The following is a 72,089-nucleotide window of genomic DNA, read 5'->3' as shown; positions in this document are numbered from 1 at the left end:
TTTTGCATAAATGGAGGTCGGGAAATTGTTGTGGATGGAGTATGGTTTTCATTGATCGCATTTTAATTTGTTGAATCATCAAATAAAACAGCATATAGACTGAGATAAAATTCAATTTAATCATGCTATAAAGCCAAAATCTCTCTATATATTCACAACCACCACCACCACCACCACCACCTTTGCTTGTTTTTCTTGTCACTTATGCTAAAGAAATGCAGTTTGGCTTTCTTATATGAAGTTAGTAAACCAAAATATCATGTTTATCACTTTTGGAAATTCCAGGCTTGCCACCGAGTCGAGAGATAGACTTCGTCATTGATTTAGCTCCAGGCACTACGCCTATTGCTAAGGCGCCGTACCGGATGGCACCAGTGGAGATGCGAGAGTTGAAAGATCAAATTCAGCAGTTGCTCAGCCAGGGATTTATTCGCAAGAGTACTTTACCATGGGGAGCACCAGTACTGTTTGTAAAGAAGAATGATGGATCTCTTCGTCTTTGTATTGATTACAGAGAACTGAACAAGGTCACTGTTCGCAACAAGTACCCGTTGCCCAGAATTGATGACCTGTTTGATCAGTTGAAGGGAGCTACTTACTTCTCAAAGATCGATTTGAGGTCTGGTTATCATCAGCTACGAGTCAGAGAACAAGATGTTCCAAAACAGCATTTCTCACAAGGTACGGATCTTATGAGTTTCGTGTTATGCCCTTCGGTTTAACGAACGCTCCAGCTGTCTTTATGGACTTGATGAATAGAGTATTCAGAGAATACTTAGATCAGTTTGTCATTGTTTTCATTGATGATATTCTGGTTTACTCTAAGTCGGAGAAGGACCATGCCAGACATTTACGCACAGTATTGCAGACACTTCGAGAACATCAGTTGTTTGCGAAGTTTGAGAAGTGTGAATTTTGGCAGAAAGAGGTCAAATTTCTGGGATATGTAGTGTCAGAAGAAGGGTTAGCAGTAGATCCAGCCAAGGTTGCGACCGTTATGGAGTGGGGACAGCCTACCTCACCGACAGAGATTCGCAGTTTTCTGGGATTGGCGGGGTATTATCGCAGGTTCATCCAGGGATTTTCCAAAATTGCGGGTCCACTTACTCAGCTGACTAAGAAGAATGTACCATTTGTATGGGATAATTCTTGTCAGACTGCTTTTGCTGAATTGAAGAGTAAGTTAACTTCTGCACCTGTCTTAGCCACACCTCAGAGTGGAATCGAGTATTTAGTATTTACCGACGCTTCTCTGAAGGGTTTGGGTTGTGTGTTGATGCAAGAAGAGCGACCAGTTTCCTATGGGTCAAGGAAGCTTAAGCCTCATGAGCTTAATTACCCGACTCACGATCTAGAGCTCGCAGCAGTGGTTTTTGCCTTGCGTATTTGGAGACATTATCTTTTGGGGGAGACTTTTTGTGATACCCCCGAATTTCCGGATGCGGGTTGGCCAGGCCCACGCCCGATTACCCGAGGATATCAAAACAATTAGCAATTTAATGAACACAGAATACAATATAGAAAACAAGAATAAATAAAATTTTGCTGGAAAGAACCTAGAATGATAATCCAATAATTGAAAACCTCAGAATAAATAATTTCATTGATAATTAAAACTATTTTGATACAACTGATCCACCACGAATGGAAATCGTTCTCCAAATTATACAACTCGGGAATCCATCTAGTGGACCCCTAAAATATCCAATGGTACTCAAAAGACTGGAACAAAACCCAAGTCTTAACATGAAATAAAATCCTACGCCATCAGTAGAGTGAATAACTGTATCTGCTCAGCACGATCAAGCTCTACAGCCCAGAACTGACGAACACCTGAAAAAAACATAATAAAAGGGTGGGTCAGGCCCACAAGCAAGTTCTAATCTAACTGCAATCCATACAGTGACCCGATACGCAGATACACCATAGATACCTCACAATATCTATCTAGTCCATACATATATATATCCACACTATGGGACATTCACTGAACTACAGTAGGGATCTCAACCTGAATAGAAGGCAACATGCGAATACGCACCCAAAGGTGGGCATGAGTACCTAGACCTAACAGGGTACACCCAACCTACTATAACCAGTTACACATCCACTGCATATACGCACCCTAACCAACAAGTTTGAGACTCAAGCTCAACTCGTGGTACCATAAACATATATATCTAAACTCCATTCCTAACCATTCACAAGAAATCCAATAAGTCATTCGGCGTATTCAACCGTACCGACTTATATATATACAAGGAGGATTTATTTAACAACCCGTTCCCTTATTCCAAAATAGGTAGGACTGAGTATTTTAAATCAGTCTGTCCCTAGTATGCCACCGTCCCATACCGGTGCATACAATCCACAAAGTCCATATAATTGATAGAACCAGTCATACTGTTCACCAATTAAAAATCCATAAGGTAGGAATTAGCATTTTGAGCTAAACCATACCTAGTATGCCACCGTCCCATACCGGTGCATACCATCCTCCATATCCATGTAAATTACAACATTCAAATGATAAGCAAGTAATTTACAATGCAAAACCAAACCCAGATAATTGACAGAATTTTAATGTGAGAATTCAGCAATTAAAATCCAATACATAATTCCAAATAATTGGTCAAATTTAATATAAGAATTCAGCAATTATAATCCAATATATGATTCCAAATAATTGACCAAATTAAGTATAAGAATTCAGCAATTATGTTCCAATACATAATTCCAGGTAAATTACAAGGCATAAATAATAAGCATGTAATTTATAGTCCAAAACCAACCATCCACATCGTTGTAGAATGGTATTTAGTATTTCAACAACTTAAAACCAAAACCATGTAAATTACAGACTACAAATGATAGTACAGCAATTTAAAATCCAAAACCAATATCCAATTAATTACAGAAGATTTTTAAATGTTTCAGCAATTTAAATCCAACCAAATTAACCATATATTTGCAGGGGATGAATTAATAAATCAACAACTAACTTCCAGAGCCTGCATAGATTACATCTAACACATCAATGACCCCATAATATATTTAAGACCATTTTATAAATATATTACATCCCACTGGAATGCCTAAAAATAAGCTTAAGCATTTAAAACTTCATTCATCCACCAACCGTATACAATTGTACATAAGTGTTATACAGTTTGATCCGTTAATTTAGAATTAACCTTAAATTAATTTAGGGTCTTAATAACACCCAAAAATTAACTATTTAATCCCCCGTGAAGTCTTATTAAATTTCTAAAATTTAATCAAGCCATTTAGTTCCTTTCTCTGTTAGTTGCATACACCGTGGTATATTTTTACACTGCTTCATCCTTTGTCTTAAAGACTTAAACCATGCAACATTAAGTTTAACAATACTTAAAATTAACTACTTAGATCCTCTGTTAAGTCCCTACAGTTCATTAGAATCACTCAGAAGCCCAAACAGTGCTCAAAACACCAAACAGAGCCCTAAAACCACTTTCTGGACGTAAAAACAAATTGGAGCCGGCTCTTGGAATGGAGGAGCCGGCTCTTCCCCTATTGGAGCCGGCTCCAATCCCCTAGGAGCCGGCTCTTGCTGAAGGGGAGCCGGCTCTTGACTTCCTAGAGCCGGCTCTCTCCCTCTTGAGAGCCTCCAGTTCAGTCTCTGCTCCGTTTTTACCTATCTGCTCGTTCTCTGGTCAGTCCCTACCCTTCCGTTTATTTCTTAAACTGATCTTAAGGGTTTATTATCACTCTATTAACATCTCCAAGGTTTGATTACAGTAATTTAAAACAATTACAAAGCTTAAGGTTGCTATTGAACTTACCAAGCTTTTAGTATCAAAACTGAAACTATATGCAGAAACAGAAACGGCACAGATTGCACACGTATTTAAAACAGAATAATAACATCCCTATGAGTTCTGTATAACCCCAGTAGAGTTCCTATATTGTGTCTACAAGAGTTGCAGTCAAATACAGAAACTAAGGCTACGATGGAAACCATATGCTTGCAGTACAGAAAACTGAAACACCACTTGCATACACTGTAACAGATATTGATTGCAACACATACAGACCAACAATATAACACGTAATAAACATATTAATTCCAGTTTCTGCTTGATTAAACCCTAGAGATTATCTAGGTGCACAGAACACGGCCCAAAGGGAAAGAGGAAGATAGAACTTGCCTTTGTAATTGTTGGTCTGCTTTCCTCTGTTCTGGCCACACTGAAATACTGCTTAGCCTCCTATTACTTCTGTGTTTCCCTTCTCCTAGGTTTGGCTTTGAAACCTCAGTCGAGAACTCACAATTTGCTCTGTTATCTCAACCCTTACTCTGCATCTCTCTGTGTTTTGCAGAACCCTCTACGTGTATATGCTATGTGATATATCGTAAAACCCTAGCTTAACGCATAACGGTGTATTTATAAACTAAATACTAAAACCCTAATCCTTGTCACATTGAGATAGAGCCCTAAACTTAATCCGAGTTGGCCCATAACAGAAACCTACAATTAAATTCCATTTAATAAAACAATAATAAATCAATTAAATCAAATTATCCAATTAAGTCAATTAATGCAAATAATGTTAAATAATTCAACTAAGACAATTAAACCAAAATAATAAACGCAAATAAATAATTAACCAATAAATCAATTAATACACACAAATAAACATTTATTCATAAAATTAACAAATAAATAAAAATGCACATAAAATAACATTTAAATTCCAATTTTATCCCTATTTAAAGTAGGGGTATTACACTTTTCGATTGTTTAGCGATCATAAAAGTCTACAGTATTTGTTCACACAGAGGGAACTGAATATGAGACAGCGCAGATGGTTGGAGTTCGTGAAAGACTATCACTTCTCTATACAGTATCATCCAGGGAAGGCGAATGTTGTAGCAGACGCACTCAGCCGCCGACCCTATATCAGCCTTTCAGCTTTGTTTGCAACAGAGTGGGATGCTTTGAAGACGGTTGATGAGTTAGCAGACGCTTTTATGGCATGTGTGGTAGTAACTCCTTCTATCATTCATCAGGTCATTCAAGCGCAACTCTCAGATCAATAGTGTATTGATCGGGTTTCGGAGTTAGCCTCCGGAGATGTTCCTTTTTATTCTATAGGGACTGATGGAGGATTGAGGTACAAGGGACGTTTAATTGTGCCTTCAGCTGACAATTTGAGAAATGTTGTGATGAGAGAGACACACACTTCTCAGTTCTCTGTACATCCAAGGGGAGACAAGATGTATCAGGACATGAAACGCCAGTTTTGGTGGGCCGGCATGAAAAGAGATATAGCTATCTTTGTCTCTAAATGTAGCACCTGTCAGATGATTAAGATTGATCATCAGAGACCGCCAGGATCGTTACAGCCACTTCCCATACCAGAGTGGAAATGGGAGAGTATTTCCATGGACTTCATAGAGGGATTACCTACTTCACAGCATAATCACAACTCTATTTGGGTCATTGTTGATAGACTGACCAAGTCCGCTCATTTTCTGCCTGTTCGGTCAAACTTTACGTCAGAACAGTATACTAAGCTGTATATTGCAGAAATGGTGAAACTTCATGGCGTACCATTGTCCATCGTATCAGATAGAGATCCGAAGTTTGTATCAGGATTTTGGAGGAGCTTTCAGCAGGCTTTGGGTACAGAACTTTATCTTAGCACTGCTTATCATCCTCAAACAGATGGACAGACGGAGCGAGTTAATCAGATTTTAGAAGACATGTTGCGGGCATGTGTTCTTGATTTTAAGGGCAATTGGGAGGAATATTTGCCGCTTTCAGAGTTTGCTTATAACAATAGTTATCAGAAAACTATTGGTATGGCACCATTTGAGGCTTTGTACGGTAGACCGTGTAGGTCTCCTGTCTGTTGGCTTGGAGTTGGTGAGAACAGCTTTTTGGGTCCTGAATTTATTAAGGACACGTCAGAAAAGATCGCTATCATTAGGGATCGGATGCGTACAGCTCAAAGCAGACAGAAAAGTTATGCTGACCGTCGAACTCGTGCTTTGGAGTTTAAGGTTGGTGATCAGGTTTTGCTTAAGGTTTCTCCTATGAAGGGAGTAATGCGGTTTGGGTCAAAGGGTAAGTTATCGCTTCGTTTTGTGGGTCCTTTTATGATTACAGATCGGATTGGGGCAGTAGCTTATCGTCTGGCTCTACCAGATAATCTTCATAGGGTACATAATATTTTTCATGTATCTATGCTGCGAAAATTTCTACGGGACGAAGATCGATATCAACACATTGATGTGGGTGAGATTGAGTTGCAACCCGATGCAACCTATTTGGAACAACCTTACTGTATTCTCGATCGTAGGAATCAGATACTGCGCACGAAGACTATTCCATTAGTACGTGTACAGTGGAGTCATCATAGTGCTACAGAGTCTACTTGGGAACGGGAAGATATTATCCGGGCTAAGTATCCAGAGCTTTTTAATACAGGTATGTAGTGAATTTCGGGGACGAAATTCCTTTATTAGGGGGGGAGAATGTAATACCCCGTAATTTTAAAGAGTGTATTTAAATTAATTTTGTGTTAGGTTAATTTTTTTAATGTGTAGATTTAATCACCTTGTAATGATATATGTTAGATTAGTTAACTAATTTTATTTATTTGTGCATGTAATATTGATTTATGTTCTATATAGTATAATGATTAGTTTTGAAATTTTTATTGGTTATGTTTTAGATTAATTATTATTATTTAATTAAAGTATTTAATTTGTATATAATATAATAATAATAATAATAATAATATAATAATAATTATAAAAGTTTATTAATAATAATAATATAATAATAATAATTATAAAAGTTTATTAATAATAATAATAATAATATAATAATATAATAATGATAATAGTGATAAATTAAATCATAATAGTAATAATAAGAATAGTATTATTAAAACAAGTTATGATGCCAACTTAGTCTTAAGATAGAATTTCCACTATCTTGGTTGAATGAGATGATTTCAAAGAGGACTTAGGGGCATGGCATTAAAGGAATGGGGTTAGGGAAGTTTAGGATTATTAATAAAAATAATACTAATAATGATAGTAATAATCATAATAATAATCAAATGATCAAATGTCATGATGGGAACTTGACAAAATGGTAGCATTTTGGTTAAGTCAATGTACTTGACTTGGATTGCATGCTTTAAGTAAATATAGGTGGGAAGTTAGATGGTTAGTAAAAAGATATTTGCAATATTTAAATTATATAAGTTATTTATATATAGAAGTTAGCTCTTTGGGTTGAGGATTCACGGAGGAAGAAGAGAAATAAGTAAATGTGAGTTACTTGATAAGAGTGAAAGGAAGAGAGAGAAAGAAGGGAGCTTGGACCGGCGTAGGCAATTTACCCGATTACGCGCAACCGGCGGATTTATTTTAAATCCAAAAAGGCAAGTTATTATCTATTTTTTCCCTTTGAATTAATAAATTAATTGTTTAGTTTATTTATATTATTTTAGAGCATAGAGACCATGTAAGGAGTTTAATAAATTAGGAATTTTAGTTTATTAAATTTGTGAAATTTTAATTATATAGGATGGTATATATTTATTTAATGACCTATGAAATTAATAATGGCTAAAAATAATTAAATAAGGCTTTAGGGATTTTTCTAGAATTTTCTAGAATTTTTTGGGATTTTTCTGTAATTTCCGGCGAGACTCCGGCGAGATTTCCGGCCACCGGCAACGAGGAAGGTGACCGGAGTGATCCCATGTGGTGCGGCGCACAAGGCTTACTATGCGCGCGCATCAGTAGCGGTTAGATTGGATTTTAAATCACAGATCGATTCAGTGTAGCGTAGCACACAATAGCATGGTGCACGCAAGTCAGGAGCCGTTGGATTAAAGGAGGAGCCTTGGATCAATTCCATACAGCGCACCCACAACAAAGTCCATGCAACCACCGAATCAGGAGCCGCCGCGTCAGCAAGGTACCATTAGTGCGTGCGTGGCAGCGCATGCGCGCGCGTGGAACGCTCCAGACGCGCGTGGGAGCGCGTGCGCGCGCGTGGCTGATGCTAGACGCGCGTAGAGGCGCGTGGGAGAGTGGGAAAGCTTGGCGGCGCGTGTGGGGAGCTCTGGGAGGCGCGTGGGGGCGCGTGAAGGGCCTCTGCAGCTGCTGAAAAAGTCCAGAATACCCCTAGGGACTGTTTTGTCATTACCAGGACCTTCACTATACATTTTGGGGCCTCGGGTTGGCATTTTTAGAATTAACGGGACATTATATTATTATTTTATTTCTCGTTAACTATTATAATTGTCCGATTAATATTTCTAAATATTAATTGTATCAGTTAAAGTGCGAATCGCTAGTAAACATATGTAATTAATTTAACGACTATTAATGGTATTATTTTATTATACTGTAATAACCATTAATGTTAAATTAATTAGTGCTTGGTTTTATTCATATAAATAACCCATTATATATTATGGAATATTTATACTGTTAATCGTATATAAACCATGATTATTATGCTGTGTGCATTTCAGGGAATAAATGGACTATTTATTATGTCGCATTTATATTATATGGATGTGTTGCCATATAGAACCATGTGAGCTGACTAATAAGTTTAGACTCATTTATACCTTATGCATTCGTTGCTATAGACAGATGTGTGGCTGTCGGGGTATGTGGTTTAATATTATTGGCATGTGTTGCCTAATGGACATGCTCAGTCTATTTAGTAATATTATTGGCATGTGTTGCCTAATTTGTATGCTCAGTATATTCATCAGTATTTTGAGAGGTGTTATCACTGTGTAGTTCGTTATAGTCTGTGTTGTCAGTGTCGTGCACCATGTATAATAGCTGATTTCCCGGGTAGGGAAAGGCGACACTTAACCACCTAGTATGAGTCTAAGTGATCACCGTCTATTCTGGTTGAGGTCATGTTATACATTGGATGGTTCTCTTAGGATGTATACAGATATAGTACTCATCCGGATATAAATGATTAATTTATTTGATTCTCTGATTTGGGTCATAGTAGAGAGGACTTGCTCGTGGGGTTGACCCACCATTGTTGTTATTTCAGGATACGGTCAGTACCCGTTCCAAGGTTGAGGTTAGCAGTTAGGGACCACCATCCGAACTCATCTACTCTTACGATCCAGTTCAGGGTAGAAGTTTTATGTATTACTTCAGTTTCAGTTTTTATTTACTTTTGACGTTGAACTCTTAGGTTTATATTTAGGGATCCTTGATATAGGATTTCCAAGTTGTAATGGAGTACTGTATTTAAATAAAGGATGGATGGATGTTGTATTATTTAATGTTTCTTTCCTGTCTAAATTCTTTTATTTCCATCACTTTGTATTCCATGCTTGTATATTGCCAATTGTTTTTGATATCCCTCGTTTTTCGTGTATAAGCCTGATCAACTTATGCGTGAAAAATGTGGGGGTGTTACACCTACTAGTTCATTATTCTTACTCAGACCTATAAAGAGACTACAGAGAAGGGGGTCCATTTAAGGGAATTCTCAAAGACCTACTCGTTCATTATTTAGTGTGTCCAGTTCTCTTTGTGACCCCAACAAGGTTTATGACTTCGTCTTGGAACTAAAAAAGAGGTTTGGGGTGAATTAGGAGGATTACTTCACCTCAAGATGCAAATTAGATACTGTTGTATGTGTTCTTGTTTATGTAATCTTTTGTGTTCTTAGGATGGTGCACTATTTGGTTAAAATAAAAGGTATAATTAAGTTGTGTCCTTGAGATAATTCCTGTTAAAGAATTTGGAAAAGTCACAGATCTTTATGCAGCTCTTGTAATTTTCATTTTTATTCAGAAAAAAGTGCTAGCTGTTGTAGAAAAAAGGGAAATAAATAAACTTTGGCGTGTTTGCTTGGTTTCAGATGAAGTTTACATTATAACGAGTTAAAAAATGGTCTAATAACTACAATGATTCCTCTTAATAAAAATCAGTTTTAAAAGACAGATTAGGGAAGTGAGATATATATATAACAAAATAAAAAGAGGGCTATAAATTCATTTTATTAAGAGGCGAGTACCCTAGTGGATAAATAAAAATGATTTTGAAGTGAGAGCGTGTGCATATATCAACGTATATATATGTACACACACAATATATAGTAATAAGTTTTGGGTTTGATATGATTAATTAAAATGGTTAATTGGCAGGGGAAGGAGGCACTGGTGGATCACTTTGAGAAGTCAACGTTTCGGTGTTATACGAATGAGTTCCTACTTGTGTGTTTCAGCCCAGCAAGAAATGGTTCTGGTAAGTGGGTGAAACAAAATTTGGTTGGGAAGCAAATATATATATATATATATATATATATATATATATATATATATATATATATTAATTAATTAAGGGTTTAGTTTAGGGTACCATATCATTGGAGTATTTGGAGCAAGCGCCGCAAATAAACACTATAATAGTTCCTATGTGGTTTGTTTAATGACTTCTAAGTATTAATTCATCTTTTCTATTCCTACATCATCTTTATTACTAATTTGATGAGCTTTTCATTTTTTTTTGGTAAAAAAAATTTAGGTGGAGGTTTGATATCTGGGGTTACATTGGCTGCCAAGTTTATCAACCCTGCTATTCGAGTTTTGGTTGCTGAATCAATGGGAGCACCTACTTGCTTGGATTTTGTACTGTGGAAAATGAGGTGGTGTTTTTGAAAAGTGTAGATTGAAACTTAATTGTTAGGAAATTGATTATTTATTTATTTCTTTTTGCAAATGAATTTACTTCATATTTTGGCATATTGATCAATCATGAATTCTTGAATTGTAAAAATATTTTAAGTCTTTTGATATATTTAATGTGGTATTTCAAGATATTTTTTTGGTTATGGTTATTGACATTAACATATAGAATTGAAACTATGAATGTGTTGATATATTTTTGAATTAAATGATAGTTGAAAATTGATGCCAATTGTAGGTTGTGTGAATGATTAGGTAGCATTTAAGGGTAATGTTATATATATATATATATATATATATATATATATATATATTTAATTGATACCCATTGCAAGTTGTGTGAATGATTAGGTAGCATTTAAGGGTAATATTTTATAATTTTTTTTAAAAAAAAAATTATGTTATCTACGGGGAGCTTGAAACCCCCGTAAATATTATTTACGGGTAGTTACAATTTGCCGTAGAAAACATTTCTATGGCAGTTATATTTTGCCGTGGAAAAGTTTTCTACGGCAGTTACAATTCGTAGTGGAAAACGTTTCTACGGCAGTTACAATTCGCCGTAGAAAACGTTTCTACGACAGTTATATTTCCCCGTAAAAAAGTTTTTACGGCAGTTATATTTTGCCGTAAAAAAGTTTTCTACGGTAGTTACAATTCGCCGTAGAAACGTTTGAGTATTTACGGAACCCTCGTACACGAGGGCCTAGAATGCGCCGTGAATACGTTTCTACGGCGTTTTTGGCCCCTCGTAGAAGCCCTTTTTTCTTGTAGTGAACAAAGATGGGTGGGTGGGTGGTGGTGGTTCGCCAGCAACACAAAGACAAATGATGTATAATCAAAGCCTCCAATATACCCATATCTTCCTCTCTTTTCTTTCACTCTGAATATTTTAGATTCTATTTACAGATCTAAAGCAAAAATTCCAAGATTGATCAATCAAACCTCAAATGTATCCATATTGATTGATATGTACAAAATAAAAAATTATTGTCAAAATTAATCAGAATCAAACCATAAAATTAATGCAATATATCATTACATTGATACAATATTGAATATAAATGTATATAGACTAACGAGAAAAAGTTATAGAGGAAGGAAGACTAATTTGTTTTTTATAGGCTTGTTGGCAGTTTGTGGGCAGTTCCATGGGCATACTTATCATTACACAAACATAAGCTATTTTGTTAATTTCCAAAAAAAACATAAGCTACTTTGTTTATCTGGGGTTTGTATTGACATTTTGTAGATTGTACCATGAAGGAATGGTTACGGGAGATATGAGGTATCTGATTGTGGGTTTGGTTTTTACGTGGGTTTGTTTGGCAGTAAATGGTGGTTGTCGGTGGAGTGGTGGTGGCCCTTGTTTTAAAGGTATTAATTTACTATTGTGAAACAAACCTAATTAAGGGATAGTTTGGTCCACTCGTGCATTTTTTTTTTTTTTTTGTTATTCCATAGTTCATAAGGGTAATAAGGTCTTTTAAACTTAGTTTGTGGGCATTTTAGTAACTTCAAATAAATTTTCTGGCAAAAATGATTGAATTTTGTACAAAGGGGAGGTCTTTGCAAAAATTATAAACCTTAAGGGGACACATTGCAAGAAAAAGGCAAATCTCAGGTTTAATTGTAATTAGGCCAAACTTCAAGGGAGGTCATTGTAATTTGTCCAAAAAAATAGCATTTTGAATGAAATGTACCATTGAAGCAGAATTGCTAAAATATGACATTTTGACACTATAACTCTTCTCAAAATATAAATTTGACATACAAAAATGACATTTTACATTAAATATCGTCGTAGTTGCCTTCCTCATGTGAGCGAGCCCCTTCACCATAGTTATTGGGCTCGCTGCAGCGATTGCCTCCTCGCAAGGCCCATACCTTTTGGGGTATCTAACAAGATCCAAAGTTGGGACACTGTCCATTCCAAATCATACTATGTTGGGTCGGTCACCATTGGTGACAGAAGTGCATGTCTTTTATATATTTCCCAAGTTATAAGATGATCCAAATCGATCATTATTGGACACGCAACATTGGATCAGAAATGTGTAAACTTTATTGAACTTTTTTACTGACATGTCCAATAATAATTGGCCAAAACAAATGATCATGAGACCATCTAAAAATTTATCCCTTAGATGATTATTAAGAGTTAGGACTAAGATGTGTTATTTACTGCCCAACACTCAATAATAAGACCAGCCCATTTCAACCCTAGTGGTCTTATAGATAGCTTTACGAAATTGTCAGTTTCCCGTCATTTTGAGTTCGAGTCACTAAGTTTTGTATGACATTGACTAGTCCACTACTCTCTGGATCGCTTTAAAATAGGTACAAAGAGTATTAAAATAGTTTGATCACATAGAATTAATACAGTAATTGAATTTAGACAAAAACTTATATTAGCTATTTGGGTTGAAATTCCGGACAATATATGCATATATATACTCAATATGTGCAATGTTCAAGCAAATTTATAACAATGTTTATTAACAAGGAGTGACCTGGCCAGTTGTTCTCCATCTGACCAATCAAGCTGTTTGGTGCCCAAAATTGGAGTTTCCCTCTTGGGTGAGGACTATATAACCCTGAAGTGCCGAGTTAATGCTAAACTTACTTTTCAAAAAAAAAAAAGTTAATGCTAAACACACTTGGATAGTTGTGGGTACAATTTCAAATATAAATCAACAATTATTTTAAGCATGAATAATGTTGATAAAAGGTTGCTAATGAACAGAATCTAACAATAGGAATGCCAGAAAGTCAATATGAGAATGAGAAAAATCACATTGAAAAATCAAGACTAGTTTATAATGGACAAAGGCATTGAAACAGAACGATTCCATATGGGTAATCCTTGTTTCATCATCCTTTCTTCACACACACACACACACACACACACACACAGAGGTTGCTTATTGCCCATAATTAGCTTGTTCCGTGATGTCTTGAATTAGCAGTGACATATTGAGGTTTGAAGAACCCCCTTCTTCTATTGCCTTGTTTGCCTTCTCTCCAAGATCTCTGGCTCTTTTCCTTCTCTCTTCTCCTTCCTCTCCTCCATCCATCAACATGTCTATAGACTTCTTAACATCATCCTTCTTCACCAACACCCCAACACTTTCCTCCTCACCCCATTTTACGATAACCTCCACACCAACCCTCACTCCAATCTTGAGCACTTGCACAACTAACTTCTCATTACAAAATTGCTCCGCGAACAAAGGCCATGTTACCATTGGCACACCAGCAGACACCCCTTCTAGCGTTGAGTTCCAGCCACAATGTGTTAAGAACCCCCCAATTGCAGGGTGAGATAGTATCAGTACTTGTGGCGCCCAGCCGCGGATCAGAAGGCCTCTTCCCTTGGTTCTTTCCTCGAATTCTTCTTCGCGAATCCATTTCTCCAATGCATCCGATTTATTTCTTATCACCCAAATGAAGGGTTGGTTTGATGCCTCTAAACCCAAACCAACCTCTATCATTTGTGAGGGTAATAGCTGAGATATGCTTCCAAAGGAAGCATAGACTACAGAGTTGGGCTCCCGCGAGTCGAGCCACTTCAAGCACTCCTGTTCATCGACTGAAGCCTTGTTACCTCTTTCAACCTTGTCCAAGTTGTCTTTGTTGCATAGTGAAACAGGGCCTACACACAAAATTTTTTTCCCGCCTTTTGCCTTCTGGTATTCTTTGACGAACTCTGGCTCCAACTCCTCAAAACTATTAACTATTACACCATATGCTGCTTCGTCTGCCTCTCTCATTTTGTCTCGAAAAGGTGAGTTTGTGCTCGCAGAAGATGGTATCTGGGCTTTAGTAAGCTCAATTTGTGTAGGTAGGCCTGGCACCACAAAGTAGTCGGAGTCCGAGGTTAGGTTATCAATAACCTTGTAAGTAACTATATTGTGTGTGCACAAGAGAGAGAAGCAACATGTTCCATGGAAAACAAGCCTTGGGATATGAAACTTGCGAGCAACATCGGTTGTCCATGGGAAAACCATGTCGGAGACTAAGCAGGTTGGGTGTGGTTTTAGTTGTTCCAACAACTGTTCCACCGGTTGTTGTAGCATTCTAGTGGCGGCACGGAAATTGTCAAGCATGACAGGTGAAGGGAGCATATCAATGTTCTCGCATCCTTGTGGCAATCCGGCTTCTACGCATGGAAATTCGATTTCAAGGAGATGGATTTGAAGCCCGGATTGTACAGCACGAGTAATGATTGTTTTGTAACGATTGGCATTAAGGGGTGTGGTGAGTATGGTGACCATTGCGCCGTGCTGTGCCAACAATTTGGCTATGTCTACCATGGGATTCATATGTCCGGGAGCCATTAGAGGTAACAAGATAAAGTGAAGCTGCTGGTGTTGGGAAGCCATGGCAATTAGCTAGCTAGGGAGGGAGGGAGGAATTACAACCGCTAATTGAGGTGGCCTTGTCTTTCTTGGTTTCTCTTCTCTTAGATAGAGATAAGATCATGACGAAGTCGATTTACTTGTGAGTTCAAAAGTTGTAATGCCTTCAACGGAGTTGTTGTAATTTTTGTTCTAAGGTGAGGTGGTGACTGGTGTTGGCCTTGGTGGAGCCGACCAATTTTGGTCTTACTTGATAAGAGTGGTAAAAGGGCATGTCTTAAATTCTAGGTTCGAATCCTTGACTCCTTATGTAAATTCTTGAAGCTACTCCGTCAATGAACTCTGCTCTACAATTTAAAATCATTATTACTGCGATGCTAGCTAAATCCATAGGAGGGCCACAAATGAGCCATCTTACTTGTATACTTCAGCGAACTCGAGAGGGGTGCACCCATTTCAATTCTTGCTGCGTGTGCTATTCGTAAACAGTCTCTCCAGGAATTGGCTCAGTAGCTTTTCTGATTATTATTATTTTTTTCTTTAATTTTTTATTTCTAAACACAATATCAATTTGAGAATAGTGGCATTTCTTAAGTATCAAATTAATTTCTCAAATAGCCTAGAACATTTAGGGGGTGAGTTTATAACCGATCAGTTCACCTGAATGAATTAGGATTAAGTTCGTAATTCAAGTTAATCCCAGACATGGGATATTACATATTTGGGTTTTCGAAGATTCTCGTTTCATTCTCAAAATTAGTAACTCAGTCTGAGCATTCAATTAACAGTTTTTAATGGTTTAAAAGAGAAAAAGAAAATTCATATTTAACCCAACACAAACTGTCAGCATGCTTTTGGCCCACCACTTTGGGTGAAGTGTTGGCCGTCAATAGCACGGCTCAAAAATAAATACTGTAAATAAAATAAAAATAAAAATAAAAATTGCTTCATAATTCATATGATACATACATAATAAATTTTTTTTTTTTTTTTTTTTTTTTGTCCTGACAATGTTAGAGCATCTGGTAGAGGAGTAATTTTTGCCTGTCAGTATTGCTAGGATCGCGTGAGGATAGCAAAAGACTAGCAATACCATCACAGAAAGTGACATACTTGTTGCTAGTCTTAGATAGTGGTGCTACTTCGGTTGAGTAATCCGAGTATAATCTGAGTTAATTTTTTACGAGTTTGGATAATTATTTATCAATTTGGTCCGTCTTTAAGTTAAAAAAATTTCAATCTGAATTTAATTAAGGTTGAACTTGGGTTGAAGTGTTAGCAACCTGAGCCAACCCGAATCCGAATTTTAATATTATTTTTATATATATTTTTACTTTTAAATTCATTATATATAATATTTAAAGTATGATTACTTTTTTTCTTTTCAATTTATTTGGTTAAATTTTAACTTATTATATGTTAACATTTAGTATAATTAACTTTCTAAAAATTTATTTGCAATTTATTAAAAATTTACAAAAAGTATTTAAACTTTTTCTTGTTTAAAAGTAATTTAATCTAAAACTAATTCGAGATCATATCAAATTTTTCGGTGTAATAATTAACTATATGAGTAACTCGAATTAACCCTAAATTTTTATCCAGAATATAAGCCCGAGTTGCAAGCCCGAATTTAAAAGTAGAATTACGGGTGAGGCTTGGGTTGAGTAGTTAATATTGAGGATAGGGTTAGGGTGAGGCTTGGGTTGAGTAGTTAATAGTGAGGGTTGGGCTCAAATTATACATCAAACCCGTCCGAGTTGCAGCCCTAGTTCCACATACAAAAAACCCCTGAAGTTTTAATTTGGAGCAAATAAGTCCCTAAGATGCCTCTCACGTGCAAAAAACACCCCTTGAATTTTAATTTGGTGCAAATGGATCCCTCTGACAAATTTAAACCCTAAGTTGACTAAATTACTCTTACCGAACCATTTTATAAAATATAAAAATAAATAAATAATTTTGTAAAATCACCGAAAAATGACACTATTGGAGGATGCCGGCAATGGACAAGTAAAGATAAAAATAGAAAATAAAAATAAAACTCTAAAAGAAAAGTAAAGAAAAAAATAAAAAATAAAAAACGAAAATAAAGTGCAAACTAAATAAAACAAATATGTTCCAAATTCCGAAAACCAGTGCACACTAATATTGAGATTTTTTTTCTTTTTTTTTCCTTCTTGTTTTACAGTGTTGGTATGAAAAAAAAAAAATTAAAATAAAGAAGAAAAAAAATTAGTAGTAAACAGAAAACTAAAATCTCAAAAAATTCAAATTCTTATTCTACAAATTCTCAAAGTTTAAGAAAAAAAATTAGAGATATATATAGTGAAAAAAGTTTCAAAATATATATATATATATATATATATATATATAAGGTAATGTGCACATAGCCCATAGGGCATTTTCGGAAATGTAAAAAGGCAAAATAGATATTACATTATTAATTTATGTTAGATTTCTGATTGAGGAATACTTTTGCACAATGTGAAAAGACTAGAGCTATTTTTTACCTACTTTTTCAACTAGGGGTACAAGTGCTACGCAGAGTGTACTTTATGAGTGTTTTCTATACTTATCCCTATACTTTTGTGGTGGGTTAAACAACATGACACAGATAAATCAATAAATGCATTGCAAGATAATGGCAACACAAATCAACAACAACATTTTTCAAATTCCTATTTGAAAATCTCAACATAATTGTAATTTTTGTGTGGGCTTTTTTTTTGAAACTGTAGGTAATAATAGAGTCAAGTGCATAAAACACCCCTAAAGTATGCTTACTGTGCATATCACACCCCTCACGTGCAATAAACACCCTTAAAGTTTTAATTTGGTACAAATAGGTCTCTCTGACAAATTTAAACTCTAAGTTAACTAAATTACCGTTACTGAACCATTTTACAAAATATATAAAAATAAATAATTTTGTAAAATGACCGAAAATGATACTATAGGAGGATGCCCTTTTCCTACAAAAAAAAAAAAACTCCTAAAGTTTCAATCTGGTACAAATAGGCCCCTCTGACAAATTTAAACCCTAAGTTAACTAAATTACCCTTACTAAACATTTTATAAATATATAAAAATAAATAATTTTATAAAATGATCGAAAATGATACTATTGGAGGACGCTGGTAATGGACAAGTAAAGATAAAAAAATAAAAATTAAAAATTAAAAAAAAAAAAGTATAAAAGAAAATTAAAGATAAAAATAAAATAAATAAAGTGTAAACTAAAAAAAATAAAAAAATTTCAAACTCCAAAAATCAGCGCACAGTGATATTGGGATTTTTTTATTTATTTAATTGGTAAGAAAAAATAATAATAATAATAAAAATAAAATTAGTAGAAAAGAGTAAACTGGAATTTAAAAAAATTCAAATCCTTATTTTACAAATTTTCAAAGTTTAAAAAAAAAAATGTTTAAAGATATTTTTACAGAAAAAAGTTTTAAAAAAATAAAAAATAAGGTAATGTGTACATAACACCATTATACTTAGTAGCATATATACCCTCTTGGGCATTTTCGGAAGAGTATTAGGGCAAAATGGATATTACAATACTAATTTATGTCAAATAGGACATTTTTGCACAATGTAAAAAGATTATGAGTGTTTTTTGCACACTTTTTCAAATAGGGATAAAAATGCTACGGAGAGTATACTTTAGGGGTGTTTTTTACACTTGTCCCAATAATAATATGGTTTGGGTTGATGACAAAAATGGATATTGAACCAAAATTCCAAAAACCTGTAAACAAAATAATTAATTAATTCTAGAAATATACTCAAAATGGAAAAAGAAAGTAATAATCTTTGACTCGTATTAGATTTTACGTATGGAAAATTTGTCAACATAATTTCAAATGCCAAACATGAAAAACGAGAAGAAAGAATATTGGTAATATTAGAAGAAAACAATATGTAATATATACTTGTTTCATTACTTGATCATTTATTCTTCTTGTAATTCAATTGAAAATTGAAATGCATATCTTAGGTTAAAATTTACAAATTGTAATGTACAAATAAAGAAGATGGTGCCTTTGGCCACAAAATGGAGTATCAAAATTAAGGGTTGGGTTTTTTTTTTTTTTTTTTTTTTTTCATCATTGGAAAGGCACAAAGGCCGAGTCAAAGTGGCAGTACAGAGACAAAAGTCAAGCTAGATAAAGACATACAAATCATGAAATAAAGCAACAAAAATAAAGAACAGGCTCCAGATTTGGTGAGAAAGAGCCACCACTCTAGGACGGAAACCACCAAAGGAGAAGAGCAGTAACTAAAGGGACCAAAGGTCAGGCCATCATCAAAGCAACAGCTCCAAAACTACACCCACAAGGCGCCTCCACACACCTAACCCCGTACAAGATCAAATCAAACCAGGAAAAACAAAAATCGAACCAGATCATAGATCTAGTCGAAGGAAAAACGACAGATCCACCTTGTCAAGCCGGAAACAAACCAAATAAAAGTAGATCTACCTACATAAAATAAAAAAACGACGTAAAAAACCACCTACAGGACGAACTTATTGAGACACGCCGAGATTATTAACCTTTGAGAGACAAGTAAGATCACCTCCCCACTCCCATGGAAGGGAGCAGGGAGCAAATTGGAAGGAAGGAGACGAGCAGCTGAGAGAGAGAGAAAGGGTAGAGATAGAACAGAGGAAAAGTTGTCAAATCTATCAAAACTAGTTTAACTTTAGCTGAAGGAGAGTGGGTTTTAACCAGTTTAATGGGTAGTTTTGTCATTGTGACAATAGGACATTTGACGTGCTGCACTCACTTTCTGTTATTTGTGAATGGAGCCACTATATAATACTCTCTCCGTCCCAATTTAAATATCGCTTATGGGAGAGTAATTTTTAAAGGACATGTGGGACATGTATTGTCTGTCTGAAAAACTCCTATATAGTCCTTTTCAGTTTTGAATATTCAAACTTGAAATTTTAAACTCGAAGGACACATAAAAATATGTAAAATATATTATTTAAAAAAGGGAAGTGGAAACTTATTTTAGAACAGACAAAAAAAAAAAAAAAGTATGACACTTATTTTGAGATGGAAACAGTATCATTTACTCATTTAATAATAATGTCATCCACGAGGGAAGAGAGAACCCAAAACAAGTGAATTATTAATTAATTATTCACCATCTTTCTCAAACAAGCTAGGGTCGCTAAAACAAGTGAATTCATGTTTATATGCACTTGAGTTATAAACGGATATAATTTTACTCCTTAAACAGTGATTTCTATATGAATAAATAAAATAATAATAAAAAGAACAATTTCTATATATTTTTAAAAAAAATAAAAGAAAATGATTAAAAGAGTCCGTCCTTTTTTCACTTCACTACCCCCTCCCTTGGGTTATACGCTTCTTTTGTTTCTTTTTCTCATGTATCCTTTCGTCACACATTCTAATCCAAAGAATCATAAAGTAACACTTAAGGACTACAAATCTGATCGATGCAAGTTAAAAATTGGTCAAATTTGCCGGCCTAACAATAATTTTCCTAATCCAAATCGATGTAAATGACTGACCAGCATGGTGGGTGACAAGCGTTGTTCCAACAATGTCAAAAATGGTTCTATAATAGGGACAAGGTGGGATTGGAACAAAATTAAGTGCATGCATCAAGACAAAGTCAGACGGTAATGTTGACAAAAGAGCTTAAATTTCTGACTTTGTCATGTTACTTCAATTCAATGTCTGGATTGAATACGACTTATAAGAGTGCTGCTTTTACACGCCACTCTTTTATAGTCATCCAAAAATCCAAAAATTGAGACAGAATACCATGGCAATCAGCCAATTTCAATCTTATTGGTCTCTCTTTGGCCAACCAAGTTTGGTATGACATTGCCTACTCCACTTCCTGGATGGCCTTAAAAAGATAAAAGGCAGACTATGAAAAGCTTTTAATCTGGTTCAAGCAGATAATTTATAATTGAATTTTGACAAAAAAAAAAAGGGTTATTTACTATTTGGAATGAAATTCAGGACAATATATGATCCAATATATGAAATGTACAATCAAATTTCTAACAAGGTTTATTAACAAGGGAGTGACCTGACCAGTAGTTCTCCATCTGATCAATTAAGCTGTTCAGTTCACAAAATGGAGTTTCCCTCTTGGGTGAGACTATATAACCTGTAAGTGTCAAGTTAAACACACTCACACTCAGATAGTTGTGGGTACAAGATCAAATACAAATCAACAACAATTGATAAAAGGTTGCCAATGAACAAAATATAACAACAATAGGAATGCAAGAAAGTTGATATAAGAATGAGAAAATTCACATCAAGAAATGGAGACTAGTTTATGATGACAAGGGCATTGAAACAGAGAAATTCCATATGCCGCTAATCCTTATTTTATTATCCTCTCCCTCTCATACACACAAACACAATACACACACACACAGGTTGTTTATTGCCCATAATTTGCTTGTTCCTTGATATCTTGTATTAGCAGTGTGATATTGAGGTTTGAAGAACCCCCTTCTTGTATTGCCTTGTTTGCCTTCTCTCCAAGATCTCTAGCTCTTTTCCTTCTCTCTTCTCCTTCCTCTCCTCCATCCATCAACATATCTATACACTTCTTAACATCATCCTTCTTCACCAACACCCCCCCACTCTCCTCCTCACCCCATTTTACGATAACCTCCACACCAACCCTCACTCCAATCTGCAGCACTTGCACAACTAACTTCTCATTACAAAATTGTTCCGCAAACAAAGGCCATGTTACCATTGGCACACCAGCGCACACCCCTTCTATTGTTGAGTTCCAGCCACAATGCGTCAAGAACCCCCCAATTGCAGGGTGAGATAATATTAGTACTTGTGGTGCCCAACCGCGGATCAGAAGGCCTCTTCCCCTGGTTCTTTCCTCGAATCCTTCTTTGTAAATCCATTTCTCCAATGCATCTAATTTATTTCTCATCACCCAAATGAAAGGTTTGTTTGATGCTTCTAAACCCAACCCAAGCTCTATCATTTGAGACAGTATGAATTGAGATATGCTTCCAAAGGAAGCATAGACCACGGAGTTGGACTCCCGCGAGTCAAGCCACTTCAAGCACTCTTGTTCATCAACAGAAGCCTTGTTGCCTCTCTCAGCCTTGTCCAAGTTGTCTTTGTTGCACAGTGAAACAGGCCCTATACTCCAAAGTTTTTTTCCTTTTGCCTTTTGGTATTCTTTGATGAACTCTGGCTCCAACTCCTCAAAACTATTAACTATTATACCATATGTTTCTTTTTCTGCCTCTCTAATTCTGTCTGAAATTTTTTTCAAGCCAGGTGAGCTTACATTAACAGAAGATGGTAGCTGGGCTTTAGTTAGCTCAATTGGTATTGGCAAGCCAGGCACCACAAAGTACTCCGAGTCCGAGGTCACGTTATCAAGAACCTTGTAAGTAAGTATATTTTGTGAGCACAAAAGAGAAAAGCAACATGTTCCATGAAAAACAAGTCTTGGGATATGAAACTTGTGAGCAACATCAGTTGTCCATGGGAAAGCCATGTCGGAGACTATGCAGGTTGGCTGTGGTTTTAGTTCTTCCAACAATTGTTCCACTGGTTGTTGTAGCATACTAATTGCAACAAAGAAGTTTTCAATCATGCCTAGTGAAGGGAGAGTGTCCATATTCTCGCATCCTTCTGGCAAGCCGGCTTCTACGCAAGGAAATCTGATTTCAAGAAGCTGGATTCGAAGTCCAGAATCTACTGAACGAGTGATGGTTGTTTTGAATCGATTGGCATTGAGGGGTGTGGTGAGTATGGTGACCATAACGCCGTGCTGTGCCAACAACCTAGCAATGTCTATCATGGGAATCATGTGTCCTGGAGCCATTAGAGGGAACAAGATAAAGTGAAGCTGGTGTTGGGAAGCCATGGCAATTAGTTAGCTAGGGAGGGAGGAATCACAAAAGCACAGAGGGGGTGGCCTTACCATTCGCTATCTTTCTTGGTTTATATAAGATGATGCTTCCACAACTTCCAGTGCCAGGTGGCGTAAGGACTTGCACCTATATATTATCTGCTTTGTTAGGCCTAGATCTCAGCTGCATTTACTGATTAGTGATTACTAATCATAGCCATGATGCTAGCTAATCAACAAGAGGGGGACAAATCAGCCATCTTACTTTAATTCAGCGTAACTAAGAGGATGCACCCATTTCAATTCCTGCTGGTTGCGATGACAGTCTCTCTAATTTCTACTAATTGACTCTAGGGATATCAATTAAGCCCACCCATCCCGTCCCGTCCCAAAAAATATTCTTTTTATTAGCTATAAGTTTTCTTTTCTGATAAGTTTAAATTTAAAGAATTTTTTATTATTATGATTGTTTTGATTTGTTTTATACTGAGATTTCTTCACAAAATTTATCCTAAATTTACTGAAATTGTTTTTTCTTAATATATATGTATATCAAGGTGCCCCCCGACCTGAGCCTTTTATTGTGGGATGGGTTTGGTATAGGAGGGTTTTGTCCCAAACCCACCTCATTTTTTTTTTTGCATCCGTCGTAGAATTGTTTGGAAACATAGACCCTTAAAGCATCCTAGACCAGAAGGAAGGAGTTAGGGAATGATGATACATCTCTAAATCCCATACACCTTGGGAATTTTGATTTGATTTTGGTAACCAAACTTATTTCCACATCATGGCATAAGGAATGGTTTAAGCCACGATTTTTGAATAACGGGACATTATCTTCAAATAGCAAGTGTAAAAGGATGGGACAATATCTTTTTCTAAGCTCGAGGCCCCAACATAACTTTTCCAGCCAAGAACAAATAAATCAGGCTTAATACACGGTACAGGGACACAAACCCTTTCATACTCAATGCACACAGTTGTAGGAAACAATGTGGTTAGGGATAATATATAGTACTAATCAATATATATATATATATGCACATAGGAACTTATGTCAATAACACTCAAAATATGTGTCTTAATCCAATTCAGGATCTGAAATTGGAATCTTAAGCCATCTGCTTATCCTTACTTTAAATATTGAAACTATAGGACAGACAATCAAATGAAAACAAATAATAGCACTAAAATAATGAGAGTACTGGAAACAAACAAATGTACCATGTGTCACCACATCATTTAGCAATGAAAAGGGAAACAATTACTTTTGTGATTCATTTGGAGTAGTTAGGTTAGACATCCTTGGCCAAAGGAAAATACCTAATCCTGATTCCTGAGTATGGCTCCAAAATCGTTTTGATTGCTTGTTCAAGAACCATGGCCTTTGGCTCCGGAGCTGAATTATTTCCTTGTATCTGAGAAGAACTTACGAATTAATAAGAAGATAGCTTAAAAGGAATGAATCAGAAATTTTCTTCCATGATCAATAATAAAGAAATACCCAACCTACAAATTCCTCCATTTTGTCACAATCGCACTTCTAAATTTAAAAACATGCTGCAATGAATGAAATTTTAAAAATAAAGTTTGTTTCACATTATTTGTATACACAAACATAAATTAATATTCTGGAAGCACAAATTCAACTCTCATATGACCAAATTCACAGAATTTCAATAGTTCCAAATTTTTTATCACTATAGCATTAAAAATCAATGTCAGGGGAGACAGATTACAAACCAGAAAAACATAAACATTTCAATCAACCCAATATCAACCACAACGCTACTAGAAAATCAAGAAGAAAAAAAAATTACTTATAAACCGGCAGTACCATTCATTGACATTTCAAAAAGTTCATAGACCAAGATTTACACCCATCAAAAACCCCCCAAAACCCTAATCCTCAATTTCATAAAGAAACCCTAATTCAAGAACTAGTGAATTTAGTCACCGCCTTAGTCCCCTCAGACACCGCGTGCTTCGCCAGTTCACCGGGCAACACCAATCTCACCGCCGTCTGGATCTCCCTGGAAGTGATGGTGGGCTTTTTGTTGTACCTGGCTAGCCTGGAAGACTCCTGAGCCAATTTCTCGAAGATATCGTTGATGAAGCTGTTCATGATCCCCATGGCCTTGCTCGAAATACCGATATCTGGGTGGACCTGCTTGAGCACCTTGAAGATGTAGATCTTGTAGGTCTCCACGCTCTTCTTCTTCTTAGACTTCTTCTTCTCCGACGACGCCGCCACGTCCTTGGGAAGCTTTTTGCCGGCCTTTGGCTTCTTCTCCGCAACCGGACCCTTCTCGGCCTTCTTCTCTTCGCTGGCTGAGGCAGCCGGTTTCTTCTCCGCTGGTTTCTTCTCTGCCCTAGGCGCCATTGAAGAGAGAGAGAGAGAGAGGGGTTTAGATCTAGACAAGATAGGGATTGAAGGGAAAAAGTATTGGAATTGACTAGTGAAGTTGAGTTTATTATATATAGGTTAGAAAGCGAGAGCTGATTGGTGCGTTTAGGTTGACGCGGATTGACGGTGTATCAGCCGTTCGATTTGAATAGATAAAATGAACGGATGTGATAAGACGGCAGGAGAGGATTATTCGAAAAGTCATTTTGCTGACGCCAACTGGTATTTCTTTGCGAATCAAAATTGAGATTAATCGTTTTTCTGCTGTAACCTGCGATCCAGTTTCGTCCAATATACTTTATTTTTTACCATTAACAGTGGTTATTATACCAAATTCTGTGAAATTTCATGAATTAAAGTGATAAAATTCATAGTTTAAAGTTCTAAAATTCGAAGTACAAACGAGTTTCAATTTTAATTTTAAAGAATGCAGAACATCCAACCTCCAATGTTTCGAGTTATTTTGAAAATGCAACACAAAATGTAACTTTCCTGATTTTGAAATTATAGATATTGTATTCACAAAATAATAGATCATATATTCTTAAAGTAAATATGTTTTGTATTTCAACATATATTTTTTAAAAGTTACACTTGGATATGGTTATCACAACTCAATATAACTTTTAAATGAAACTAAAATTTGGGGCGTTTAATAATCGCATTTAGATGTAAAACATTAAAATTTTCATAACCACAAAGAATCATTCGAAAGCAATCACTGATCGAGGTGCTTACTGTGAATGAGAAATTCAAAAAAGAAATCAAATGCATTCACTATCAGAACTGTCGTACACTTTACAAATCAACTCTCCAGTCAATGGCCAAACAAAAAACTATCTTCCATCCGTCTTCATCAATGGCTATATTTCACCTACTGCTACCATCTCATTCTCATTCTCATTTCAAATGTTCGTTGATCAGAACCATTACCGCCGATAAATAATAATAGATAAATATTTCTCCAAAATGCACAAACATAAAGCCATCGGAAAAATGACCTCACGGCACTCAGCTAGACCCTGCAGAAACACAAAAACAAGCTAATCATCTTGCACAATCATTCGACACTGGGGAACCTTTTTTTGTAGCATAGACGTTCCTTTGAAGGTCATCATTTGCGAAACATCTTTTCTAAAGTTGTCAAGCTGCAGAATAATGGACGAGTATTGATGTCAAGGGCAGTTCAAAACAAAGCAAAACAACACAATACACCACCCGCAAACAAACTAACAAACACGTGTACCTGTTCCGAAGGTATCTTTTCGAAACCAAATTTCTGTGTCCATATAGATTCTGCTTCCTCAGCAGCAGGTAGCACAAAGGTCCTCACATTCAAGAAAGCAAGCAATCTCTCAATGCAGGAGAACAATATCTGGAAGTAACCCTGTGCCGACATTTGAGCTCCATCAAACAAAAATAAAATAAGGTGTGGCGGTGTTGCTCCAAGTGGTAAAGAGCCAGGCCTCAAGTGTCCCCCACCCTATGATCCTAGGTTCGAATCCCCACCCCCTATCCCCACTAACTACCAACTCTCCTTGCGAGGTCAAAAAAAATAAAAATAAAAATAAAATAGCAGCACAATTGAAATAGATGGTAAAGAATAAATTATTAAAGATTAATACAACAGTCTTAAAGAAGAAAGTAGTCTTCATGTCAAAGTCTCAACTTGATACACAATTTTTAGCAAACAATTCAAATCAATCACTAATAATTCATTAATTTTCAGATTATTCACAATTAATATGGACAATAAATTAATGTAACAAGTTACTAGCAATGACCCAGATTCCCAACATGCATTGCTTTTATTCTACTAAATTTGCCATCTCACGCGGGTTTCCAACTAAAATTAACTGAAAAGTTTATCAAAAAGGCTTTTTTGCGGTTAAGAATGAATGGTATTTCATTAACATTGTTACGTATATTACCTGTGGTTAATAAGTTCTAAATATTATAAATAGGTATATTGCAAAAAAAAACTCTGTAACCACCAAGATTTTGCAAGTTCCCCGTAATTGGAAAAAAATAATAATAATAATAAATTGCTTATGCTAAAAATAATAATAAATTGCTTATGCTACAGGCTGACAAGGTTAAGACGATGGTCCAAATCTAATAACAGCCTCTATAAGCAAAATAATGTCCGAAGGCATCTCCATGTTTCCTTCCTAGTATCCCGTGTTGGCAGGACCAATATTGAGCGATGGCCTTTTTCTATTTTAGCTGATTAAGAAGGTTATAGAGATGGGATGTGAGTGTGCATTCCAAAAAGTATATCAATCTCACCTTTCCTTGATTACCATTACTTGTTGCAACTAAAGGGAGTTCTGCAACTTCGCATCCGAAAACTCGGAGGATTGCAGCTGATACAACAGATGAACTGCATGATTAGCAAAAAAAGGTAGGTATTAGAAGCCTTACAGCAAAATGCATATGTTCTTGAAATTTTATTTATTTAACCTCCTCCTGTTATAAAATCTGGACCCTTGAATGTAGTCCAACAGTATCATAAAAACCACTACAAGTACAACAACAAAGCCAAATAACTCATACTTGACTGTTAATACTGCACAATACATCCCTCCATAGTCTTGGCCCCTTAGATTCCTTCTGTGAGAGAGAGAGAGAGAGGTGAAAATTTTAATTTAGACAAGACAGAAGAACAATGGAAATACATGAGAAAGAGAATAAGGGGCGATGGGTAATTATGCATGATATGCGGCGTGTTATGTGATGCTTACCCATAAACCATTGATGGAATAAAATCCTGTCCAGTAGTCAAATCAACTATAGGATCAAAGCATTCCTGAAGCAGAGGCAAGAGACATTATTAAATTAACAATTGCAATGATGGTAACTCCTCTTATGCATTTCAAGTAATCGAAAAATGTAAGATTAATAACAAGCACAAATATTAAACCCATGTGAAGGCTAAAAGTAAAAAAATATTCAAGGGCAATGTTTAGTCCTAGCCAAAGATATAATGTGCTCAACCTTATGTCAGCAAACAATTTGAGTGCGGGAAGAGTAAATGCAGCAACAAGATCATATAAAATCAATCACATATGAAGTGTTCAAACTAGGTATACAAGGGGGAAAAAGTAAAAATAAAAACCCTAGAATCGTAGCCCCTGTTTCCTAAGTTAGCATGTTAGATCTTATCTTATGTCAAATCAAACTTAAATCACATTTACTCACAAAAATAAAAAATAAAAGAATAAAAGAATAATGATAGGAAAGTTTCTGAAATGATATAAATTAAAATTTATTTAATGTTCGAAGCAAACAATAAGTACGATATTTTATTTGCACCAATTGTAAAATAGCAATTGGACCACCAATTATCACTAAAAAAAATAACTAATCCTTGAACAAACGAAGTATCAAGGTGAATATAGCACAATAAGTACTTACATGGAAGATGGCTACAGCCTTTGAAAGCAACAATCTAGTTTCACGAGAAGCAATTTTGCCACTTAGAACCCTCCATCTCACATCAAAGTCGAAGACGGTGCCTGGATCTTTCTCCTCGTGCTTCTTCTTTAGAACATCCAAGAGAGAGTCTGGGAGCTTCTCTTCTCCACGAATTAACAAATTCTGCAGTGCACAAGAGATCCTCTGGCAATCCATGCTGCAGAACCACTTCCCCTTCGGCAATTCCTGTTGCATAAAAGACATCACATTTCGATTCAGAAGGCGACAAATGAATAACAAATACAGGGCAGAGAAGTAACTTTATAAAAAGTAAACAATGTGCAAACTATGAGAAATGTTATATATGTGCACACCTCTAAATCTGCCATTTTATTTTTCTTCAAGCAGCCAACATGATATTCCCTCTCACACTGGACATATAAAGTATATTAATTAGTTAATTAATTATAAAAACAAGGATATGCAAGATTTAGCATATGGCACTCCTCATTCATATCAATTAATAACAGATAAGATATGAACCAAGATGCAGAATTTGAAACAATACCTGATCACAAAGTATAACTGTGAGTTCACCAAATCCAGATTTGCTGAAGTCATAACCTCTATACACAACCAAAAAAAAAAAAAGGATCTGTCAAGTGATGAAGGTAGGGTATAAGTGTAGTATGCACTAATAGTTCATAACAATTGCAAAACAAAAATCATGCAAAGATCCAAACTTCAACTTCAACAAATTTGCCATGCATACAGTGCAAGTATATAATCACCACCTGCACAACACACATGCAATAGCTTCAACTTCTTCTGGGTTTTTGATGATGCGAATGCATCGCTTTGTGATCTGTTCTATAGGATCAACTCCTGAAATACGTCCGGCAGCCACAGCATTGGCATTATGCTCCACAAACTTCTCTCTCAGAAACATATTCTGGCAATACTGACAGTACCATTTACCACGAGGGATGCTGGTAAGGGATGCACATTCTGTATAAGCCAATAAGAATACCCAAAAAACCAACTCAGAAAGAGCACCACCATAGAAACAATTTCGAGTGTGACTACTTCAGTCAACAGAAAAGAAGTCCAAATATCAAGTAAACAAAGGTAATAGAAAGCAAGCATTAATCGCAAGCATAGAGAAGTAGGGTTGTGCTAGATAAACATCACACCCTTACCTTGATCCATTCCAATGAGGTTAGCCACGTGAATTCTCTTTTTCAATTCTTTTTAATCAATACATTACATCTCCTATTAATTTGTTATTTCTATGTTTGGTTTTTAATTCTTCATCCCATCCCATGCTAGAGTTGGTTTTCCATTTTGCCGCTTAACTTATTAGTTATAGGCTGCCTATTATTTTAACTAAAATTAATTTCATTTTGCCACATTTCCAGGCCTACGTTGTACATGTTCATACCACATAAGCCTACTTTCTCTTATTTTATCACTAACAGGTCACAACTCCTAATCTCTCTGTTGATTATAATCATGTCTCTTTTAGTTAAACGTATCAACATTCTCATTTCAATGATATAATATACTGTTCTTATTTTTTTTCAATCTCTAGCATTTTTCTCTGTATGATATAAAATTCCCCTTCTAACTTATTCAATATTCTTTTATTGCATAAGATACCATTAGCTTGTCCATTTTGCCTTTTTTGTTGCAATCTTACTTGTTACATCATCATCTATCTCTCAGTGGTGGTATAAAATTCCCATTCTAACTTATTCAACATTCTTTTATTGCAAAAGATCATCTCTTAGGGTGGTTTTGTATGATCATAAATATCAAAAATGGTTATTTTGAAAAACAAATTGACCTTGAATTGTTATCTTTACATTGTCAATTTCCGTAGCTTTATTTAATATGCACTCTCTATACATTATTTTACTTTTACTAATTTTTAACTCCCTTGACTCCAAAATATTTCTTCAAGTTCTATTTTTGTTGCTTAAGTTTCCTTTAAAAAAATGTTTAACAGCACTCTATCATCAGGCAGCAAACAACATGCACCATGTATTCAGTGACGGAGCCAGAAATTTTATCTTGTGGGGCCAAGCAATGTGCAAGAATGAGTATGCAACGAAAAACCTGAACCAAAATAATATATACAAAAACAAAGATATTGATAAATCATATTTAACTAATACATTAATAATTGTTCAAAAAGCATTGCACAATCACCTCACAAACAATACTATGAAACATAATATTTTGACAAAATCCTACTCTTTTTTTCCTTCAAAGAAAATTTCGATTTTGCATTACGAGCAAGAAAGGGATCCACCCTCTTTTGATTTGGTTCTGCCAATTCAATACAATCAAATACAATCTATGTATCTACCATGTGGAATACTATTCATACAAGAACCAAAATAATAGATACAAAAACTAAAATATTGATAAATAATATGTAACTAATACATTCATAATTGTTCAAAATGCGTAGCACAGTCACCTCACTAACAATACTATTATACATAATATTTTGACAAAATCCTACTCTTTTTTTCCTTCGAAGAAAATTTCGATTTTGCATAACGAGCAAGAAAGGGATCCACCTTCTTTTAAATTGGTTTTGTCGATTAAATACAATCAAATCCAATCAATGCATCTAACATGTGGTATAGTATTCGTATGAGAACCAAAATAATAGATACAAAAACTAAGATATTGATAAATAATATTTAATTAATACATTCATAATTTTTCAAAAAGCATTGCACAATCACCTCACTAACAATACTATTATAAATAATAGTTTGACAAAATCCTACTCTTTTTTTCCTTCAAAGAAATTTCAATTTTGCATAAGGAGCAAGAAAGGGATTACGATTTCTTTCATGTTGGCCTAGGGTCAAAGAGTTGACTAAAAGCTAAAAGACTTGTGAATTTCTTCCTCTTTGCGCTTTTGCCTTGGAGAGAAATCAATAGAGTAAAAGAGAGACCAAGTAGGATAGATTATCTTGCTTTGGATTTTGGGAGAGATATCTATAGACACATTGTAAGACATAATAGTAAATTTAAAATTGAGAAAAGAAACATTAGGAATAAATAAAACATAAAGGTTCTCTTTTTTAAAATAAAAATAAATAAATAAAAAATGAGAGGAGGGCATACTTACAATTACAAAAAAATATAGAGACAAAATTAACATAAAAGAAATATTGAGTAGGGCCAGCCACTTGGCTCTGTCCTTGCACGTAATGTCACCTTATATATCTTTTGTTATTTCATTTAAAACTACTATAAAGAGGTTCAAGCTTTGTGTTGGTCATTGGTGCAAACCATTTAATAAGAAAATCATTAGTTTCTACAGATATAGTTTGTAGTCCCCATGTATGTATGCATATCTTGGATAGCTTTTGATATAATTGACATGATTCCTTTTCTTTTCTTTGTATGGGCCTACCAATTATGTGTTCTCTATACCCACCCCATCATATGCCTTCTCTAAAAGAATTTATATCTTGTGAATCTTCTTTTTTTTATTTCTACATTCATCAATCCATTATCTTATTAAGTAAATGGTCAACATAATGGATCTTCCTACCATAAATCCAAACTAGTTGACCAAATATAGTTGATTTTTTCCTTCTTTTTTATATATCCATTCATCAACTCATTATGTTATCAAGTAAATGGCCATATTTATCAACAAAAAGTTATTGAGTAAATGGCCACTATACTGGATCTTCCTATCATAAATCCAAACTGGTTACAAGATAATGTTGATTTTTTATTTAATCTTTGTCCAATCACCCTTTCCCATAGTTTCCTAGTGTGACTCCGTAATTTCATTCCTCAGTAGTTCCTATAGGTTTGTATATATCCATTATTTTTAATAACCTGGTACTACAATGCTCCATTTAGCTGGCATCACATCGTCCTTCAAAATTTCATTGAATTCGCTTGGTAATCCTGTAACTTTATTATCTAAATTATTAAATGCTTTCTCTATTTCTTAATTTTTAATTTACTGAACATTCATTACTCTAAATCTTCACTAAGATGTTCCTAATTTAATAATCCTAAAAATAATTGGAAAAATTACACTATCTCCCCTCTAGTTTGGAAATGACAAAAACCTCCCTTGTGTACCCAAAAGTTCACTATTGGCCCGAGGTTTATGGTTTTCTAAAATTACAACGCCATTTTTGCCCCTGAAACATATGCAGAGACAATGTTATCTGCGTTGACCCGTATAGAATACAAAACTAACCTCATTTTGACTGATTTGAATTTACTAATACGCCCTTATTTATTTCCTAAGCAAGCGTTGTAGATTTGAATGGAGCGTTCAATAAGCATCATAGAGAGGAAAAGATAGACAGATAGTTGAGAAAAGGTTTTTGATGGTTGGCATCTTTACAGTAGTTATTTCTTTATCATGGGTATATTAGATTCTCTATTTTTGATAGTAATTACATATTGTACATTAAAACTGAGAATTGGTACCATCAGCGCAGGTGGGTGAACTCTCCTCTTCAAAGGGGAGGCAAGCGGTTCAAGCCCCACAAGGAACAGCGTGGTGTGTGAGTGTGTGGTTGTGTTGCTTACCTACCAAAAATGATCTCAGGATAGTAACCATACAGGTAGCACTCGGGAACTCGGCCCAAAGAGGAAAAAAAATGTAGTGCCAGTGTGATCAGATTACCTAGGCAATATGCTAAAGAATGAAGCCACACAAAAACCTGTAGTCATTGTATGAGAAAATCTTTTACAAGATCAATGTTGTGTAAAAACCAAGATTTAAGTTTTTTCTTTTCTTTTTAATAGGCAAAAAACAATATTCAGTCTATTATTTTATGTCTCTAAAAGGATGTGGCATCACTCTGACTGCAATCATTACAATCCAGTTATATTTTTAAGAAGTCCTTTAAGAGACAAGATTTTCTAACCATAACTTATAAAAAATATTTTTTCTTCAGTTTTAACTTTTTTTCTTTAAAAGTAAAAAGAACATGGTACTAAGAACATTGTTAAAGGACAAGGAAAGAAAACAATTAACTAATCAATAAATAAATAAGAAACTCTGTATTTCTAGCTTCAGTGTTTGAAATTTACACAGTAGTGCAATTAGAGTTGCAAGAACTTCTTCCTCTCTCCATAGTTTCTTCTTTATTTTCTTTCCTAAGTCAGCATTGATTTATAACATTACTTAAGTAAGAATTATAAAACTACAGAGAGCAACACCACCAATGAAAAAGCTAAAAAGCAACTGCTAAGGAATATGTTATTCTTCCAAAATAATTTGACATTCACCTATGTGGAAGGCCCTTGGGCATCCATCACAAAGCAAAAGATTTCCACCATCTGCACAGATGATGCATAGATCATCATTGTCCCTGGCAGCTTTCTCACGACCTTTTAATAGAGATATTGCCAACTCATGGAGAGACACCCCATTAGATGTGTAAATGTATCCATAGCTGCAGAAAAACAATTATTTTTATTTTAAAAAAAAAAAGAAAAAAAAGAAAGATAAATACAAAGAAACCAACATAATGACTTGTATTTCAAGGGGAAAAATAAAAAATAAAAAATAAAAAATAAAAAATGAAGAAAAAAAAAAAAGAAAAAGACTCACGGTTTTCTGCGCGAGGCCCAACCTGCATGAGCTTCAAACGTTGAGGCGCTGACCTACACATCAATTGTAATAATAATTACCAACACCTACCAGATATTCATAAACTATGAAGTTCAAGGAGTAAGAAAAGTACCTCAGTACGGCAACAATAACAAAATATTCCAAGGCCCTTTTTATAACCCTGGAGCAATTTCTGCCAATAAGAAAGGTGTCAATTTATATACTTAAATAAATGAAAAGATATAGCATGTATAATAGTTGGCTAATCAACCTGTCCATTGGAATAATAAGCTAATTCAGTTCCATCCGGTAATGCACCTTCTTCAAAAACCAACTTATGCAACCTCAGATCTCTTCATTTACAAGAGGGGAAAATCACAAAACCAACAAATTTTATTTACTTAACAAAAAATTTAAAAATATACATATGCAGCAACTTAAGCAGAAATATGCTCAACAAAATGGATAGATACAAAATACCAACTTTTTTGTTATCTTCCATCGCCTCTTTTTTTGTGAAGAAAAACGTAAAGGGGCACTTTTAGAGGACCTTGGAATCACAACTGATTTTGATGACCTGAATCAACAAGATGGAAACAATTCAAAAGAAATTAACAGAAAAATATGCTGATTATATACAAATATAATCACTTAAATAGAAATTAACCAAAAAGAATACTTTTTTCTAATCTTCCCTAGACTCCCGTTTGCTGACGTAATATGCACTGAAGCACTTCTAGAGGACTTCGAAACCAAAGTTGGTTTCAATAAACTTCAATAACACGGATAAAAGCATATCAGAAGAGGAAAACAGAATTTCCAGCAACAAAATACATTCCACTCAATGCAATCCCAAGAAAATAACTTAACCAAAAAAAAAAAACCCAGAAAGGGCACTGACTTTTTTGTTATCTTCCCCCTACTTTTGTTTTGCGATGAAATACGCTCTGAAGCACTTCCTGGGGACTTCAGAACCCAAGCTGATTTTGAGGACCTGTGATAGTCCAGATGGAAGCATATTAAAAGAAGGGAACACAATAACTAGATCAATTCATTGCAAACAAAGAAAAAGCAATTTCACTTAATGCAAAATAAAATAAATAACTAAATAAACCCAGAAAATACACCAACTTCTTTTCTCTCTTCCCTTTACTCGTATTTTGTGATGAACTACTGACTAAAGCACTTTCAGATGACTTTGAAACCGAAGCTGGTTTCGAAGACCTGAAATAACCATATGCAAGCATAACAAAAAGTGAGAAATAAAATATCTACCTAAATTCTGAACCATTATTGCAACAAAGAATTGGAATCCAACTTAACAGAAAACGAAATTGACCAAAAAAGGCACCAACGTTTTTGGAATTTTCTCTTGACTGTTGTTTTCTGACAACATACCCACTTTAGCTATTCTAGACGATCTCTTTAAGACCAAATCTTGTTTTGATGACCTGAAAATAACCCAGATGAAATCATATAATGGTAGTATAAAATATCCAGAAAAAAAAAAAATTTCTTTAAGTGCAAACTAAGATTCACTCTTGTATCTTAAAAAAATAGAATCATAACCTGGCTATGGTGCTCTTCGGTTGTGATATTATGTTTCTTTAAGGCTTAAAAAGAAAATCCCTTATCAAAGATATAACACTCGAAAGTACAATGGCACAATGCAACAATTTAACCTGGATTAGTCTTTGTTAAAATGTAGCCTTTATAAGGAATATGGAGATGAAGGCAGATCCCTTGTATAAAATAAGACTCAAGAAATGAATAAAAAAGAAGTAAAGAAAAAAATAAAATAAAATAACTCATAGCTAGTTAAAGCTATCCATTCTTTGGGGCCTACTCCGATCTTTTGAGTCATAAATAATTGAAGCTTTCATTTCTTTCCAAACCTTTTCCATGCTAATCTCGAACACCTTCAAAACAAAATATGACGCCATAACATGATTATATCATAGGCTCAACTGTTATAGACTGATACACTAGTTGTAAAATCATACGGATATCAGCTGTCACAGGATTTTAAAATCCAATATCATTCACAATTGTGTTGAAACAGTCATTGTGGCATCTTACATATAATTTATACAATTAAGGCGAGAATGCTTCTTGAATAATTTCCTTTTTATTGTTTTCCCTATTATCTCATTCAAAAATAGTAAGCTATTTTTTAATCAGTCTTATTCTCGTAAAGAACGAAATACCAACATGCAATCAGTTTAGACGAAAAAGAATCACTAATCTATCCATCCTTTTTCTCCTCAAAAAGGGCATGAAGCAGCTAGAATTTATCCATGTATCCTTACAGCATCGCAATCAACCCTGAGAAACTTTCCTTCTATTATGGTTGCAATCAACCTCAATATTCTCATTTGCCACCAACTAAATCCGATCTTTAGACTAAATATTAACTTTAATCGCTCATATACTTTGAATCAAAAATAAAATTTTCTCTTTTTTATTCTTTTAACAAGAGAAACAAAGATGATTACCAGATATGTAATTGGTTTCCCCAAAAATAAATAAATAAAAATAAAGAAAAGAAAAGAAAGAAAATGAAAACGTATTTTTAGAAATAATAAACTATAAGTAGAAAGAAAATGAATTTTAGAAATAATAAACTATAAGTTGAACCAAATGCAAATTTTTTTTTTTTTTTTTTGATAAGTAATTGTTTTTAGTTTTTTGTGTAAACTTATTCCTTTTACCCGCTCCCTATAAGTATCGTAGAGAAGTCCAAAATTTTCCTCTACGCTTTTTAAATTCCTTTGTTCCTTAACAAATCCAAATGCTTTCCAACTTCATCTGTTAAATCCAGCAGATCAAGATTTTGAGATGAAACCTAAGAAGCACGGACACGGATACGGGACACGGATACGACACGACACGGACATGGCGACACGGCAAATCCAAAAAAATTAGGACACGGACACGGATACAGGACACGGATACGACACGACACGGACACGGCGACACGGCAAATCCAAAAAAATTAGAACACGGACACGGCGAATAGTATATATATATATATATATATCAGCATTAATAATTTAAAAAAAAAAAACACTGATATGTTTAGGTTGGAAAATATATATATATATCACTGATATGTTAGTATATATATATATTAGCATCTTTAGGACACGGACACAGCGAATTGTGGCATCTTTAGTATATATATATATATATATACATATATATATATATATATATATATATCAGCATCTTTAGGGTAGTACAAAACAAAAAATAGAACATATCAGCATTAAAAATTTAAAAAAAAAAAAAAATTAACATATCAGCATTAAAAATTAAAAAAAAAAAATTCCAGAAAAGTGTGTCCGAGCCGTGTCTGAGCCGTGTCCGAGCTGTCCGAGCTGTGTCCGTGGCGTGTCCGAGCCGTGTCCGAAAATTAAAAAAAATAAAAAAATTCCAGACACGTTTTTTGGCGTGTCCGACACATGTCGGGGCGTGTCCGACGCGTGTCCGTGTCCGACGCGTGTCGGACACAGATTCTTCGCCCATTTTGGAGTGTCCGTGCTTCCTAGGATGAAACCCTCTTGGTCAACAAATATTCTGGTAACAGAAAGAAACAACCTAAAACACTTTTTTAAGTATAAAACTAATCTTCCTAAATTCAGTCTACAATTCACCCGTCTCTTGCATTACATAAATTGTAATTGTAATTAGCAATTGTCCAACTTCATCTGTTACATCCAGCAGATCAAGGAATAAATTCCATCCATGTGTGCAAGATTTTGATATGAAACCCTCTTGGTCAACAAATATTCTGGAACAGAAAGAACAAACTAAAACACTTTTTTTAAGCATAAAAGTAATCTTCCTAAATTCAGTCTACAATTCACTCGTCTCTTGCATTACGTAAATCTTAAATTGTAATTAACAATTTTAATAAACAGGCATCCATGCATTTCTTGTATCTACACTAGTACAGGCAAAGAAGATATACAGCCAATTGTGAGCAAACACCAACAATTCAAGACAGCAACATAGACTGCATAGTTAATACAGTTTCAAGAATTAACAGTTAAACAAAAAATACCTAGTACTTGGGCCAGCTGTTTGGGTTGGGCCAGATTGCAAGTCCTTCAATTCCAAGCATGAATCGCAAAATTGCCCAAATTTTGAAGCCACCGTTGCAATAAAGGAGCCTAAAAGATCATTAAAACCAACATGCTTTAAACTCACTAGCAGTCAAACATGTTAAAATGAAACTAAGTTGATAAGAGGAAAGCTCACCCTTGCAATTCTGACATATGATAGATTCCCTTACAGGCAATGAACCAATAGCACTCTGAATTGTCTCTTCCAATGTGTCTAGAGGAGAGCTCTTGCAAGCCTTCACCACCTGAAGGAGGTTTTTCCCATTCTCAAGGCATATATACTGTGCCGCACGTCTGTACGATTGACAAGCATGAATCTCAAATTGGCAAGGTGTAACAACCTACATTTATGAGCGTAATAAAGAACTGAAATATTAAACACAACCAAACAACATAGGAAACTGATTAGCAAACTGCGAAAGCACATTGAAATAAGGTATAAGATACTTACCCTGTAACCCTTGCACAAATTACAAGAACACAAAATACCAATTCCTTTAACCACTCCAGTAAGTGCAGTTCCCTATTAAGTAAAATAGCAGTTATTTAGTATCTCACTATAAATGTTTGATTATTAACGATAACAACAAGGGCACCTTTAAATTTACAATGGACACTGAATCGCTCCATTTTCATTTACATAGAATCTGGAAGGAAAATTCCATCATCACAAGAAAGACCATAAAAGAAAATGGTTTTACCCCGAAAACTGGTTGTGAGTTTTAGAATGTCAAATGATCCTGTCTCTTGAACAGGTATACACGTGTATAAAAGTGCTTATGTGTTGCATGCTTTAGTTTTTCTTACATCACTCCAGCCATGGTTTTCACTGCTACAAATCCACCATCCCAAAAAGAACACACATACATATATACATGTGTATATATGAAAGAAATGTAGTAATAAACTCTCACAAAATATCCAACATTCCCTCAAAAATTTGAGAATTGGGCCATAAAGTATACCTTTTTGCCACCATTGTAATAAACTGAATATCCCTCGAGCAAACCAGTCTCAAAAAGCTCCCTAACAGTCGTTGGTTGCTTCGTTAATGTAATCTTCTTTGACATTTTGAGTTCCAACTTCTTGGTTGGAGTCCCCAATGCACTAACTGCACCAGTTTCATTCCCCTCAACTTCCAAAACTGCTTCACTATTACCACTATCCAGTACACCAGTCTCAACGGGCCCCGACACCAAACACTCCACTGCCTCCACATTTGCTTCCAGTGCACCAGTCTCAATGGGAACCGACACCAAACACTCCACTGCCTCCACATTTGCTTCCAGTGCACCACTCTCAATGGGAACCGACACCAAACACTCCACTGCCTCCACATTTGCTTTCAATGCCGACCTTGTAAATCGCCGTGGAGCATTTACAGGCACAACTTTCTTCTTCTTCCTCTTCTGATCAACCACAACTTGTGCAGCCTCACAAGCACTTTCTTTGGGAGCAGGATTTTCAATACCACCCACTAGCTCTTCCATAACTGAAGCCTGTGCCAAATTAACTCCATTGTCGACTTCGCATACTGGTGTTGCCAAATTGCACTCTAGATGATCCCTATTTACAGTTTCGACCACACTCTCATTTACCTCCAACTCCACAGTCGCACTCTTGAACTTTTTATTTCTAGTATACACAGAAATTTCATTACTCTGACTTGTAATTACCTCCTTTTCTTCGTTCTTATAGATCAAACCATTCGTTTCGGACTTTTGTTGAGACCCATTAATAGAACCATTCAAGCCAGACTCGTGCACAGCAAAACCCTTGACTCTTTTACTACTTCTTTTCTCAGAAACTCCGTTCAATGCACTATTAAGAGGCTTCGAAGAGCGAGTCCGACCGAAAGAACCAATAAGCTGAGACTGAGCCTCCAATGCGAAAGCCAATTCACGCTTCATATCTGTATTCGGACCCTGTCAAGACAAAAAGACATGCACTGATCGAGCAACAATGTTGCGAGAATAAGAAATTTAAATTGCAGAAAGAGAGGTGTACCTATTCATGAAGTGGTTTGGGAGAATCACATTAAACCCTAATTTCTCGGGTTGATATAGAGATTTTTATGTGGAGCACATCTGAGATGTGATTCGTTGTCGATGGCCTTGAATCGATCCGTCGAAATCAAAGTAATGGTCCTAAGAAATTGGAATGAGGGAGGTATTAGGGTTTTGGAGAGATTGTTAGAATTAGAAGAGGGACTTCGAGAAGAAGGCGATGGACCAAACTACAAAGGCCACGGTAAAGAAATGGGAACTCAACAGGTTAGAGAGAGAGAGGAAGGGTATTTTTTTTTTTTTTAACCTGGTGGTGTATTGGGATAAGAAAAATGGTAGAATCGTAATTAAGAAGGACAAGTAGAAGTAAAAATCACTTTACCAAAACAACATTAACATGACAATTGAAGAATGATTTCCATTGCGTTAAAATATATACATATATGTATGTATGTGTGTGATTTCCATTGTATCAATAATATATTGTATTTTCAATAACAAGTAATTGTAAATTGACCCAAAATTCAACTCTAGTGGGAAGAACTCCTTTTAAATTTGCTTAGAGCATTAGCACCTGTCTGTTCGAATTTTTGTTCTTTAAAAATATTATTTTAGTTTTTTTTAAGAGTTATGTGAGCAATTTTGGCTCTCTAAAAACAAACACTGTATCAGGTTCTTCGAAAATCTCCAAAAAATTAAAAAAAATCAAAAAATTAACTTTTTCCAAGCGGCTATATATTTTACAGCTATACTTTCCATCTTTTATAATGAAAACTGATTTGCTCATTTGAAAATTATCATTCCATTCATCTATCTCCATTGTTGCAAAATATCATTATTCATCCCCTTCAATTTCAAAATTTTAATGGCTTCGTCATTACAAGTTTTTCTTTTAGCGGACTCTAATTTTTCATCTTCCTTGTCATCCACGTAGGAAAATGACTCTATTGCCACTTTGATTCAACAAGATCAAAACAAATTTCTATAAGATTATGAATTCAATGAGGCCAGAAATAGTTGAGTAAATATTTCAATACATTCATCGTGACCAAGAGGGAAGCCACTATCAGCTAACGAAAAACTACTTCGACGAGAATTACACATATCCACCAAAGTACTTTCATAGACGATTCAAGATGTGACAATAATTTTTTCTTCGTATTCTTAATGATATCAAAGTTTATGATGACCACTTTGTCCAATAAAGGGATATGACGGGTTGTTTGGTGTTGTCTTCTATACAAAAGATGACAAATGTTATTCGTATACTCGCATATGGTTGTGCAACCGATCAAAATCAACGAGAGCACTGCCATTAAATGTTTGAAGGCATTTTTTAATGCTATTACTGTTGTGTTTGGAGAGGAGTACATGCACCCATCCAACAAGGGCGACATAGCACAACTGCTTCAAGAAAATGAGCAGAGAGTATCCCCAGGTATGCTTAGTTCTATCGATTGTATATACTGGGAGTTGAAGAATTGCCGAGTTGAGTGGCATGGCATCATAAGGGACGCTCCAGTAAGCATACTCTCATATTAGAAACAGTTGCCTCACAATATATTGTGGATTTGGCATGCATTCTTTTGAATGTTGGGTTCACACAATGATATAAATATGCTAGATCATTCCCTGATATTCAACGGTATTGTTAGTGGCCAATTGTCTCCGGTTAATTATGTGGTGAATGGACATCACTATAGAATAAAGTATTATATGTTTGATAATATATACCCTAAGTGGGCAACTTTGATGCAGACCATTCCGTGACCCAACCACAAAAAAAGAAAAATTGTTTGCTTAATGACAAGAGGCATAAAGGAAAGATATGGAACGAGCTTTTGGGGTATTGCAGATCAAGTGGGCAATAACGCAATGACCAGTGCGTTATTAAGAGAAAGATGACTTGCACCATATAATGAAGACATGCATCATCCTTCACAACACGATCATTAAAGATGAGCATCACACAAATGTTGGAAGATGGACTCCGCCACCGGATGAGGCAATCCCGATTTCCACTTTAAGTCAATGCACATCAGTTTTAGCAGTAAACATCTTCTCTTGCCAACTTCAGATTCGTAATAGAGAAACAAATATGCGGTTGAAAAATTATTTGATGGAAAATTTATGGAATCGCTATGGTGATGAAGACGTTTAATTTATGTTACATTTTTTTTCCTTTTTAAGATGTTATGGCATTTCATGTATTGGAAATTTTTTTATGGAATGATTTTTTAAGATTAAAAATGATGAAATTGTTTCTCAACAACAATATTTTTCAATCAAACAATAGCTTTACAAATTATTAAAAAAAAAAAAAAAAATTAAACAAAACAATTTAAAATAACTTAAACAATACAATATCCTAAATTGGATTAAGAAAACAAATAGGCTAAGGATTTCAAAATCCTATAGGAACCTTAACGCAGACCACAAATGCATAAATTTCAATATCTCACATTGTCGTGCAATAATCCAAGCTTTCCCAGCTTCTGTTGGTGTCAAACTTGGATCTGTTAACATGATTTATTTCTCTTCGGTTCTTTTTTTCTCCTCAATCTCCATCCGTCTAGCCAACTGTTTCTCTTGAATCTCCAGTTGTCTTGTCTTCTCTTTCTCAGCTTTTCTTACCTCTTGTGCCATTTGGGCATCCTTAAATTTCTCCTAACGAGTCTCATAATGGCATTTGAGATCATTAAAATTGTTAACAAATGAATTTTGTAAATGCAAAATTATTTTTTCCTCAGCGCTAGTATACCGTTTTTCTTCCTGTTGGTCATTATAATTGTTGATATTTTTTACACCAGGTTAATCATTTTCGCCCATGTACGGTGATTCTTCAACCAAAGCTCCATCTGTCATGGTTGCATGACTTAATGGAGTAGATGGAAGTGAGTGCCCAACATACTCATTAATGTTAAAGTCAAATCCATTCCTCCTTTTCACCGCTTGTTTGTCTACGAAATAGGTATTTAGCTGTTATCATATACACGAAAAAATTAATAACAAATTAAAAGCCGAATGTTTAAAATATTTACGAGTTATATTTAAAACAATAAATAAATCACCATATCATCTGTGCTAAAGTTACCAGGGCGATCCATTTCGATGTTAGTCATGCACCAAAAAAATTTACTGATTTTTTATTGGATGGTGGACCAACGACTGGATTTCGCAAATATAACTTTTGAGGATTCGCTCCCATAACTTCTTCTTACTTTGGTATGCCCCTGTAATGGCATTGGAGGTAATAGACATCCACGGCCAACATAAAGCCTCATTTTTTGTTATGGACCAATTTGAATTTCAGATAATCGGTTGTTATGTGGAAGGTTGGAAGTTTCTTGATTGTGGCACACCAATACCATAATATTGATGAGAATGTTAGGATGGTTGATGAGAAGGAAATTGAAATTCTCCTTTATAGTAATTAGAATGTAGTTATAACTGGGAAGACAAATCGATATTATTTTTAGTAAATGGTGAAAACTCATCGTTTGATGAGTTAATTTAGGTTTTGTAATAATCTGAATGTCGATGATCCATGGAATCGGATTAAGTTTGAAAATAATAGCTAAGATTGAGAAAATAAAAAATGAAGTAACTTGAATGGTAGAAAATAAAGATGGGTAGATGTGAGGTGAATGGTAGTAGGAGTTGTGGATTTTATAGAAGATAAATGAATTTTTTTAAAGTTTTTTTTTTTTTAAGTTAAAAAAATTGATTTTTTAAAGTTTGTTATTTAAATTATAGCCATTAAAACACTGTTTGTGTTAGCCAAACAGTGCCTTGATGCCCATAAGTGTAGGTTGTGGCAGAATTTTTAAAAATAAAGCAAAAAAGTTTAAAATATCAAATTTTAAGGAAAAAAATAGGTTTTTTTAATTTATATTTGGCCCAAAATCAATTTTTATTTTTATTTTTTAACAAACAGTGCCTAAACAATATATTTTTTTTTAATGAATTTTATTTTATTTTATTTAAAAAAAACGAGCTCAAAATAACCCATATTTAGTTTTTTTTTTTCCAAAAACTTATTATGCCAAACAATACCTTGAGGCAATGTTCAGGACTGTTGGCTGCCAAAATTTAAAAATGAAAAGTTGTTTGCGCAGAAACGACGTCTTTTTGGCAAAATAATAATAGTAATAATAATCCGCGATCGGGCTCGCACTTTTGCATGAGCTGATCCGCTAGTCGTTGTGAGCCCATCCAATTATTTGGGCCTCCAAATCGCCAAAACCCATTTTTGACTAGGCCGGAGCAGGTGCTCTTATGTAAACAAATAGAAATAAATAAAAAAACATTTTTGTAATAAATTGACTCATCAACTAAAAGTATAAATTCAATTTTGAAGGCATAAATAATTTGATTGCATGATTGTTCATGCTTGTCATCCAATGATGTTATATTTGAATTTTTTTTTTTTTCTTTCTAAATTGGTACTGACACACACTTATCTCTTCTGAGACATGAATCCTGGCCTCCCTTTAAGAAGTAAGAGGCTGATACCGTTAGACTATTGACCCGTTGGTATATTTGAAAATTAATTTAAATATAAAAAAAAACAAAAAAAAAAACGTTAAGGAATGTTAAGAGAATTAAAATCATCCCTTACTTTTAGGTATGAACACCATTACATTTTGAGTTATATTTTAAAAATATAAAAATTTAACAAGTAAACGTCATATATTAGTGAATCCATGCTTATTACTTGACCCATATCTACAATGTGAATGGACCCTCTCTAAGCCTACAAATTCACATGGAGACCCTTATACAATCCACATATTTTTGTTAGAATAAAATTGTGTAAGAAATTATTGTATGGCGAATAGTTTTAGTAAGTGATATTAATTAGGATAATGCTTAGCTACTCAATGATGAATAAGGTGAAGCTACTCATCCCCATGTGGTCCAATAATAAAATAACACATCACATTTAATAATAAAATAATCTACACCTAAGAACACTATATACGTTTATTCAATGGTTGATCCGAGAAAACAAAGAAAGGTGTGCATTATTTTATTTTAAAGGTAATGTGTTATTTTGTTATTGGACCCCATAGAGGCGAGTAGCTTCACCTTACCTACCAGTGAGTAGCTAAACATTGTCCTATTAATTATTAAATTTAAACCTATAAATATTTAAAGAAAATTATTTTTTTATAAATAACATGCAGTATCATCTATTTACAATGAAGAATACTAATTGTGGTTAATATTGTTATATTTATATGTACAATTTGCAGTTATCCATTACATAATGATAATTATTTTAGAAAGATATTTAAGGGTGATATTTAATACTCCCTTTGTCCCAAAAAAAATGTTGTGAGTTACGATTCCCCAAACAGGACATGTAATTTGGAACGGAGGTAACTTAAGAGGATTGTCAATGAAATTAACCCCAATTTCTATTATAATCTTCTCGTCTCAATAATGAATTTATGGACCAAATATACATATAAGACCATATTGAGATTTTATCTCTTATAGTACAGCTGTTAGGATTCAATTATTTTCTCTCTGATTTAGGACAAATTGGTAGGTAATTAGTTACCTATTTTAGCTAGGTCATATTCTATAAATTAGATGTAACACCATCAGTGAAAATATCAAATATAATTTTCAATCCTCGCATTTTTTCTCTGAATTGAAACATTGTATCAGAGTCATGTTTGAACCGTACCTTTGAATCTTTTATTTTTCATTGAACCATACATTATTTTTATTTTTATTTTTATTGAACCATACATTCCTATCCAACTGGTACAGAGGTTCACTTGCATTTGCAGCAAGGCAAAATCACTTTTCAAACTCGCTGCCACGAGCCGTTCCCATCGCGAGCCGCCGCTTTCCCTATCGCGCTGTCCACCGGCCGTTAATCAATCGATTGTGTCCCCATCGAGGTTGAACTAACCGCTGCACCAGTTTGTCCCTGCCAGTTGCTGTCCAAACGACGACGATGAACCACCAGTATTCCAGAACCACCGAACCGCTGCACCGTGGCCAGATCTGAATCTGTTGTTGCGAGCATCTTCTTCGCCGGCGAGGTAAGCCACCTTGCCCGCCGATTGTTCTCCATAGCCGTCGCCGACGCAGATTGGCTTCTTGAATGTATTTTTTTTTTAGTTTTTTATTTAAAACAATTATATATATATATATATATATATATATATTTATGTTAAAAAAAAAAAGTGCAGGAAGCTTTAGCTGACCTTAAGTGGAAAACAGTTATGAACGAGGAGATGAAATCCTTGCAGAAAAATGAAATTTGGGAACTCATTAATCCTCCACCAAGAAGGAAACCAGTTGGATGTCGATGGTTTTACATTGTGGAGTATAAAGCCGATGGTTCAGTTGAACGCTTTAAAGCAAGATTGGTGGCAAAAGGTTACACCCAAACTTATGGAATCGAGTACACAGAGACGTTCGTACCTGTAGCCAAAATCAACACAGTTCGAGTCTTGTTGCCTTTAGTTGCGAACTTGGATTGACCATTGCAACAATTCGATGTGAAGAATGCATTTCTGCATGGTGAATTATTTGAAGAAGTCTACATGGATCTCCCACAAGGATGCATGATACCGGAAAAGTATAGTCGGAAGGTCTGCAGGTTAAATAAATCATTATATGGGTTGAAACAATCTCCAAGAGCATGGTTTGAAAGATTCACAAAGTCTATGATAGCCTTTGGCTACCGTCAGAGTAATTCAGATCATACGTTATTTCTGAAGAAATAACAGGATAAGATCACTGTACTCATTATATATGTAGATGACATGGTGGTTACATGGAATAATCCTGAAGAAATGAAGGCTCTCAAGAAGTACTTGTCCAAAGAATTCGAAATGAAAGATCTAGATCCTTTAAGATATTTTCTTGGAATAGAAGTATCTCGATTTAATAAAGGAATCTTTCTATCTCAAAGAAAATATGCCTTAGATCTATTACAAGAGACTGGCATGACAGCATGTCAACCTGCTGAGACACCAGTGGAAGAAGGACTGAAGTTATGTGTTGAGTCTAACCAAGTACCTGCTAATAAAGGAAGTTACCAAAGACTTGTAGGGAGATTGATGTACTTAGCACACACGAGACCAGATCTGGCTTATGCATTGAGCATTGTTAGCCAGTTTATGCATGATCCTGTAGAGCAACATATGAATGCAGTTATGCGCATTTTGAGGTATTTGAAATCTGCTCCTGGAAAAAGGAATTTTGTTCACTAAAAATGCTGGTTATCAAAACATAGATGCATATATTGATGCTGACTGGGCTGGAGCTATAGATGATAGGCGATCTACTTCTGGTTACTTTACTTTTGTATGAGGTAATCTTGTTACATGGAGAAGCAAGAAACAAAACGATGTTGCTCGCTCGAGTGCAAAAGCTGAATTCAGAGGTATGACGCTTGCATTTTGTGAAATATTGTGGTTAAGACTTCTCTTGCGGGATTTGGGTTATCTACCTGGGCAATCTATTCGACTATTTTGTGACAATAAAGCAGCATGTGATATTGCCCATAATCCAGTTCAACATGATTGTACGAAGCATGTCGAAATATACAAATTCTTCATTAAGGAGAAGTTGGATGGGAAAATTGTGGAGTTGCCTAATATTCGATCTGATGATCAACTAGCCGACATTCTCATCAAAGCAATCTCAAATCAAGTGTTTTCAAAATTTTTAGACAAGTTGGGCATGTGTGACATCTATGCACCAACTTGAGAAGAAGTGTTGAGATTTTATCTCTTATAGTATAGCTGTAAGATTGAATTATTTTCTCCCTAATTTAAGATTAATTGATAGATAATTACTGACCTATTTTAACTAGGTCCTATTCTATAAATATGATGTAATACCATCAGTAAAAATATCAAATATAATTTTCAATCCTCACATTTTTTCTCTAATTGAAACAGACCATTCCCTCTGAGAAGATGTCTATTTTCTCAAAAGTTTAGTCGCATATAGAAGTGTTGAGATTTTATCTCTTATAGTATAGTTGTAGGATTGAATTATTTTCTCCCTAATTTAAGATTAATTGATAGATAATTACTGACCTATTTTAACTAGGTCATATGTAAAAATATCAAATATCATTTTCAATCCTCGCATTTTTTCTCTAATTGAAACAGACCATTGATACCAGTGCATGGTGCTTTTAATGCCAGAGAGATTTCCCTTCTTTTTTATTTTTTATTTTTTATTTTTTGTTTTTGGTACTAGTAGTGTTAGAGACCTTTAGTTGGTTCTCTCTTTCACGCGTGCGCATGTATAATAATAGAATCTAAACTCGCCCATGGTATTAAATTTTGATCTATCCATTTTGGTACAGCGGACGTGTGTACCAAACTCTTACTAGAGCGTGTTATAAAAAAATTCAACACGTTTATTCTAAATTTTAATAAATATTAGGAGTTTGTTCTAAAAAAATTCAACACATTTATTCTAAATTTTAACAAATATTTTATGTGTTTGAAATTTTAAAAATAATTGTGTTGAAATATCTTTTCAACATTAAAATTTAAACTTATTTAAATTATATTTTAACACATTTGTTATATTATATTGAAATATAGAATAAATGTGTTGAACACAGTTGAAAAATAGACATTTTAGCTTTTCAACTTAAAAAAAAAAAAAAAAAAAAGGAAGAAAGAATCAAGGATTCAAGATGCTCTTTTTGGTTGGATTGAGAAGCTAATATGTAAACAATATGCAATTTTGTAAATTAAGGGTGGTGAAAGAATAAAATTAATATAAATTTAACTTTTTTTATTTTGCTTTAACATAAAAGTGACTAGAATTATATTAACAATCCCATTGTTCATGGTGAACCGTCTACGAAAAGCATGCAGCTAGCATGAATTACTCTGTTTTTCATGCAATAGATGTTTTTTTTTATCATAATACTTTAAACAATACTGACGAGATTTGTATGAATCCAAAATATTACAAACAACATTCTCCAACATATATTTCTTGAGCAATAATGATAATAGAAATTTGAAAAATATTTTTTTTATATATTTTACAAATAAGTCATGATATTCAGACCGACTAATTACGTTTCAAATATTATTTTTCTTTACAAATTACAATTATGGTTTACGAGGCGAGTATGTCCTGACTGATGACCATCATATACAAAAGTCCTGAGGCAGAACTCAACTTGTTCTCCGCAGAGTAACTGACACTGCTTTTCAATCCATAATTAAGTACTCAAGCAAAACTTTCACCAAGTACACATACAGCTGCACTACAATTAATCAATTATACATAAACTTTGGCCAGAATACTTCAGAGACACACATATATATGTGCATGAACAGTTGCAAAATATGACAATAATTGATACACACTAATAATTATTTAAAGAAAAGAAAAATTGAAACATAAAGAATATAATCTGACTCTCCATTGCAGAAGTTCACAGAGTCGAAAATGCCAAAGGATTGAGGTTGCCCTATAACGGAAACCGCCTTGAAAGAAAGCGATTCCTTTCCTTCAAAATGGATGAATTAACGCACATCACATACACATGCAAACAAACACACACTGACACACACCACCGCGGACTGAACTAGATGCGGCCACCCCCAGCCGGTTCGGGTTGAGCTAGCCACTGGCCGGGGTGGCCGGTGCAGCCTTACATCATGTGGTGGTAGTGGGAGTACTAGGAAGGGTTAATGAAGAAGTTTGGCCTTGTACAAAGGATATTCTTTTGGACATGAAAGCAATGGAAGAGAAAGGTGGCTTAAATAGTGCAGGTGTGTGGGTCACTTTTGGTTAAAGGTGAGAAAAATAAAGTAGGAAAGAGTGAAATGTGGGGGTTCCAAGTTAGCATCTTCCAAGGGATATGCCATTGGCACCTTCGTTGGTCCACATCCTCATTCATTATTTGTTAATTTTTATAATTCAACTTTTTTCTTGTTTGTAGTAGTAGGTTAGTAGGTTCTGCATTATGAATGTAATAATAGTATGACTAATTTTCATCAACATGGGTTTCAACTTTGAAATAATAATTTAAACGGGTGATTGCGGATATTTAATTTTCGTTGTGACTACAACCTTAAAGAATGTTTGGTTAGAACGGTTTCTCGTTATACCAGTATCTGAGACGCCCGCCACTTAGAGATGTAGCATCAATTTGTACGGTGTACACATACTTCTATGTAGTGTCACCCACAAAAGAAGATAGCCCTACTTAAAAGGTAACCTCTCATTTAACTTAGACTGGCCATCTATTTTGTGTTTCTTTTACATTTTTTTTTGGTCTGAGTAAGATTTCATGTTCTTGCTGACACCAGCAGTATCATTCCTTTGTTATCCTATAAAGATGCGTTAAATACTTTTTATTGATTGCGTAATGCATTTTGAAGAAGATAACACAATCTAAGAAATTGGTCGAAGGGTTAAAGAGCAAGTGTTAACTTTTATTTATTTATTATTTTTATCCTTTTATTTGAAAAAGAAGAAATAAATTAACTGAATTATCTAAAAGGGGCTAATTGTGTAAGGTTTGAGAGCGGATCACAACCCTATCGTAAGAATTGTTTTCTGTTTTGTACCGGGACTGTCATATAATTTGTTATTGTGTGAAGGAGGAATTCCAAACCAGAATAGACTAAAACATTCAATTTTTCAGCACAAGAGCTTGCCCTGTTTCCAACTGCCAGTTTCCCATAAAAAAAGGGCATATTTTAGTTTATTTATTTATTATGAAATGCATTATTCAATATATGTACCAGGCTGGTGGAAAGAGAATTTTAAAATCATTTGGTATTTTAGTAATATATTTAAGTCGATTGAATTTCAATTTCCATATTTACTTACAATTTAACTCTTCTACTTTTGATGTCCCAAGCAATTTAAAAATACTAAGTTCCTACGTTGTAAATGGAGGTCAATGATTCGAGCTTCAATGGAAACATGAAACTAGGAAAAAAAAGAAAAAGAAAAAGAAAACATGGCGTAAGCTGTGTGCTAATTGTGTCTTTCACACCAACAAATTGAATGGCAAAAGATCACAAATAATAGTAAAAGTAATGGAGTAGTAAATAGTAGAAGTATTAGTAGTAACAAGAAGAAGAAGAAGGCAAGTTGCCTATAAAAGTTGACTGAAAAAACTTTTGAGCATTGCCGAGTACTGTTTCAGAAACACAATACGATTGAGATGATGGAAGAGAAACACCTACTCTAAAAGGCCATTAACACACAGCTTTTATCATTGGACTAAGTGTTGAGAATTCTTTCTTTTTTCTCAATACGTAGTGGAGACATGGATTTATCCATGAATAGCTGGCACCCTAATTTTAGGGTGTAAATGTTGGCGGATTGTTTTTCCTATTTAATGTTGATTTGATTTTTTGTGTGTTGACTTTCCTAGTTTAATTCATATTTATTTGTTGCTTGTTTAATTACATCAATTTAGGAAATTGAGTAGCTGGTCTGTAGCCTCCAAATTTTCCTATTTATGTATTGTTTATGTACAATTTCTAAATATGCAATAAGAGAATTTCTTCTTCTCTTTCTCTCGGAGTATTCACCTATCATCATTTTGGTATCAGAGCAGAAATAAAGCTCTTGCTTGGATATGACATCTCCTCAAGAAAAAACCATCCTCAGCCATGTCGGAGGATCCGAAGGCTCAGTCTTACCAATTACCGGACACAAACTGAACGGAAACAATTTCCCACAATGGTCTCAATCCGTCATGATGTATGTTTGTGGCAAAGGAAAGGACGACTATCTCACCGGAGAGATTACTGCTCCAGCGAAAGAAGATCCAAAATTCAAAACTTGGAAAGCTGAGAACATGATGGTTATGTCATGGTTCGTTAATTCCATGACTACAGAGGTGGGAGAAAACTTCATGTTCTATGCAACAACAAAGGAGATGTGGGATGCAGCAAGAGAGACTTATTCTGATAATGAAAATACATCAGAACTGATTGAAATTAAGGGTATCCTTCATGATCTACGACAAGGTGAGATGTCTGTTACCCAATATTTCAATATACTCACTTGTCATTGGCAGCAACTAGATATGTTCAAGACCTCTGTATGGGATACTCCCGGAGATGCAGAAAAATATAGAAAGATTGTCGAGAAAGAACGAATCTAGAAGTTTCTGTTGGGTCTTAATAAAGACCTTGATGAAGTAAGTGTCGAGATTTATATGCCCTGGCATAGCAAATTCCTATCTGGATTGTATTAACATATGTTCCTGACATATCTGAAATATTTATGATTTATATAATTGGTGAATTCAATGTATTATGTTTCAATTCACTATGAAATTGATAGTGTCCAGTTAATTACAAGAAATATTTATATATATGTATGTGATGACAATCAATGCATGATATATAAATAGTAATTATAAATTGTTCATAGTCGGTAATTATGGATGGACTCATAATTAATTAAGACTTGAACTGGATCCGCGTTAGGTTGAGATATATTGCGAGAGCCGTCGTATGCAATTACTCCCTATCACCGTCATGGCATTTGACTCTTAAGCGTGAGAAAAGTATATACTCTTTTATTAATTAATAATTACTTTGATTTGTTCGGCGGATTCTTCGGGATCCTTAGACCGACACTTTGGGTAGTTATGTAATTAATAGTTAGAGGGTTATATTTTCAATATTTGCATCATTGCTACTTGTATTTATTTTGTATTGATTATGGTTGATCACAAAGTAAATTCGAAGGCCTTCGTGTGTTTTTAGACAAAATGATTTATTATATATTTATTTATTTAAATTATTATTTTTGTCAAACAAATGTTTTATTGTGATCGAGCCAGAAATAATCAAAGGTACCAAAATAAATATATTAATTAAGTAGTCGGTTTGATGGCTATATTTATCCGATAACTAATTATGCATAGAGGGGTCAAAGTGCAATATTGACTTAGAGGTTATTTATTATTTAATTGGAGTTCAATTAATTTCTTTTAGTGGAGTAGAAATTAATTTATGAATTAATTGAATTGGGTCCATGGACCGGGCCAATTATTAATTCATTGTACCCAATAAAATAATAGGCCCAATGGATTCTCACTCATAGCCCAACTTGATATTGGAATCATATTAGATTTGAGACATATGAATTAGAGATGGAGAAGGATTTGTTGTTTCCTTTTCTTTATTTTTATGTTGCCTATAAATATACATGGTCTATGTATATTTTAGGGGGTGATTTTTATGAGAAGGAAAAAGGAATAAATTTTCTCTCTCTAGAAAATTAGGGTTTATGTTCTCATCTAATGGAGGCTCCCACAAGCCTAGTTTTCCAAGGTCATTCATGGAGGCATATGAGTGATTCCTAAAGGCAAAAGAATTACCAAGAAGATGGAGATCCATGAAAAAGGTGTCTAGCAAAAGGGATCTACAATAAGTGAGAACATTCACTTTAGAGGAGAGATCTAAGGTTTACTCAAACCTTGATGTAAGTATTCAATCTTTTAATTGAATGATACATCATGTTTTATTTTTGCATAAAACTTGTCTCTAAGTGATGAATCAAGATCTATGAATTTAAACCCCTCGAAAAGTTTTAAAACTAGCACGTTTCCCAACAGTGGTATCAGAGCATGGTTTGATTCATTATTAGAGATCATGATTTTATGAAAATCATCATTCATGGATCCAAAATTATATTCATATATATTTTTATTGATGTATGTTGATGTATGATTTAATATGTTGATATATATTGATACATAATGATGTATGAATGATTGTGAATGAATGATGATGTATGGTTGGGCCATGGATGAAGCTTATAGGTTAAATTAATATAATTTTATCTTTGGATGAATGTAATTAAGGCTTTGATTTAGCCGTTTGAAAGTTCAATGATGTAATTTAATTTTTTCCATTGTATTTCAAATTGTAAATATTTTTAAAGCCATGTAATCTTTGTCAAAGGATGCTATGAAGCTTCAAGAAGGTCCAAGAGGGTTAAATTAGGCTTCAGAAATTTTCTGGGATTTTTTAGCAATTTTTCTGGAATTTTTTAAGGCCTAATTTAATTTCTGGAAATTTTTATTAATTTTTCTGGATTTTTCGGCGTTTTTCCGGTGGCCGAAGCATCACCGGCGGCGAGAAGAGACGTCGGAGGAGGCTAGAATCAGGTATGGCAGCGGTGGGGTGAGCCTGGCGCGTGAGGAACACGCGCCAGGAGGTGACATATGCTGGCGCGTGCATTGCACGCGCCAGCCAAGTGTGTATGGCCTCCACGCGCGTGCCAGCGCGTGGAGGCGCGTCCCACGCGTCCCATGCGCCCCAGGCGCGTGCCAGCGCGTGGGGGCGCGTGGCTTCACCTGCAGCATGCCCCAGGCGCGTGTGAGCGCGTGTGGGGCCCTCCAGTCGCGTTCCAAGCCGTGTTTTGCTTCTCCTGGTGCGTACCAACCTTATGTGGGTGTTTGCAAGCTGATGGAAGATCTTCGCGCAGTGATTAGAGCAATTAAATGTTAAAAGCTGATTCCATTGGCCATTTTATTTGCTTTATCTGTCATTTATTGTTGTATGAGATGCATGAAATAATTAATTGCTAATTATTATTGTTCATGCATTGGATCCATGATATTTATTTAAATGGCTTGATTTATATTAGTTAAATTATGAAAATTAATTGGATTTGATTACTAATTAATTAGAGGGCACTTATTGGGAAACGAAAAATTATTTTTATAAATTATTTTTGAAGTGTGCCTCAAGTTAAATATTAGTGAGTCGTTTAAAGTCCAAATATTTTCTAAATTTAATTGGATTAAAATCAAGACGTTTTGCATGCATTATATCATGTAAATGAATAAAATGAAAACCCTGATTATGAATGATTAAAAATTGAGTGGGAGCGGGGATTTTTATACATTGCCCCATGGCCTTCGTTATTAAAACCATTGTAATTAGATCTTCAAAAATAAGGCCCCACGCATGATTTGAAGAGTCTTAATATTACAAGAATGGTTGTCTCATGAAAATAAAAATATTAAATGTTCATTGTAATTAGATCTTTAAAAATAAGGCCTTACGCATGATTTAAAGAGTCTAGATTATAATGACAACATATTTAATGTTTTATTTTTCATTAGAGCATTAATAATGTTATACACTCAATCTAAAATCAATAGTGTTAACTCCCCAACGGAGTGGTCTACACTAGGTGATTTTAGAAAGGCTAAACATAATCGGGAGTCATTTCATATAGATAGACAAGGCATTGTCTTAAGAGATATGGAGATGATGGGATTTGCCCGCCAATAGCAATAATGAACTTCGCCAACCGAATAAGTTATTGGTGTATTGGTTATCCGATTTTTCATGCAGTGGTTAAGGGACCCACATACTATTTTAATGGAAATGCTCACCTAATAGTAAATGAATCTCAACAATAGTAATAATGAACTCCTCCAACAGGATAAGTTATTGACATATTAATTGGTTGATTTATTATGCTACAGAGTTGAGGGACCCGCATTAATTAAAAGGGATTGTTCACCAATAATGATAATGATCTCTTGTTCGATTGAGATTTATTATATTATGTGGTTAACAAACTCATTTTAATTTTAAATATGCATGACAGAATTAATAATTCACCTTGCATATTGTATGAATGCATTTATATTCAGATTAATTATGTCTAATCCAGTTTATCTACTTGCTTACATATTCTATGATATTGGACCTTATTTATAATGACTGGAAAATGAACTTAGATATTTTATTCACAACGTAAGGGTACAAAATGTGTTTATTACTCCTATACCTATCTCTTTTACTTTGAGATACCAAATTTGACATTAATGCTTTTAATAAATTAGATAAGGCAAATGATATGACTTGGTGCAATATTCTAGAGTTTAGCTCGAATATACTCCAAAGCTAACATTTGTATTATTTTATTTTCTTCAAGCATCATATTAAATGTCAATGAGATATTTTGGTGAGATTAGATAGAGCATATGCCTAAGTACTGTGTCAAATTTAAATACCATCAAGATAGCCTGATGAACTCCAGTTTGAAATCAAATTTTGGAAAATGATTGTTTATTATTTAAAAATTAGCTGGAGATCAATAAGGCTGACTTGGGTGGTAAGTTTCAAGTTGACATGATTATTGCCTTGTTACCAAACTCATTCGACTCTGTTAGAGTGAACTAAATAAGGAATCAGTTTGAGTTCACACTCGCTGATATTCTTATAGAATTGGTAACAGAAGAAGGGATAATCAAGAGTATGGGCGTTCCTATCAATCTAACCTAGTCTATACCATCTTCTTCTAGGCCCAAGTGGATGGGCAAAGCAAAGAAGAAGGATGATAATAGGACTAGGCTAGCACAAAACAGAGGTATCTAAAAGGTTAAAGGGAATAAGGCAGTGTATGTGGAGGGCGAATGAAACTGTTTCTTTTGCCGTTAACTAAGACACTAAAGGACAAACTGTCTAAGCAATGACGTGGCATAGGAAAATATATATTTAATCATTGAGCCATGTTATGTGGTTGTATCTATTGATTCCTGATGGATAGATTCTGGAGCCACTGAACATGTTTGCAATTTATTGTAAGAATTTCAGGAATCCAGAAGCCTTGATGATATGGGTATATATTTATCTTTTGACCTGATGCCAAGGTTGTAACTAAGTCAGTGGGAGTATTACATCTGAAATTAGAGAGTATGAGGATATTAGTATTAGAGAACTATCTTTATGCACAGAAGTGAAACGCAATCTCATTCTTATTTCACTTTTGGCTTATAAAAACTAGATCGTTATTTTGTAAAACTGGTTTTATAAAATTGAATAGATATGTGATTGCTTCTGGTGTATTGAAAGATGGTTAATATACTATAATCACAAGCTCTTAAGATTTGCAGGATGTAGAAACTAATGTTGCATCTTCTAGATTGAATATTAAGAGAAAATTTGTTATTCCTGACTCATTGTATTTTTGGTGTCTATTTTTGGGTTGTAATCAATCAAAATGAGATTTAAAGATTGGTTAAAGAAGGTTTATTACCTAGTGAGGCAAAGGAGCCTAAACCAAACTTGTGAATCTTGTTTTGAAGGATAGATAACTCTAAGGGCTTAATCAGCCAAATGAAATAGACATAAAGAACAATTGGAGTCGGTACACACGTACACGTGTAGTCTTATGAACATCCAATCAAGATTACTCACGTTTTGGATAAATTTACCTGTTGCGACACAAGTCTTATACTTTTGGTATATTCTGAGAGGGTCAAGACTGATGTGGAGCTCAGATTAGGTAAACTTATCAAGACACTTTCGATCTGATCGAGTATTTGAGTATTTCTTGGGATAGTGCAAAGACTATATGGTCAATGAGGGTGTGGTGTACCAGTTTTCCGCAATTGACGCTAAATTAATTTAGGTGTCAAATAGGAATAACAGAATTCCACTTAACATGGTTAGATCTATGATCAGTAATGCCACATTATCTCTTTCATTTAAGAGTTTAGCGTTAATGACATCGATGCGCATTATGAACTGCATTCCATCTTAGTCTGTCTCAAGGATACCGTTGAGCTGTGTTTTTGACTAAATATTAGTTTGAATCATATGCACATATGGGGTAGTCTTGCACATGTGCGCTTGATATGGACAAGTAAGTTGGAAGCAGATCATAGGCATGCTAGATTTGATAGCTACTCTAAATGTCACTAGGATGGATTATTTTATGATCTCAAAGATAAAAGTTGATTGTTTTCACTCACTGTTTATCTATAAGAGAATCATATTATGAATCACATACCTAGTAGCATAATGTTAGAGAATTTGGTATGAGTACCAGGTGTACCACATGTGAACACACTTATTATAGAGATTGAGAATAATATATGAATTCCCTATTGATGCGTTAGCATCATCTACTACACAGATTCTTGCATCGGTACATTGATGTAGTGGGAGGATTATCATCCAATTCGACAGAATCATGTTTTTAGGTGAGACCATTATGGACATCCCTGTTAAACATGAGTTGGACCCAGTAAGCTACACGGAAGCGTGAACTGATGTGGATACAGATCGTTTTGGTGAGTTACTATGAAATCAGAGTTGGAATCTATGTATTCTAATAAATTCTGGGATCTTGTAGAACTTTCTAGTAGGGTGATTCCTATGGAAGGCAAGTTAATCTACAAAAAGATACCAGAAGATTTCTTAGTGAATAAATCATGAGTATACAAGGGAATGTTATTATTTTTCTTAATTCTATATATTGATGACATCCTACTCATTTATAATGACGTGGAAGTTTTGTCATCAATTATAAGGTAGTTGTTCAATTACTTTTAAATGAAGGATTTTCAAGATGTAAGCTATATTCCTAGGATCAAGCTTTTGCAAGATCAGGTTAAAAGGAAAATAGGCTTATCTTAATAATCCTACATTGATAAAGTTTTGACCAGGTTTGGTATGCATAACTCAAAGAATGAGTTCTTGCTTTATTGATATGGATGGCTCTCTCTAGTAAGTAGTTTTTCAAGACTATCAAAGGAGATTGAGCAAATGAGACTGGAACAATATGTTTCGGCATATGAGAGTCTCATATATGCCATGGTCTATACCAAACAGGACATCCGCTACATAGTAGGGATAGTCAGTAGAGATCAGTCCAATACTGGACTTGACAACTGGTCTATTGTGAAAAATATCATTAAGTACCTAAGGAAAACCAATGATATCATATTCATTTATGGATTTGATGATATGGTCCTAGTCAGGTATGCTAGTTCTGATTTTCAATCAGAAGTAGATACTATGAGGTTCATGACTTAGTGTATGTTCACTTAATGGAAGGGAAATCAGTTGGTAGATTGTCAAGCAGATTTCAACTGTTGACTCAAACCTGTAGGTGGAACATATTGCAGCCTTAAAGGTGGCAATATAAGCCTATTGGTTTGATCTCACTGATTTAGAGGTTGTGGAGCATACTAGCCTGCCTATCGAGCTATATTGTGACAATAGTGCAGAAGTAGTCCAAACCAATGACCCAAGGTTCCGTAGAGGAACAAGATACACTGAGAGGAAGTATCATGTTCGACATGATATTGTCCGGCAAGAAAATGCACTTGTAGTTAAAACATTGCATTGGAACACAACTTTGTTGATCCATTATCAAAGGTGTCATTGATCAATAATTTTGATCATCATCTGGATAACATTGGAGTTAGGTGCAATTTGAATTGGCTATGAGGGCAAGTGGGAGCTGTTGAGATTTATATGCCCTGGCATAGCAAATTCCTATCTGGATTGTATTAACATATGTTCCTGACATATCTGAAATATTTATGATTTATATAATTGGTGAATTCAATGTATTATGTTTCAATTCACTATGAAATTGATAGTGTCCAGTTAATTACAAGAAATATTTATATATATGTATGTGATGACAATCAATGCATGATATATAAATAGTAATTATAAATTGTTCATAGTCGGTAATTATGGATGGACTCATAATTAATTAAGACTTGAACTGGATCCGCGTTAGGTTGAGATATATTGCGAGAGCCGTCGTATGCAATTACTCCCTATCACCGTCATGGCATTTGACTCTTAAGCGTGAGAAAAGTATATACTCTTTTATTAATTAATAATTACTTTGATTTGTTCGGCGGATTCTTCGGGATCCTTAGACCGACACTTTGGGTAGTTATGTAATTAATAGTTAGAGGGTTATATTTTCAATATTTGCATCATTGCTACTTGTATTTATTTTGTATTGATTATGGTTGATCACAAAGTAAATTCGAAGGCCTTCGTGTGTTTTTAGACAAAATGATTTATTATATATTTATTTATTTAAATTATTATTTTTGTCAAACAAATGTTTTATTGTGATCGAGCCAGAAATAATCAAAGGTACCAAAATAAATATATTAATTAAGTAGTCGGTTTGATGGCTATATTTATCCGATAACTAATTATGCATAGAGGGGTCAAAGTGCAATATTGACTTAGAGGTTATTTATTATTTAATTGGAGTTCAATTAATTTCTTTTAGTGGAGTAGAAATTAATTTATGAATTAATTGAATTGGGTCCATGGACCAGGCCAATTATTAATTCATTGTACCCAATAAAATAATAGGCCCAATGGATTCTCACTCATAGCCCAACTTGATATTGGAATCATATTAGATTTGAGACATATGAATTAGAGATGGAGAAGGATTTGTTGTTTCCTTTTCTTTATTTTTATGTTGCCTATAAATATACATGGTCTATGTATATTTTAGGGGGTGATTTTTATGAGAAGGAAAAAGGAATAAATTTTCTCTCTCTAGAAAATTAGGGTTTATGTTCTCATCTAATGGAGGCTCCCACAAGCCTAGTTTCCCAAGGTCATTCATGGAGGCATATGAGTGATTCCTAAAGGCAAAAGAATTACCAAGAAGATGGAGATCCATGAAAAAGGTGTCTAGCAAAAGGGATCTACAATAAGTGAGAACATTCACTTTAGAGGAGAGATCTAAGGTTTACTCAAACCTTGATGTAAGTATTCAATCTTTTAATTGAATGATACATCATGTTTTATTTTTGCATAAAACTTGTCTCTAAGTGATGAATCAAGATCTATGAATTTAAACCCCTCGAAAAGTTTTAAAACTAGCACGTTTCCCAACAGTAAGGGGAAAAGTCCTCAGTATTAAACCTCGACCAAGCATCCGGGGAGTATTCTCAGAAGTTCGACATGAGGAAAGCAGAAAAAAGGTGATGATGGATAGCCAAAATCAACCTGCTTCAACAGAAGGATCAGCCTTGGTTACCCAAAACTCCAGTCCCCCAAACTATGACAACCATCCTCGGAAAGGCAGACCATGGTGTGACCATTGCCGCAAATCAGGTCATACCCGAGAAACATGCTGGAAAATACATGGAAAACCACCAAAGTGGAAGCCAAGATCAGAAAGAGAACCACAAGGATATCAAACTGCAGCCGACGGTCAGCCACCGATCCCTGTTCCAGACAGCCATAGCTCCGGTGCCTTATCTCTCAACAAGGACCAAATGGAGCAGCTGATCAAACTCCTTAACTAGTCTAGCACAAATTCCAGCAATCCTTTGTCTTTCTTAGCCCAAAAAGGTAGTTCTAAAATTGCTTTAAGTGTCAGCAAAAAAGAACCCTGGATCATTGATTCAGGAGCCACCGATCACATGACAGGTTATGCAAATTTTTTCTCTTCATATAATCCATGTCCTGGAAATCTAAAAATAAAAATTGCAGAAGGTTCATTATCTTCCGTTACAGGAAAAAGGCTCAATTCTAATTTCAAATAGTCTAACCCTCAAATCTGTTCTTCATGTTCCTAATCTTTCATGTAATCTTTTGTCTATTAGCAAACTGACTAAGGATCTAGACTCTATTGCTAAATTCTCTAATTCCTTGTGTGAATTTCAGGAACTGTCTTCGGGGAGGACGATTGGCAGTGCTAGGGAATGTGAAGGGCTCTATTACTTTGATGAGGACTATGACATAGTCGTGAGTGGACAAGCTTAAAAAACAAGCTGTAAGAGTGAAGTTCTTTCTTTATTTGGCGAAAAAGAAATAATGTTGTGGCATCGTAGACTTGGCCACCCTAGTTTTTCCTATTTAAAAAACCTATTTCCTTCATTATTCAAGAATAAAAATCCAGCCTTATTTCAATATGAAAAATGTCAACTTGCTAAACATCATCGTACTTTTTTTCCATCTCAACCGTACAAATCATCAAAACATTTGTCCATCATTCATAGTGATATTTGGGGGCCTTCTAAAGTAACAGCTTTTACTGGTAAAAAATGGTTTGTAACCTTCATTGATGATCACACCAGAATTTGTTGGGTCTTTCTCTTAAAAGAAAAATCTGAAACTGCGCGTATTTTCAAAGAATTTCACTCCATGATCCAAAATCAGTTTCAAACAAAAATTCAAATATTAAGAACTGATAATGGTCGTGAATATTTTAACTCTGTTCTCAGTGAGTTTCTTAACAAACATGTCATTATTCATCAAAGCTCATGTGTGGATACCCCCCAACAAAATGGCCTCTCCGAAAGAAAAAACCGCCATCTCCTAGAAGTGGCTCGGTCTATCATGTTCACCTCAAATATAAAAAAAACTTTTTGGGGAGAAGCAATTCTCACTACCTCTCATCTCCTAAACCGTATGCCCACTAGAGTCCTAAATTATCAGACTCCCCTCAACTCCTTGATTGAAGCCTATCCTCATATACGTTACATTAGCAAATTACCTCTCAAAGTGTTTGGTTGTACTGCTTTCGTCCATATACATAGCCATAACCGTGGCTAGCTTGATCCAAGAGCCATAAAATGTGTGTTTGTGGGATATTCTCCTACTCAAAAGGGGTACCGATGTTATTCTCCAGAAAAAAGGAAATTTCTCACCTCCATCGATGTCACCTTTTTTGAGAACCAGTCATTTTTTTCAAAAACTGATCTTCAGGGGGAGCAACATATTTCAGAAGATCAATTTTGGGATATTTCTCTACCTAACTCAACCCCATCTCAACCAGATCAACCTCCACCTTCTCCTCCTAATCCTACTATGCCATTAACATGTGAAAATTCTCAGATAGGGGGAAAACTTCAGCAGCCGAATGAACAAGAGCTACGGGTTTACACTCGACGAAACAATCAACGAGTAATAGAGCAACCACCACCTCAGCATTGCCAAGAATCCGAACCTCAGACAGTGACTCGAAATTCTGATTCAGGTAATCTCCCATTCAAGTCTACTTCTATGCTTAATAATGAATTTGATCTAGATTTGCCAATTGCCCTTAGAAAAGGAATTCGATCATGCACCCTTCATCCTATCTCTAGATTTGTTTCGTATAAAAAATTATCACCATCCTATAGAGATTTTACCACTAATCTTTCCAGAATCGAAATTCCAAATTCTATACAGGAGGCTCTATCTATTCCAAAGTGGAGAGAAGCTGTTAAAGAAGAAATGAGGGCTCTTGAAAAAAATGGCACGTGGGAATTGGTAAACTTGCCTACAGGAAAGAAAACAGTGGGATGTAAATGGGTCTTCACTGTGAAGTACAAATCTGATGGCTCTATTGAGAGATATAAAGCTAGACTTGTAGCTAAGGGATTTACTCAGACATGTGGAGTGGGCTACCAGGAGACTTTTGCACCAGTGGCAAAACTGAACACCATCCGAGTCCTTTTATTTTTCGCAGCAAATTTGGATTGGCCTCTACAACAACTAGATGTGAAGAATGCCTTTATTAATGGAGATCTTGACGAGGAGGTATACATGGACAGACCACCAGGATTTGAAAACAGGAGCGAATCTGGGAAAGTATGCAGACTGAGGAAATCCCTTTATGGGTTGAAACAATCACCACGTGCTTGGTTTGAAAAATTCACTAAAGCAATTCGCAGCCATGGATATAGTCAAACTCAAGCAAATCATACTTTATTCTATAAACAATCTCGTGAAGGGAAAGTCACAATATTAATTGTTTATGTTGATAATATAATCCTCACAGGTAATGATCTTGAAGAAATGGAACTATTGAAGAAGACTCTAGCTAATGAATTCGAGATTAAAGATCTTGGTTTCTTAAAATATTTTTTGGGCATGGAAGTTGCAAGAACCAGCAAAGGAATCTCAGTCTCACAGCGAAAATACACTCTGGATTTACTAAAGGAGACAGGTATGCTTGGCTGTAAACCTGCTGACACTCCGATGGATCCTAATCAAAAGCTAGGACTGACAGAAGGTGGAACTCCTATGGATAAAAGCATGTATCAGCGATTGGTTGGAAAGCTGATCTATTTGTCTCACACACGTCTAGACATAGCCTTCGCAGTTAGTGCAGTCAGTCAATTCATGCATTCTCCTGGAAAGGATCACTTAGAAGCCGTGTACAGAATCCCCAAGTACCTCAAAAGAACTCCTGGTAAAGGCCTATTTTTTGGAAAACATGAAGAGAAGAAAATTGAGGCATACACAGATGCTGATTAGGCAGGTTCAATTATAGATAGAAGGTCCACTACTGGTCACTGTACGTTTGTTTGGGGAAACCTAGTAACTTGGCGAAGTAAAAAGCAAGCAGTTGTTGCTAGAAGCAGTGCAGAGGCTGAATTTAGAGCTATGGCTCAAGGTATTTGTGAATTATTGTGGTTAAAGTTATTATTACAAGAATTAAAAATTGAAGCAAATCTACCTATGAAGCTGTACTGTGATAATAAGGCTGCGATCAGTATAGCTCATAACCTTGTTCATCACGATCAAACAAAGCATGTGGAAGTAGATCGTCATTTTATCAAAGAGAAAATTGAAGAAGGAACAATCTGTATGACATTTGTTCCTACAAATAGCCAAACTGCTGATATCTTGACAAAGGGCCTACCGAGATTGAATTTCGAAAAATTAGGAGCCAAGCTGGGCATGATCGACATCTATGCTCCAGCTTGAGGGGGAGTGTTGAGAATTCTTTCTTTTTTCTCAATACGTAGTGGAGACATGGATTTATCCATGAATAGCTGGCACCCTAATCTTAGGGTGTAAATGCTGGCTGATTGTTTTTCCTATTTAATGTTGATTTGATTCTTTGTGTGTTGACTTTCCTAATTTAATTCCTATTTATTTGTTGCTTGTTTTATTCCATCAATTTAGGAAATTGAGTAGCTGGTACGTAGCCTCCAAATTTTCCTATTTATGTATTGTTTATGTACAATTTCTAAATATGCAATAAGAGAATTTCTTCTTCTCTTTCTCTCGGAGTATTCACCTATCATCATTACTAAGCAATGACTCGTACAGATATCTCTACTCAAAGCCTAATATGGCTAGCTCTTCCATGAATGCTCGGTTATTCCAGTGGGGTGAAACTAATGACTTTTGTCATCTAAGCACCAAAAATAATGCTTCAGTGCCATGACGTGCCCATGTCAAGCCAATGTTCTATTCCTTGTGCCTATATATAGTGAACTAAACTCTAACTTTGCACCAATCATACTCATGACTGACAATCAACTCGAACACTTGCGACTACAACATCCAAGGCCTGACCAAAAGTTCTTTTCAAACCAATCCGAGCATTTGGGCAGTTTACTTATTGATTGTCCACAAATGGTATACAATGCTAGTATAATTGATCTTTCTTCTTATCCTTTTTACACAAACACATCTTTTTTACCAGCCAAAGACTCAAAAGTCAGAACATCAGTAACACAAAAGCATGAAGATTGATATCCTCTGTGTAATTAGACGAGGTTTTTGGGTCCAGGAATGCTCAACTTTCCACTTTTCCTCATAAATTCTGATAGTTGTTATTAGAATGATCACCCATAATTCAGAGAAAAAGTTGAAAAATTGCATTATTCTTCTATTTATATGGTACATATTGCTATCTGGCATGGGCTCACATTCTATAAGCCGAAGCTTAAGGTTTCCATTACATACAATTAGCCTTCCCTGTCGCCTATCAAATTTATTACCCACATCCCACAATTATTTATTCTCAAACATGAATATGTATAGAAACTTTTTGATATAATGAATACATTCGTGGATGAATCTACCTGAGATATATATATATATATATATATATAGAAAAAACTCACTTGGAAAGGCCATTGATTCATGAGAACCACCTCTTTCCATTCTTTTCTCTGAGCTTCATCACAAGATCCTCACGCTGAGCCTCTACTTCAGCATATTTGAGACTCATGTTGAAGTAACGCTCACGAAGGTCTCTTAACTCTGACTCCAGAGATGACTTTGTCCGTTCAAATCTTTCTTTAGCCACTACTTCACCTTCAGCTGTGGATTTCTTGGGGGTACCTGCATGAAGGTTTCGCTCCTCGGACAAAAATCTGTAGAGAAACAGAAACTCCGTTTTTAAGTCAACTGTGGACAACATCAATGAAAAATAGGGTTTTCTCATCAGCAAATCAAATTACGTTTGGTGTAATAAGATCATTACTGTCAGTACACAATGCATGCTTACGCTGTAATCCTTTGGAAGAATAAAATGCATTACCCAGTATGTCCCACCTAGACAGATTGCTAGGAGGGAAAGATTAAAGGCAGATGTAACATTTGATATAATTTTTCACAAAACTACTGCATTAAGATTTAAACTTGCATCTTCATGCTTGTCGACATCCTTTAGAAGAATGATTCTCAAATAATTACATATTTATTTCATTAAATTGATTATTTTTTTTATTTTATTTTTTTAATGTTTCTGATTCCTGTTTGAAATGTGGGGAAAAAGGGATAAAGATTACTCAGGCAAATTGTTTTATGACTGGGGATTAATTTGCACATTGTGGGAAATAATCATGATAGCTGTAACAGATTAGATTGCCCTGTTTCAGCTTAATTGGTTTCGTTCCAGTAGCTTCACTGAGCAAAATGCAAAACTCAGCCTAACCAGTAGCCAGTAATAATTTTTTTAAAATGTTATATCAAGGGCAACAATTACAGTTCCAGTTGCTTACAAGCTAGTTCTTTTAACAAAAGAGCAGCTACGTAAAGAACATTTTTTATTTGTTTTTGTATTTAGTAGCAAAATGTCGTCATAGTATAAATTGTTAACATTTATAATTAATTGTACATTATTTACTATTAGACTCCTCTAGTCTTTCAGTCAACCCATTCAGAACAAGGAAATAAATAAATCCTTACAGAGTGTTGTTCCAAGTTTTGTGTGATGAAGAAAATAGAAGCACTTTGCAGTTTGCGACAAAAAAATCAATTGTCTCTTATTGTTTTGATCATCTATTGTTGTTCAAATTACAAAAGTGATCATGCTCAGAGACCTTACATACATGTTGCTAGCTTGATTATAGGTATCATAAAGCATAAATATAAAAAATTGGAAAGGCTTTTGTTGATAATTCAATGAAGGTTTATCTTATCAACAAATTCAAGCATGCAAGAAGGGTACTAAGTATAAATAATTATGATCAAATTATTTGTTTGGAATCCAAAATAAATTCCTTTTGTACCCACCTCTGAAGCTGAATTTTATACTTGTTATTTGCCTCTAAAGCCTCAGAAAGCTCATTCTCAAGCACCTGTATCTTTGCTACATGATCCACTTCAACAGCATTAGGACTTCCATCATGGTTACTATACTTGTCACCCTAAAATGAAAGAACAAGAAAAATGAAGAACAAGAGCGGAATACAAAATGAGAAATACAAATTGGAAATATGTTTTCATTAAATAGTGTAAATAATTGTATCATTAGCTCTGGAGGGAAAAAAGTAACAAAGAGTAAGAAACAAATGTCACCTTTCTTTTATGTCGGTCGCTGTAGGAATTCTTTTGACCTGTTTGAAGTTCTTGTGTTTGATCAGATTTCGTAAATGGCTTATTTCTGTTGTCACGATGATTGTTGCTCTTCACCATCTCAACCTGTTAATCGTAATTCAAATTAAAATCTAAATTTCTACTCCTGTTGGCATTTATTATTAACATCCAACTAATAAATTCCACATATTCTTTTCTACCCCCTCCCCTCCCCACAAGAAGAAGAAGAAGAAGAAGAAGAAGAAGAAGAAGAAGAAGGAGAAAGACACCGACCTTTTTACTCCTGGACTTGCTTCGATCCTGTTTCTCCTCCAGCAACTTCAGCTCCTGCTCAAGCGCTTGAGCTCTTTTCAGGCATTCATCCTTCTCTTCCTGAAGTTTCTCTATATTCTGCTGAAATTGCTTGTTTGATTTCTTGATTCGGCTAAGCTCATTTTTCAGCTCAGCATCCTGAGAGCACAGGGCCTCTTTTGCTTCTAAATCACCCTTCATCTGTAGAAGCTTTTCTTCTAAGGAAACTCTCTTGCGTTTGCAGTCCTCCAACTCGGACATGGCATTCTGCAAGCTAGAAACTTTATCCAAGATAGAGATCTTTTCAGCCTTCAATTCTTCACAATCTCCAAATAGCGAACTCAAAGAAGCTTCCAATTTTTCCTTTTCAATACTAGATGCATTGAGCTCATTCTTTAAAGCCAAAATTTCATCCTGAAGTTGTGCTACTTTTTGCAACTGAACCTTCAAATTGGCAGTTTCTTCAATGAGTTGTTGGCGTTCATATTCAGAAACAGTAAGCTTTAGTTCAAGATCATTCAAAGCTGTCTTAAGTTTCTCTTCACTTGACCTGTAATTTCCTAACAACTTCAACATTTTCTCGTGGTCAGCCACAAGTATTTCACGGCTTTGATTGGAAGCAGCAAGCTCAACCATCAAACCCTGTACCTTTAGATCCGATTCCATCCGGACTGTACCAAGTTCACTGTCAATCAACATAACTTTACATTGAACTTCTTGAAGATCAGATTCCAGTTTCGCTTTATCAACAAGTAAACTTGATACTTCATGAATAGCTTCAGAGGCTAATCTCTCTCTTTCATCATGAGTAGCAGATATTTGCTTGGTGAGGTTTTCTACCTCCCTCTGAAGGTTCTCAACTTCAGTTGACTTTTCCAAGTACATCTTATTAAATAGATTTTCTCCCAGAACAAGTTTCTCCTTTTGTTCCATGTTTTCATGAAGAAGTCCATTTAATTCTGAAGTTAGGCTACTCTCTTTTGAAGCAAAATCTTCAAGCATGAAAGAAAATCTTCCTTCTAAATCTTCAACTTGTTTAGAGCAATCAGAAAAACTCTTTCGTGATTCCCTCAGTTCAGCCTCTAAATGTGTACAACACTCATGCAATTCCAATTTTTCATTCTCCAATTCTCTATTTGATTTCTGAAGAGTGTTGCATTCTTCAGAAAGACTCTCAGCAGATGCTACTAATTTCTGAAATTTTATTTTCAGATATTCACGCTCCTCTAGAGTTTCTGACCATTGATTTTGCATATCCTGCAACTTATGTTCGAGATCCAATTTTTGTGTCTCCATCTCAATTTCCAATTTTCTGATATCACTTTGGAGACTTATAGCAGCAGATTTGGAATTCTCCAGTTCTACTCGAGCAGACTCCCTCTCGTCCGTCATACACCTCAGTTGAGCTTCTAAGTCAGATATGCGTTCCAATAACTGCACGTTTTCTTCTTCCAGCTCCAATAAATGGAGCTCTAATTCACATTTTGCACTTTCTAGGTCTGAAGATTTCCTTTCAAGAATATTGTTAGCTGAAACATGGGAATCCACACTAGTGCTAAGAACCATTAAATCATTTCGCAAATCATCCAAGCATTTTGACGTGATGTTACTTTCCCTCTGCAGAATTTCCTTGTTTTCTTCCAGCTGGTTCTTTTCTTCATGAAGAACAGAAATCTGAGCTTCTAGTTCTTTCTGACACTGTCTAAGAAAGTTAATTTCCTTTTCCTTTGACAGCAAATCGGGCTCAAGTTTCTCTGTCTCAGATCTTTTTTCGGCCATTTCCTTCCTGAGATTGGTCAGATTAGCTTCTAGCTCTATCTTTGAACTCTCAAGTTCTTGAATGGAAAGATGAAAATTGTTTTCTTTCAAAATGTAATCTTCCAGCTTCTTTTGAGCATCTGCAACATCAACTTCACTACATTTAAGAATTTCTTCACACTCATGTATCCTTACTTCCAATAATTTGTTCAGCTTAGCAAAATAATTCAAGATGCAGTCAGCCCATTGTTTCGGAGCAGTCATATATGTACTGTTCAAGTTCTCCAAATTATTTAGATCAGATTCAAACTCGTCAGTTAGATTAGGAAAGATACTATACCATGGTTTCTTGATATGACAGAAAGCAATCTGAAGCTGTTTTACCAAATCATGGAATACATTAGACGTCTCAAAAGCAGCAAGCTGGTCCTCCTCGATCACTCTCTTCTTGAGCCCCTCTTTCAGAAAATCAATTTGGGACTTAAGGTCGCACACCTCAGACTCAGAACTGGTGGAAGATTTATCCTGAATCTCACTGGATGAAGAATCAAAAGATTTGCATTCTCTCATTGAGTTGTTCTTCAAGTCCTTAAGCTTGAATAAGAGCTCCAGGTTTTCATTGGTCAGCTCATTACAATCACTCTCCAGCTCCTCCATCTTTTCTTTCAAGGTCTCAATTTCTCTTGTCAGATCCACAACGCTTCTTCTGTTAGTGAACCCTGTCTCATCTGATTGGCTCAAATTTGCCTTCAAACTGGCTATTTCTTCTTCTTTAGCAGATAAGTTACGCTTATATTCTGTCTCGATATCCAGAAGGGCCTGGTTATTCAGAGAACGTTCATTCTCTATCTCATTGTTTTTGTCCTCCAAGGCTTGTTCAAGAAATCGCACATTGACGTGCAACTTGTTCTCTGATTCCTGCAACTGTTGCAGTTGGAGTGACAGGATTCTGTTTTCCTCCAAATTTTCTTGGATAGAGTGCTCCATATCACTGAATTTCAACTGCAGCACTGAAAGATTCTCTATCTCAACTTTCTGCTTTTCTATGGTGTCTTCTAGTTCTTGAAGAACGGTAAGAAGCTCAATATTTGATTCTTGACTCCTCTTCAACTGTAGAGCCAAATTAACATTTGATTCTTGCTGAAACTTCATCTCATTTACCAATTCCTTCTGAATACAGACAGCACCTTCTGATTGAAATTTTGAATCCTCCATGGCTGTTTGTTTCACCACTGATTCCTCCAATATTAGTTTTAGTTGCTCAACTTCTTTTTTAAAGCCATCCCGTTCTGTATGTGCTGCTGAAAGCTCCATATTTAGGTTTGCATGTTTCTTTGACTGATCAGAGAATTCCTTTCTCAATATATCCAAATCAAGCATTATCTTCCGGGCACGTCTCTCCCACATCTTAGCTTCTGCACGAAGCTCATCAATTGTATCTTCTGCAGCTTCCAGAAGGTCTTTTGAGGAATCAGCATTTCTCAGAGATGATGAGGGAATAACATGTGAAGAACTTTGCTCAAATTCTTGCCAATGGTTCTGAGAATCATCTCCTGAACCTGTAACCTTTGAATTAAATGATGATTGATTTGACTGAGAATGATCATCGGCAGGAGAATCTCCATGAGGTGAACTATTCTGGAAGCTGGTTGAATCTCGCCTTTCAGCCAGGTTGCCCCTGTCAACTTTCAAATTGTTTCCTGAGGAGACACTTCCCCTACCTAGAGAATCCTCTGCAGAGTTAAAACTGTGATGTGAACCAGATACGGAGAAACTTGTTTCCTGCAGTGAGGTGGGGGGGCCATGTTAGTTATATGGTAGCAAAAGAAAGAGAGAATATATGATGTATAATAGCTGTTTGTGCAAAGCTATCCAGTATGCGGAAAGTACATCAGAAAAATGATTTCTGCTCAAACATTTTCAGTAAACTAGTAAACATCATTATTAAATATCATTTTTCCATCATGATCCACCATGACTTGTAGCAGTATTTCTGTTCATAAGCTTTCAAATGCAGCATGCGTTGATTGATTTCTGTGAAAATTTTAAAAAGGACCATCTTGTAAGTTAAAAGAGAAGAAATTAACTGAAGTTACATACTATTTTTTCCCCA

At 35.0% G+C, this 72,089-nt stretch overlaps 6 protein-coding genes across 9 annotated transcripts in view; 1 reads left to right on the top strand and 5 right to left on the bottom strand.

Annotated features, from left to right (window-relative positions):
* Positions 1–13,519: 13,519 nt before the first annotated feature.
* Positions 13,520–15,279, bottom strand: LOC132293365 (UDP-glycosyltransferase 73C4-like). The gene has a single exon (XM_059790817.1). The coding sequence runs from the start codon at positions 15,126–15,128 to the stop codon at positions 13,668–13,670; it is 1,461 nt and encodes a 486-aa protein (XP_059646800.1). The 5' UTR covers positions 15,129–15,279; the 3' UTR covers positions 13,520–13,667.
* A 6,095-nt stretch (positions 15,280–21,374) lies between these two features.
* Positions 21,375–23,267, bottom strand: LOC132293364 (UDP-glycosyltransferase 73C6-like). The gene has a single exon (XM_059790816.1). The coding sequence runs from the start codon at positions 23,019–23,021 to the stop codon at positions 21,555–21,557; it is 1,467 nt and encodes a 488-aa protein (XP_059646799.1). The 5' UTR covers positions 23,022–23,267; the 3' UTR covers positions 21,375–21,554.
* A 1,413-nt stretch (positions 23,268–24,680) lies between these two features.
* LOC132293363 (histone H2B.6-like) lies at positions 24,681–25,452 on the bottom strand. Its single transcript, XM_059790814.1, has one exon. It carries the CDS (start codon positions 25,387–25,389, stop codon positions 24,940–24,942), a length of 450 nt encoding a protein of 149 aa, XP_059646797.1. The 5' UTR covers positions 25,390–25,452; the 3' UTR covers positions 24,681–24,939.
* Positions 25,453–26,157: 705 nt separating this feature from the next.
* Positions 26,158–40,965, bottom strand: LOC132293362 (increased DNA methylation 1-like). Of its 4 annotated transcripts, XM_059790810.1 has the most exons (23): positions 40,582–40,964; positions 39,540–40,499; positions 39,026–39,097; positions 38,711–38,915; positions 38,514–38,622; positions 35,803–35,898; positions 35,579–35,671; positions 35,349–35,441; positions 35,127–35,219; positions 34,932–35,024; positions 34,719–34,800; positions 34,581–34,640; positions 34,448–34,500; positions 34,123–34,289; positions 29,625–29,838; positions 29,399–29,456; positions 29,205–29,261; positions 28,831–29,076; positions 28,158–28,222; positions 27,970–28,026; positions 27,703–27,796; positions 26,660–26,800; positions 26,158–26,561 (listed from the first exon to the last, which is right to left on the bottom strand). In XM_059790810.1, exons 2-23 carry the CDS (start codon positions 40,482–40,484, stop codon positions 26,457–26,459), a joined length of 3,198 nt encoding a protein of 1,065 aa, XP_059646793.1. In that variant the 5' UTR covers positions 40,485–40,499; positions 40,582–40,964; the 3' UTR covers positions 26,158–26,456. The 4 variants fall into 4 exon arrangements, with proteins under 4 accessions (XP_059646793.1, XP_059646794.1, XP_059646796.1 ...); XM_059790811.1 differs by lacking the exon at positions 35,127–35,219 and having other exon boundaries at positions 40,582–40,965; XM_059790813.1 differs by lacking the exon at positions 40,582–40,964 and having other exon boundaries at positions 38,711–38,868; positions 39,540–39,694.
* An 11,226-nt stretch (positions 40,966–52,191) lies between these two features.
* On the top strand, positions 52,192–52,722 carry LOC132295608 (uncharacterized). The gene has a single exon (XM_059793915.1). The coding sequence runs from the start codon at positions 52,192–52,194 to the stop codon at positions 52,720–52,722; it is 531 nt and encodes a 176-aa protein (XP_059649898.1).
* A 13,200-nt stretch (positions 52,723–65,922) lies between these two features.
* LOC132293361 (uncharacterized) overlaps positions 65,923–72,089 on the bottom strand; it is an 11,685-nt gene continuing 5,518 nt past the window's right edge. The window contains exons 6-9 of the mRNA XM_059790809.1: positions 68,201–71,758; positions 67,910–68,032; positions 67,625–67,758; positions 65,923–66,480 (exon numbers count right to left, since the gene is read on the bottom strand). Coding sequence (XP_059646792.1) covers positions 66,246–66,480; positions 67,625–67,758; positions 67,910–68,032; positions 68,201–71,758 — 4,050 coding nt within the window. The 3' untranslated portion in view covers positions 65,923–66,245. The remainder of the gene's footprint in view (positions 66,481–67,624; positions 67,759–67,909; positions 68,033–68,200; positions 71,759–72,089) is intronic.

Source organism: Cornus florida, unplaced genomic scaffold (genome assembly GCF_030987335.1).
Source record: "Cornus florida cultivar Cherokee Brave unplaced genomic scaffold, ASM3098733v1 CherokeeBrave_3.0.0_Hap2_Chr02, whole genome shotgun sequence".
Lineage (NCBI taxonomy): Eukaryota > Viridiplantae > Streptophyta > Magnoliopsida > Cornales > Cornaceae > Cornus > Cornus florida.
Note: the sequence above shows the minus strand (reverse complement) of the source record. Positions and strands in the feature narration are given on the sequence as shown.

Coding starts and splice junctions, on each gene's coding strand:
- LOC132293364 (XM_059790816.1), bottom strand. CDS start 23,021: ATGGCTTCCCAACACCAGCTTCACTTTATCTTGTTCCCTCTAATGGCT.
- LOC132293365 (XM_059790817.1), bottom strand. CDS start 15,128: ATGGCTTCCCAACACCAGCAGCTTCACTTTATCTTGTTACCTCTAATG.
- LOC132293362 (XM_059790810.1), bottom strand. CDS start 40,484: ATGAAGCGTGAATTGGCTTTCGCATTGGAGGCTCAGTCTCAGCTTATT. Junction 29,839..34,122: donor CCCAAGGGCCTTCCACATAG/GTGAATGTCAAA, acceptor TGGCTTATACAG/AATGTGCATCCCTTACCAGC. Junction 26,562..26,659: donor AAAAGATACCTTCGGAACAG/GTACACGTGTTT, acceptor ATTATTCTGCAG/CTTGACAACTTTAGAAAAGA.
- LOC132295608 (XM_059793915.1), top strand. CDS start 52,192: ATGACATCTCCTCAAGAAAAAACCATCCTCAGCCATGTCGGAGGATCC.
- LOC132293363 (XM_059790814.1), bottom strand. CDS start 25,389: ATGGCGCCTAGGGCAGAGAAGAAACCAGCGGAGAAGAAACCGGCTGCC.